At 38.0% G+C, this 72,089-nt stretch overlaps 1 protein-coding gene across 1 annotated transcript; it reads left to right on the top strand.

The window, feature by feature from the left end:
* Positions 1-11,928: 11,928 nt before the first annotated feature.
* On the top strand, positions 11,929-57,877 carry zswim5 (zinc finger, SWIM-type containing 5). Its single transcript, XM_077615592.1, has 16 exons — positions 11,929-12,519; positions 37,920-38,107; positions 39,231-39,399; positions 40,522-40,670; positions 41,456-41,606; positions 42,310-42,486; positions 43,568-43,744; positions 44,578-44,724; positions 44,843-44,980; positions 46,182-46,333; positions 48,005-48,107; positions 48,202-48,337; positions 49,894-50,051; positions 50,782-50,945; positions 52,068-52,149; positions 53,384-57,877. Exons 1-16 carry the CDS (start codon positions 11,997-11,999, stop codon positions 54,244-54,246), a joined length of 3,477 nt encoding a protein of 1,158 aa, XP_077471718.1. The 5' UTR covers positions 11,929-11,996; the 3' UTR covers positions 54,247-57,877.
* The last annotated feature ends 14,212 nt before the right edge of the window (positions 57,878-72,089 follow it).

Below are 72,089 nucleotides of genomic sequence, written 5' to 3'. Positions count from 1 at the left end.
AAGATGGTACCTCTATACATATGAATGCTTCAATGTACAAAATTTTCAGGTTACAAAATGCCTTGTTATGTAAAAGATTCTTCCAAGATACAATAATCTGTCCAAGTCCCAAAAGATCAAAAGAGGCTGCAAGGCTTGCCATAGACTTCACATTCTGCAGCCAGAACGCATGCCATTCTAACTAATTACGCTACATAGCCAAATTTACAAATATTCGCGCCCGTGAATGCAACACGGGGAGCATCACATAGTTAGTTACTTGGCACCATGTGAGTAACGAGAGAGAGAGAGCAAGCAAGAGAAAGAGAGAGAGATTTGACAAACGCCTTCAACAATTCCATGTTTGAATTGAATTGCTGTCCGTTTTGTTTTTCTTTGTTGCGGTGTTGTAACGTCAATTAATGGCTTTATATATAGTTTCCCTATACTTTTGCTTTTTTGCATACATATACATACATACGTTTCCATTGACATTTTATACAAAATTGCTATACGTTTATTTTTTAAAGGGTTTTTGGTGGGTAGTATTCACGATTGTGGAACAAATTATCCTAATTCAAAGAAAATATAATACCTGTATTTAGAAAAAATCTCAGTTATGAAAATATGTTTGCAACTAATTAATTTCATGAATATAGGTGCAACTGTATTATTTTTCCCTTTTTTCCATTCCAATTTCAAAATATTCCCAAAAATTCAAGACATCTCCTGTATTGCAGTATTTTTGGATGAAAAGGCATTTCATCAATGAACAGTTTTATTTTGAAAAGGCGCACATGATTATAGGGTACACAGTGGTTTATCACTGCACTGCATTTGTTGTTCATCTTTAACATTGTCAGTATTGTTTTTTTAAATCATTTAAATATTATTAACTATAAACTAATTTTTAACTTCTAATTACCAATTCTAAAAATACTTTAAATCATTTAAACAAGAGCAGTGAAGTTTGGATGTTCTCCTTGGGCTTGCATGGGTTTTCTCTGGGTACTGTGGTGTCCTCTCACAGCCCAAAAACATGCATAGTGACTGATTGAACACTCTTAACCACCCCTAGCTATTAGTGTGAGCGTGAATGGTTGTCCGTCGCCTTGTGCCCTGCGATTGGCTGGCCACCAATACAGGGTGCCCCCCGCCTGGTGCCCATAGTTGGCTGGGTAAGTCTCTAGCACCACCTGCCACTCTTATAAGAATAAGCGTTTATGAAAGTAGATGAATGAATAAACTACTATGTCACTGTGACCAAGTTTAACTAGTAATGAGATATTATTACAGAGTATGTGCACATTAAAGAATGAGTCATGCTATTCATTCACTGAATAATCTGCAAATGTAATTAAGTATACTTCAACGCCCCCTGCAAGGATGTGACTGAAACTATTGCGTGGCTTTCTTGTCAACCAGCAAGCATCTATTCATTCATACTTAGAATCTAACTCCTTTTGCCCTTTACCCCGGGACAGGGCCTCTCTCTGGGGGACAGTTGCTTGCTTTGTTCTCACATTATGCCTTACATTCCCCAGTCTTGCCTTGGTTCCTGAGCATGCCTGCTCTGCGGGCAAGCAGGCCAGTATACATCCATCCAGACAACCAGTCCCACGCCCATCCATTTATTCATTCAAAAAGTGACTGACTTCTTGTACAACACCAACTTAGAACAAGGCTTCTCTCTAGGGGACAGTAGTCGACATTGTCCCCACTCTTCATGCCTCACATTCTATCGGACTGCTCTGTGTGCTCCCTTATAATTTACTGAGGAGGAACATTCCTTGATAGCATCATTCTCATGGGCAACAACAAAGAACCCTGAAAGAAATTCTAGATGTTTCATTTACTTTAAGTTAACTCCCTCACCATTTTCTATTCTTGTAGCTCTCTTTTGTTCTATGTATCACACAAATTCTAGACTAGTGGGTTTTAACCTTGTTGGAGCTACGGAACCCCACCAGTTTAATATGCCCATTCACCGAACCCTACATTAGTGTAAAATAATCCAATAATAAATGTCTTTCTTTTTTCAAATCTAAGATATGTAAATTCCTCGCAGCACTGATTGACCAAGTAATGTCACGTGATCATCTGCAGCCAGTGATGGTCAAGTGGGGCATGTTATCGTGAATACACATGATGAGTCGATGTGTCTTGACCGACACAGCAGAGGCTCCACCGAAACCCTGAGACTGACTCACCGAACTTCTAGGGTTCGATCGAACCCAAGTTAAGAACCACTGTTCTAGACTACTATGAAGCATTTAACCCTCTTAAGTTACATTTATATTAAACAACCCAGTGCAGTTTTATATGGCTCCAGTTTGGTTTGGAATGGCATGAAGTTACTGCCTAGGTGTCAGGAACGGCTCGTTTGTCTCTCCTGTCTTGCCGTTAGGTTAGAGCAGCTGCAAGTGATCCTTGATTACTTCCTGATGTGTGTATTTAAGCACCACGGAAGTGGTTAGTCATTGTCGGATCGTCCTGCGTGACACTGCATACATCGGCGCAAAGGTACAGTTGTCCCTGCTGCGGTTTTGCTTCGTTTTGGGACATACAAGTCCTTGTTATTTTGTAAAGCTTTTGAGTCATTAAAGTTACTGTCATGAGCTCAGTTCGTCTCGCCTCCTCCTGCTTCCACGTTACTGGGTCCAAATTCCTCCGATCACGCAACAACGTCTCGGCGCGATCGTAACACTAGGTGTAGCGAGAACAGAACCCAGGATGCGAGAGCGGGATAAAAGCGACAAAGTGCTGGTGCACAACTCAGGATTTTAATGAAAAAGTAAACCTGGGTCAAAAGTTACCAAAGTAACAAACAAACGGCAAGAGTGCACCCTGAACAAAGAGTCAGCCGGTACTTACAAATTCCTGGATAGAGAAACACATACAATTGGCAATACTCCCACACGATGCCACAAGAGACTTACGTTTAAATACACAGACAGGAGCTAATCACAAAGCATACACATCTGGCCATAAGAGTAAAGGGAAGCCCGGAGGGACACAAGAGGCAAAAAGCACACACGCCTCCACCCAAAATCTTAACAACACGTGACAGTAACCCCCTTTAAGGGATTAATCCCAGGCATCCCAAAATCCAACTCCAGTATCAAAACAAAGGGAGGACGGCAAATGCACTGTCCAAACGTGAAAAAAAAACAAAAACAACCCTCGAATGTCCAAAACTCAAAACTAAATCCCTGATCGGGAGGTTGTCCCGGCCGGCCCGCAATTAAGCGGCGAGCTGGCCCCTTAGGGGGTCGTCCCGGCCGGCCCGCAAAGAAGCAGCGAGCTGGCCCGGGTAGAAGTATTTTGCCATGATCCACATTCCAAAAACATGCATGGTAGGCTCATTGGACACTCTAAATTGCCCCTAAGTGTGAGTGTAAATGGTTGTCCGTCTCCTCGTGCCCTACAATCGGCTGGTCACCAATTCAGGGTCTCCCCTGCCTCTGGCCTGAAGTCAGATGGGATAGGATCCAGCATCCCCCACGACCCTACTGAGGATAAAGCGGTTCAGCAAATGAATGAATTAATTAATTTTATGTATCGCAACACCCGTTTTTCTACCTTTTTCCTCCAGGTAAAATGCAGGTAATTCAGGATTCACAGGTATTCAAATGATGTGAGGATGGTCTTGGATTAGTGCCACCTATGAATGTCAATTGATTTAGTTACTTGCTCAATACAACATACAAAAAGCTGATCCAGCAGCCCAGGCTGTCTATGCAGAAAGTACAGGGCTATTCAGCAACCAAAAGGCTGGAGGCGTAGGCCATAATTAAAGATGGCGGCCTTGCCATCACACAATGGCTCTGCAGACAGAAGGGTTTTATTGTATGTATTTTTCTAAATAGGAGAGTGGGCAGTCTACCTTCTGTGAACATTTAATTGGTTTAACTGCTGGAAACAAGGAGTGGGAAGTGAAAGGAAGGAAACATTTAATAAAAGAAAAATGCAAGTTAGGATTTTTAAATTTGTTGTATTTGTTGCTGAGCTGACTGACTTTATTTTAAAATGAAATTATTCATTTGCTGCACTGCCAACTCCAATTACCCGACTGGGGCCATGAATTCTTATATTGAGGGTGTTGTGATTGCCAGAGCCAAAATGTGACAGGCGTGGGCTTTGTGGCAGATAGCGTTTACCCTCCAGCATCATGTATGGTATTATTTTTTGGGGAAAACATGTTTGCATGAAGAAGAAACAGGAGACATGATAATTCATTCCAGTAGTTCTAAAAACAAACTCCACCTCCTACCTCTTTTGAAAATATTTGTATTGTTCATCGGCTTGGGTGAATGAATAATGAATCTAATTTCCTAATTTCTTTACCTTTAAGTATACAACACTTTATACCCAGTTTTATAACTGTAGCATAGGTTAAAATCAGCAAAAGTAGAAGGTTGTAGTCATGGTGTGATAAATTATTAACATTTAATGGGGTGTTTTCACACTTATCCACCATAGGGACTGTGGATCTTATTTTACACATCATTTCATTCTAAAACCTAGAAAAATATGAAGAGAAATAATGCTTATGTGTAAAAATATAATCCATATGAGATCGGCCGCCCACCGATTCAGTCAGCTGGGATAGGCTTCGCAAACCCTCGCGACCTTTGTGAGGATAAGGTAGTTCATAAAATGAATGAATCAAATGACTGAATGAAAGCTTTTGTTATTATAATATTGGGTTATTTATGTCTGAAAGCAGATTTACTGACATTAATCAAAGTCAATGTTTGTATTAGAATAAGGGAACTTTATGAGCTCAATATTGACTATTTTACCTCACTTATCATGGAGGCTATATTGATGATATAATGTTACCTTGATAATTGATTCTTTTAAATAAAACATCATGACAAACCAAACAATGAAATTAATTACACTGAATATATCAAGGCCAGCCACACACAGCCATTTGTTTTATTAGTCTTTTGTGGTTATATTAATATTGCTTTGTGTGTGCGTGTGTGTGTGTGTTTTCTATTGTATATAAATTCAAACCAAATATTTCAGAAGTTTATAGTCAAATTTAGACTTCATCTGTTCTGTACACCATGATTTAGTAGATATTTCGAATGGGGGAGGGGTATTTAAGATTGATTCTTTAGTGGAGAAATCTGGAATGTATAGATTACCCCTCTTCCCTTTTCTGTGAAACAAATGCACGCTCACATTCTCCAGTCAAGGACTATGTAATGACTAGTTGCATTAACCGGATATTAAGAGAAGGCCATTGAGTGCAGTGGTGCAATGAAGAGTAGGTTACCAAGGATGAAATTATGGCTCAGGGAGCGGAAGGTGGAAGAAATGTGACGATGAGACTATATAATTTGAGGATAGAGTTTGAGGATTGCCTATATTGTGCTGTTATGGTGTGCTACCTCACCTTTGGGTTGTAGCGCTGCAAGAATTTTTTTTTCATTAATACCTACCTTTAATCACATGTTGAAAACATTTTGAGATTTTTTTTTTTATTAGCACACCTCAGTTTGTCATCTTTGATCCTTCCATATAAACAATCATTTTGAGAATTGAGTCCATTAGTATTTATTTTCTTTTGGAAGACAGGGGATGACTGTATAAGATCCATTAAAAAACATACATTGACTACACACAAAGACTACGTTGACTACAAATAAATAATGAGCCTTCATGATTAAATATTTATTTTCCTGCAGTGCATCCTGCACCGAACAGTGTTTCCCAACGACTTTGATCAGGTGTGCAACATTACCCTATTTTGTTATTTGACAACCTCTCACTAAAGAGCAAACAATCAGAAAGTCCTTCCACCTTGGCAGATGGACTGATTTAGTCCAAGAAATGTTGGATCCTTTGTTCTTCTCAGTTATTTTTCTCTGTTCCTCTTTGAGACCAATGGCACATCACACAGCTGCTGGTTTGTTTACAACATCCACCTGCATGTCATCCCACTCTGTTGTGACCTGTGGCACAGGCTATGACGGAAATCTTCAGACATAAATGTTGAAATTTAATATTCTACCCATTTTAATAATGTCAATCCTACAGTAACAATGTTCATTTATTCATTCATTCATTTTTTGAACCGCTTCATCCTCGTTAGGGTTGCGGGGGGTGCTGGAGCCTATCCCAGCTGATTCCTGACTCTACTGGTACAAGTGCTTGTAAAATTTTTTCACTCCCTAATTGACATTAACATTAATATTGTTAATATTAAATTAACTGCTTTCAGTCATTTCATTGATGACCTTCACAAATTTTTAATTAATTAAGTAAATCAAGAAGCTAGTGAGAAAATACATGTTTTTCTTTTGTTGTTTCATATGTTGTGTTATGAAAGGTTGAAGACAAATTAAACTATACTAATAAGAGGATATATTTTAACTTGACACATGATGATGTAGTTGTTGATTTACCTGACTTCGGTGCGGGTAGTGCGGGTTCTATTCCTACTCAGTGGTTTTGTGATTGTGGGTGCAAATGCTTGTCGCTCGCTGTTTATATATTTACTGTTTATCCTTCTCCTGTTCAGCTGCTTGAACATGGGTAATGGTGTCTTTAAATGCTGAAACAGTCCTATTGTGCCACATGAGAGCTTGGCATGGTCCTTCTGTGGTTGTTTATAATTTGTTTTTTCATTCAGAATATGCAGCTGGAGAGAAGAGGGTTAGGGTGACAGAGGGAAAAACAGGGAATATTCACTCTTTTACTCTTACATGCTGCTATCTTGATTTATGTAATATCCTGTTTTATTTTAGTAGGTTCCTGTGTTTATTTGGAGTCACTATGGCAGATTTCCTCTCCTAATGACCTAAATGTCATCACTTGTTGTCATTAGCCCTAGCCTTTATAGTCCCCTTGGTTTCAATGTTCTTTGCCCGTGTGTACTTTTTGTTGGAAGTTAAGCCACGACAATCATCCTTTGTTTCTTGTTTTTGAGTTTCGTGTCCTGTCCTGTCCATGTTTTTGGAATCTGGGATTTTGTGTTTCCTTAAGCTGTCCTGTGTTCGTCTCTAGGTCAATAAACCTTTGTCCTCAACAGCCTCTGGCCCTGTCTTGTGAATTTGAGTCCAGCTGTGAGTTCTACCCATTGTGACATTCACTTTCTGCACTCACGAGGGTCGCTGGGGGTGCTGGAGCCAATCCCAGCTAACTATGGGCATCGGGCGCGGGGCATCCTGAATTGGTGGCCACCTAATCACAGGACACAAGGAGATTGACAACCATACATACTCACACGCAAAGATAGGGGCAATTTTGAGTGTTCAACCAGCCTACAATGCATGTTTTTGGGATGTGGGAGGAAACATGCAAACTCCACATTGTTAAAAATGGGTATAAATACCAGTAAGTGTCTACTAATCAAGCATGCACCTACTTTAACGCGTCGTGTAGAATGGGAGCTTGTCTTGTTTTTTTAAAAGTGATGTTTGCGGTCCCAGCTTCTCAATGTCTTATCTAATTCTCCACTCCCAAAGGTCTCAGGCTCGTTTTTCCACAGTCTTGGTCATTTAACTGACAAAAGTATTGTTCTAAGTTTCGTCTCTCCTGACAATGTTTTGGTCATACACCGTAGTGGGTCGCATGTCTTACTGTTGTTCTCTTGAAAGTATGACAAAAACAAAAACAAAAACGAACCAACAAAAACCGCAATATCTTGTGCATGGCCTCAAGATTATTTGATCCAAGATGGCGGCGCGCATGGGTGCAGCAGCTCTATGCTCTCCAGTTTGGTGTTTTGTTTTCTCAATCTTATTGTTATTTACTTTTCATACTTTTATGTTCTATCTAGTATTTATGTTTTTTTTTACTGGGAAAACACACTTTGTGGAGTAGCACCAATTTCATTATACGCAGCTGTGTATGATGACAATAAAGGCTTTTGATTGATTGATTTGATTGAAGCAAGACTTACTTGGACTTTCAGAATCAATCAAACAAATAGCGTATTCGTATACAAAATACTTACATTCATTCAGTCATTCATTTTCTGAACCGCTTTTTCCACACTAGGGTTGCGGGGGGTATATGCTTTAAAATCTTGCAAGAATTTCAGTTCCCCCCTGTCACCTCAACATTTGGGTGGAATTTCCATAGTCTACCTCTGCAGGGGTTTTTTTTGTGGACACCTCTGAATAAGTGAGCTCACACCTCCCTCAAGGCACTCAGCATTTGTTTTGCAATTCTTTCTCTTGTTGAGGTTCCCACTGGGGGCTGAGCTGAGTATCTCTCCAAAGTCTTGATACCCAGAGTGAGGAATAAAAGGCTTTCAAAAACAAATGTGGACAGAAAAAGTGAAGAGATAAATATAGGGTGAGGGGTCACAGTTGAATGAAGAAGAGAGAAGTGAGCTGTGAGACAGTTGAGACTAAGGGACGGTTAGTGGGGAAGACATAAGAAGGAGATCACCATAGACAGGAGAAGAATTGAACAAACGCTTTAGAACATCAGCCATAGCATTAAAGCGTTTCCATTTACTGGTGGCTGCACCACAACAGGCACTGTTTTTCATTTGTGATGCTCATGTCCAGGGTATTTGGTTGGTACTGAAGACATTTGAAAATACTCACATTCTTTAGGTCTATGAGAAGCATAGCAAGTAAACAAATCCTACTAGCATACCGTGCCAATGGCACTCACCGGACATTGTTTGTCAATTGTGTGCCAGTCAGATTAACGTAAGAAAATACTGTATGAATCACCTACATTTAAATGAATGAAATGGTTTGTTTTCAAAAGTTTCAATGCATGTCACACAAAGATCTAGGATTTGTAGTCACACGTAGATAGTGTTTTGAAATCTAAGTTAACACTCACAGCTGCTTGCTGCCATTTCTGGGCAAGCTCTGTACTGGTGGTGGCCCGATCCCATAGCTGAAACAATTTCAGGACTGGACTTTCTTGGGTGCCCTGGAGGCTGTTTGGCATCAATTGAACCTCTCTCCCAACCATCCAGGGCAATTTGGTGAGGAAGAATGTCTTTTCCAGCATGATGGAGAACCTTGCTATAAAGCAAAGGTCATAACAAAATGGCTTAAGGAAGAAAACATTAAGATTTTGGGCCCTTGGCCAGGAAACTCTCAAGATTTTAATCACATGGAGAATGGTGGCAGGTGGACAATCAAAAACCCACAAATTCTGACAAACTCCAAGCATTGATTATGCAAGAATGGATGGACACCAGACCAGATTTGGTTCAGAAGTTGATCGGCAGCACACCAGGGAGAATTGCAGAGGTCTTGAAAAAGAAGTGTCAATAGTGCAAATATTGACCTATTGTGTGCAATTCTCAATAAAGGCTTTTGCTTCTATTTGGAAGTTATTATACCATAGAAACATCTGGCAAACACCTAAAACCCCTTTGTGAAAATGTAATTTTTGTGTCATTCTCAAAAATTTGGGTCATGATGGTACCATTGCTCTGTTTTGAAGCGAGCTCTATTATCAATCTCTGGTACTGCAGGATTTTAAAACACTTACGGGGACTTGTTTTTCCACACTGGAAGTTGCTCCATAGATATCACACAAGTGGAAATTTAGAGTGTCCAATTACCCTATCACGCATGTCTTTGGAATGTGGAAGGAAACCAGAGTTCACGGAGAAAACCCACACAGGTCCACACAGGTGGACCGACCTGGATTTAAACTCAGGACCCCCACTGTGAGGCTGACGCGCTAACCACTCAGCCGCCGGGCTGCCATATTGAATTTTGTGGGAACAAATGTGGTGATGTTGAATAATATTATAGAAATAATATATTTTTTTAAAATGACCCAGTAAATATTGTTTCATATCGGGATCTTCCTCACCTGAACTATAAAATCTGTTCCCTACTGTCTGACTGGTGACTTATCTGTCCTGGCAATCTGCAAACACAAAGCATGAAAAGGACACAATATGCAGTATGTGCATGTTCAATAAATGCGGCTGAAGTCTCGTGCGATTGTGTGCTTTTTAAACCTGAGTATCTCTTTACAATCCCTTCCTGCACCGCGTGATGTGATGACAGGAATTAGATACTATTATTGTCCCCTTTTTCCCCCTTTCATGTTCGAACTGCTATAGTAAGAGGGGAAAAGAGAAAGAGGTTGAAGTCTAATGTTGAAAGGAAGAAAGAAAGGGGAGTGAGTGCGGAAGTGAGAGAGTAATTGCCTATTGATTTGATGAGAGATAAGATGCATCATTATAAAATTGTAAAAATCCTAGAAAGATATGGTGTAATGGGGCTTTCAGTACCCTACGGCTGCTTTGATAATTTATTCCCCTCTTCTTCCATCTTTTTTTCACTCTATTTCACCCAGTTACCTATCATTCTTTTTTCCAATTACCTGCTCTGTCTATCCACAAATCTATCATAATCATTTCCATGGTTACGGATTGCATCCTCCATTGACATTGACCTATTGTTCAATATAATTGCATGCCAAAAAGCAGGCTTTTAAACGAAGCAAAGTGATGTACAGAGGGAGACTAATATGGATTGTGTCTCGATACCGAGCGTTTAACGTCTCGGCCATGTTTTCACTAGTGTCAGTATCAGAAGTGTGACATCAATTCATCTGGGGATTTTTCTCATTATGTCTGTATGTTTGTAAAAGAACTTTTCAAAAACAGAAAATGTTAAAGGTCCATTAACATACCTGTCAACCTCGGCAAATTGCTCCCCTTATTAATTATCGCAATTCGGCTTATTAAGTGATAATAAAAAAAATCTTGAAAGTGGACGTAGTGCCTAATCAGTTGGTATGTCTTTTGTATGCACTAAATTCAAGATTATGTAGATGTCGCTGAATGATGCTGACAGCTTGACTGTCTGGGTACATTGCATATATATATATATATATATATATATATATATATATATATATATATATATATATATATATATATATATATATATATATATATATATATATATATATATATATAATGTGTAAAACGAGATCGGTTTGACAAAAAATGTACTTTAAAAAAATCCATTACAAAAGTTGTAATGTGATGCCAGCATTTCGAAATAATAATAAAAAATTAATGTACGGGAAAAACGTATAAGTTGACAGGTATGCATGAATGAACTTATAATGGGGAAAAAGACTAGAGCATGGCCATAATTGCCTTGGCAGGGTGAGCCCAACTGCTTCATACCAATGTGTGCTGTTTTGGTCATTGCCAATTGTTTACACTCCCTGATAGGTGTTGGGGTGTGTCTGTGTGTGTATAAGTGTATATATTCATATAAGTTTAATAATTATTACTTTAAATAATCACTTAATAATTAGTTATGCAATGATCGATAGATATTGGTCTATCCTACATAGCTACTGGGTTTCAAGGCGATCAGTTCCCGAATGATGGAGGAGCAGGACTTCAAATTTGGTGTCTACAACAACAACAACAACAACAACAACAACAACAACAACAACAACAACAACTTGAAGAGCCAGAAAAACAACCCAAATACGTACAGGGCTTTGGCCTCTAAAAAATAAAATGAGTGCATATTGATATCCTCTTGACTACCAGGAAAAAAAGTGTTGTCCAATCACATTTATTTTGAAATTCCCCAATCTATTTGAAGTAATTGGAATAGTGCAAAAGAAATTTTGCATCATTGGAAAGCTCTGAATGTCCTCTATAGAGCACGAAAGGAGTTGATGCGATTGGATGCTCTGGGTAGGAGATAGTTAGGTTTACAAATGTCCTCTACAGAGGACAAATTTGAACTACTGGTAGTCAGGAGGATATACATGTAAAAAACTGTCTTAGAAACCCCAATGCATAACTTTTCAGTCTGTATGAAATATAATTAGAAACAATCTGGTGATTTTTGTAAACCTACATTATAACCTCATTGTTCTGTTTCGTTTTTTTTTATTTTGAAAGGGCAAGCAGGACGTTTTGTGTGCACTATGTAATCTCGATGTGTGTTTGTGTGTGCGTGTGTGGTCGGCTTCCGGCTGCAACTCGGCGTCCGCACGCTGTCGGTCTAGTCAGTGTTTATCGGCTCGCCATGGCGGAAGGACGAAGGGAACAGCCACCGCATCCTCTCCTGTCGCTGCCACCGGCCAGTAAGCGACCGTGCTTACGCCCGGCTCCTCGGGGTCCCGGCCCTGGACCCGGACATGGATTGATCAACACACGATATCGTTCCCCGGAGTCCCTCTTGGACTGTGCCGCGAAGGCAGTAGCGGAAAAGTGGGCCTTCGAAAGAGTAGAGGAGCGTTTTGAGCGGATCCCAGAACCAGTTCAGCGTCGTATCGTCTACTGGTCTTTCCCCCGAAACGAAAAGGAGATATGTATGTATTCTTCGTTCCAGTGCCGCGTAGCCGGCGACGAGGCTCCGTCGACGGCTACCAGTGGGTCCGGAGCCGCTGGGTCCGGACCCACAACTACGGCCGCTGGCGGAGGAACCGCTACTGTTACGGGGACGACAGTAGGAACAACCGGAGCAATGGGAACTGGAGATGCATTGCCTTTTCGCCGTGGTATCAGGTTGCTCGAGACGGGCTGTGTGGAAAATGTTTTACAAGTCGGTAAGTGAAAATATTTCCTCAACTTTAGGGCTAACTAGAGTTCTTTTTTTTCCCAGGGTCCCTAAAGAATCTTTACCGGACATGCTTGATTGAAGTTTATCATTGAAAGCACATGTGTTGTTTTGGCGATTAAAGAAAATAAAAACGCGATCGTGGGTATAAAAGTGTGTGGTTGGACGTAACAGAGCGTTCAGGTAGACATTTTTAACAAAAGTATGTGCTCGTGTCCCCGTGAGAGTGGAGATAAGGTTGCTTTGCTAACATATCCGACCAGCTGCTGTTTAAAAATTAAAGGGCTCCCTATATACTATTGTGGCTTCTTGGACGGTTTAAACTGGTTTCTCTATTCGTGGTATGTAATCTGCGCTAAACGTATGATGTCCCTGGTTTGAGGGAATTAAAAACGTTGGAAAAAGCATTTCACATGCGCTAAAGATCACTTTTTTTCAACAACCGGGGGCGCTTGGAGCCCTCGACCCGTAGACAAGTAGGGGGAGGCGCGGAGGAGGATTGACAGGCACCGATACAAAAGGACTCAACGGGGATTTATGTTTGTTTGCGACAATTCTCACTTCCAAATGTTTATTTCCTTGCTCAAACTAGCCGTTGCTTGTGGGTGGGTTAGCCGAGGAACAAAGGCTGTTATTGGGTCTCTTATTATGATTAATCCGACGTTAATCCGGGGGAAAAAATCCCCCACACGGTTGTGTTTACTCGGAGCGGACAAAGAGACGCGGGGACGCCACCGAGGTGGAAAAACCTTCTTTCTGTCGGTGGTGTTTGAGCACGGGCTTGCACTTCAGTAGTTTGGTTTTTACGCTAAAATCAGTTCGTTGCGTGCGTTTGCTCAGTCGTTTGCTGCACAAAAGGCTCCCAGTCTAAATGATCGATAAGCTTCTCGCATTTCCAGCACTGCAGAAAGGATGTTTTCAAACAAAGGGCCATTCCGCCAAGCTCCTTCTCCAGCTTCATCCTCATCAGATTCCTCACACAGTTTGGACATGATGAAAAAGAATGAGATTGAAAACTGATGAATGGCGAAATAAACAACTCTTAGTGTTGGAGGTTTTTTTTCTTCTGTCTTCTTCTTTGGCCATATGGCGTGAGAGGAACTGAAGCTTGTCTGAGGTCTCATGTTCCCTCAAGGTATCAGGGGAAACTGCAAACTGTGGCTTCTTTCGGATTGCTGTATCTTATTGCACCTTTTTTTAAATGGCCATTGATTCCACTCCATTACTATCTGAAATGTGAGACTTGTGAATATGAAAGTGAGATTTACTTTTAACTTTGTTTAGTGCCATCTGTTTTGCAAGGTTGTGAGATGTGATCCTGAAAAAAGATATGTTTATCAATGTGTTTATGTTTGGACAATTCTAGCAGGTTGATGATTGCACGTATAGGGCACCATATGCAAAGAATGTACGTAAAGGGGCTTTAACTAGCTAGAAGGGACACTTCCGCTTATCATAAACACTACCATGTGCTTAAAAGGTGCACGGATTGCTGCTCTGTGCATGTGCCTACTGTAGTAATGAAAAAAAAATGACACATAAATGCTGCTTTTAGATCTTTTTGGTGGGGTGAGGGTAATCAAAATAAGTTAGATCCTTTTAGGTGTGTAATGACATTCTTACACTTTCGGCCTTACCTCTCTCAACACCTTATATCTCAACCCCCTCTAAGGTAAGTCACAAAAGGTTGACACACATTTTTCTCTCTCTGTCAACAAATAAGATCGTGGTTCAATAGTTTCGTGAGATTAAGATAAGATTTGGCCTGCTCTTCAATTTGTGGTCCATGGGAACCACTTGATGCAAGATGATTATTGCCTAACCACACAAAAAGTACTGTATTTTCTCACATATAAGCCGTAACTTAAAAAAATGATGACTGAATCAAGGGTATGGCTTAAATGCGCACGACTCACGGCGTTGCTATACTCTTTCACCAGTAGGTGACGGCAAATTAACATTTACTATTTGTTGGTTATTTTCTGTTTTGCAGTAAGAAAACAACCATTACTGGATGAATTTCTAACTTATGATATTGACCCTAATAATGTGATTTTAATTCATACATTATCTGATTTTCCCTTCAAAGTAACACATTTGTACTCCGTATTAAAATCATGAATATGGAGGTGAAAATTGTGAATCATGGGGCGGCTTATACGCGAGAAATGGTAAAATTCAACGATTTTAGGGCAATTTTAAGGGCGTAGCTTATACGCGGGGGCATTTTATATGTGAGAAAATATGGTATATATTCAGGATTTTATTAATGACATTTGGACAACCTACAACCCTTGAATTTAAAAATTACTCTTCACAACAGTAGTATATTGGCAGGTGTGTAATTACTGATAGCTGCGTGCTTATACTTGATAATGATACATGCTTAAAAATAAGATCCTTATTTTAAGACTTACAATAAAGTAATTGGTTGTTAATTATGTTTGCCAATTTAATGCAATTAAATGCAAAAATGTGCCGGTTGGTATTTTCAAATATATTTTTTAAGGTTTTTGTTATTGCATAATATTTTGTTATCAATTTATTACTGTCTGAGATCAATGTATGCGTCTTGGAGCAAGCATCCACTAAATATAATCCCCTTTTACTACTGATAATAAAAGCTGCATTGTATGAAAGCGTGGACAGCTTGGTTAATATCCTGCTTTACCTATTACGTTCTGCACAATTACTGTATACATTTGCCAGATCTTTAATAACTGCAAAAAAACATTTGTCATCTGTTTAAAATAAGAAAAGGAGATTTTGGAGAGAAGGATAAATAATGTCCCAACAAAAACTAGTACAACGCAAAGTTTTCTTTAAGAAAAGTCCTTCTGGCACTTCGGCGTAAACAGATCATGTTTGAACATACCTATTTTTGCAACTTGGAGAATGATGTGATGGAGAAGTACTTCCAGTTGTGTACAGTCTCCGGTGCCCGCCATGCCACACACCTAATAAGCATAAATTGTCTGTCTATGTTTACCAGTAACACCGCATGATTGGAAGGATGGGCACTCATCAGCAATTTAGCTGCCCATGTGTAATAACCTACTTCTAGATCCAAGTCATAATTGGAATAATGAAGGCTAAGTGTGGTTGTGTATTTAGTTCCCTGCCATGCCACATGTATGACCAGAAGTTCCTTATCCAGCCTTATAAAGTCCTCAGAGAGCAGGACAGCGATATAAGGGGAGGGAAGAGTGGGAGGGGGTTCCTCAGCTTTGAGTCAAGCTTTAGGATTATTGGGTCATGCTTTGTTACCCAGCTGTATAAAAAACTCTTGTTCACAGAAAGGGGGGTAGTAAGAATCTGCGTGTGAATGTATGTGTGTGTCCTTTCCACGTCTCTGTCTGTAGAACGTTACATAAAGCTGTAATGGGTCCCCAATGCCTTTTGAAGCGACTGTGGCGATGACAAAGCGAAGCAGCAGAGTTGAACGGGATTAAACCATATACAAAAGTCAGTCAGGAGTTCTCCCAAGTGCTGCTGCTGCTGGCATGATTTGTATCAACTCCTTTCATAATGAAAAAAATGCAAATCACTGTCAACATGATATTGGAAAAAGGAAAATGTACACAATGCACCTAAAAAATACACATGATGTGAATCTTAATTTATGCAACTTGAATCTCAACTTACAATTCAAGTCCTTTCTCACTTAGCAAACATGTAGTGAACTTGACTAGAAGAGCCAGGACTCAGGGGTAGTGAACCTATGGCTCCAGGGCCATATGTGGCTCTTTTAATTGGTACATCTGGCTCTCCACTAGCCTGGCAGGTAAAATAGGGAAACTGCTGGTGAGAGAGCTGAGCCTCGTAAACATCAATAGAAGCATCACGTTGGTTCAGTGGCGTTGACATTACCTCTAGCACCTTTTTAATCTTTTTTTTCTTCATTAGACTGTTCTGCATACCTACTCTCATTAATTAACAACAGCGTAAAAATGTTGTCCAAAGAATTCAATGTTTCTTACTTCAACAATGGTGAAATGACTAGAAGACGCACTCATTTTCATACATTTATACTTTTAAATTCTGAATATGGCTCTCACGGAATAATATTTTAAAATGTGAATTATTTATGGCTCTTTCCATCAAAAAGGTTCCCGACCTCTGAGCTAGGTTATCAAAACACCTCAAAAACATCTTTGTTGGTTGTCTGCCATCCAGGACATGGTAATCTACAAAAGTTGAATTTGCCCAGTTCTGTGTTACCCGTGTTGCATATAGTAAATGCCTAAATCAGTAGTTCTTAACCTTGTTGGAGATACCGAACCCCACCAGTTTCATATGCGACTTCACCGAACCCTACTTCAGTGTAAAACAAATCATGATTTTTTTTCAAATTCAAGAAATATAAATTCCTCGCAGCACTGATTGGCCAAGCATGTTATCGTGTATAGACATGATGACTCAATGTGTCTTGACCTCTGCGCCAGAGGCTCCACCGAACCCCTGAGAACTGACTCACGGAACCCCTAGGGTTCAATCGAACCCTGGTTAAGATACAACTAGACTACATACAACTAGACTACATAATACTGCACACTAATATTTTCCAGATCATTGTTTCAAAAATTATCTCATGCTGGAGTTAAACTTTAGTTTCTGGTGTGAAAAATATATAGATTATAAAATAAATATTTGGTTGCTACTTTGCTAATTTTTTCTATCGTGTAGGTGGTAGGGATCGTGAATAAGATTACCGTGTATAATTGAACAAAAATTGGTTATTTGACCTAAAAATACCAATTTTGAAGGCAATACATTTAAAATATATATTGGTAGGCTATGTGTGGATGTGAGACTCAGTATGCCATTTAAGGATTTTTTCATTTAATTAACTCAATAGCTTTGATCCCCTAGTCAGAATGGATTGGATGTTTATTGCCACTGAATCATGATTATTCTCTGCCAACCCTGCCAGTTCAAATGGATTGGACCTTTATTGCTTTATACGACACTGGATGATTTAATGCGACTTTTTATGGTTATAGCGGTTTAGCAATTTAATCTTGATTTTCTTTGCCGCGCCTCATCTTGTCTAATACTTTACTACAGTGAAATTATAGTATACCTTCCTCTGTTGTCCTCTCTCAATGTTTATAGAGAAATCACCCATATGGGGCCGTGTGCGGTCGATACGTCAGTCAGGGTCTTAACAAGTTCTCCAACAAAAAACAATAAAAGTCTGGGAAATGTGGAGCTTCTTTAGCCTAATAATTACTAGGGCATTAAGTATGACTAAATAGTAATTCGTAGTTTGTATTTAGGGAATTTGAGCAACGATTTAAATGGTAATTATCACTTACCTTCCGGGCGACCAAAAGACCGGCGACCAAAAGACCGGCGACCAAAAGACCGGCGACCAATCAACCGTGTACCATATGGGGCGGCCTGGCGGATGAGCGGTTAGGGCGTCAGCCTCACAGTGCGGGACCTGGGTTCAAATCCAGGTCGATCCACCTGTGTGGAGTTTGCATGTTCTCCCCGGGCCTGCGTGGGTTTCCTCCGGGTACTTCAGTTTCCTCCCACATTCAAAAGACATGCATGTTAGGCAGATTCGACACTCTAAATTGCTCCTCGGTATTAGTGTGAGCGTGAATGGTTGTTTATTTTTTCGGAAATTGCGATTGGCTGGTCACCAATTCAGAGTGTCCCCCGCTTCTGGCTCAAAGTCAGCTGAGATAGGCTCCAGCGCCTCCGCGACACTAGTGAGGATAAAGCGGTTCAGAAAATGAGATGAGAGATCACCCACATGCATGCAAGGAATGCATACTCCCCAACAGTCCCCCCAGCACCCCAACAGTCCCCCCAGCACGCACACACACACTGCATGTGCCCTGCCAATTTTGCAGGCCATTGTTTTTGGCACGTGGCCACTATATGCCTTAGTTACATGCATGCACATGCACACTCACCTACACACACACACACACACACTCCCTCGCCTGACTTCTGGCTTGGCAGACAGCTCCTGCTGAGTAAGGCGGCCAGTGCACTCTCTCTTCCCCTTTTTTCCTCTTATTGCTACTCTTTTGTCCTGGTATTTTTTGTTTTTTCTTACCTGGATGTACATACATGCATCTCGTTTTCTGTTTTTAGAGTGAAAAAGTTTTAGAAAATCTTTTTTTCCAGCCAGAACACATAACACTAGGCATTGTCTTATCAGGTTCATCAAATGGTTCTACTGCCTGCTATTGCAGGGATGATACGCTACACTGCGTTCTGCTGTCTGTGAAGAATAAACTGATATTATTAGTCACATCATTTGTTCACATGCTTGCCGGACTGATTCAACAATTGAAGGTACGGATTTGAGGTGTGGCTTTGGGGATTGTGCAGCGATGATGTCTCAAACTAGAAAAAAAGTTTTAAAATTTCCCAATCACTTGGTACATCAATCTACCAAATACTACTCAAATGATGCCTATAGGATATGGGCATTCAATGCAGTTGTGGCGGCAAGCTAACTGGAAACACACATGCATCATCGAAGTAATATACAGTCGTACGTCTACTTACAAAATCAATTGGTTCCAGAACTTTTTTCGTAACTCTCTTTTTTTTAAAATTTAAATTTTGTATTTGGTTCCATGGTCCTCAAAAAACTCCCCACTAAACCATTTAAAAATGATCAAAGTGTCCAACCTTTTTATGAAAAATGTGAGAAACAGATAAAAATGAAAGAAAATAATAGGAAAATTAATTATTACTGTATTCAAATGAATAACAAGCATGCAAAAACGTTCCAATCGTGCAGTAGTAGTACAGTACATAAACACACATCTAAACGACAAATTATGAATTTATCATTTTCTTGTTCACTGGATGAAAGAAAGGACAAATTGCACTGCTGCAAGTTTTCACTAAGATCTGATGAAAAAACATGTTTTTAATGTTGAGTGGTGTACTTTTCTTTATACCTGTGAAGAAAGGCTGTCATTGTCTGTGCACATAAATTGTGTCTTATTGTTATGCCAAAGACAAGCAGGCCTTATCTGTGCCAAGTGGTGCCAACCCAGTTGGCTGTCACACACTTTTGTTATGCGTTGTTCTCTGTATTCAGCCCACATCACTTATTGTGAAGAGGCTTTTACTTACAGTACTTTTCCCACGTGTTTAAGTGTGTTTTATGCTACTGAGTCCTGACATTGATTCAAGCAGAACAATTAAAATGTGACAGACTGTGTTAACACATTTTTCACACTGGTCCAAAATGTGTTTATTTTATTTTATTTTATTAGATTTAATAATGATGCAGTTATTTTATCGGGTTCGCAAGTGACAAGTCATATGAAATATTGTTGATTGGTTTTAAACATATAAATTCAGTGACATTTATAGGTTTGCTGAAAAAGCCACTTCTGCTTATTTAACAGTGGGAGTCGCTCCTCACAACTGTGTATTGAAATGCTTTATTTTGTTAAGTGGAAAGGACACTGGGACTAGTGACAGTAGTCACCACTAGTCAAAATGTTTGCGATCAGTTTGGCTTTCATTCGTCAGAACTTTGGGAAATGGCTGTTTAGGGAATCTACATGCCTCTGTCACTTTTAGGCACGTCACTTTAGTTGCGGTTTCCACTTACGGGATATCAGGCAGCCAATATGTGCATCGCCACACCATGTTTCATTTACCCTTGGGCACATTGCAAATATTGCAGTCATTGCATAAAATTGAATTGGGAAGAGACTCCAGCACACAGCTACTCCAATCAGGATAACAGGGCTCCTGTGGGTGGTGCTGCCAGATTTGGTTGGCCATTATCCAAAAACTGAGAGCAGTAGAGAAATGCATTGGGTGGTGGGCGCATGATAAACTATGGGATACATTCAGAAAGAACTATTTTGTGTTTTGGCAGTTGAACTTGTATGTCTGCTACACCCTTTAAGTTCCTCTTTTCTGTAATTTTGTTATAGGTTTTACATTACTTAAATTTGTAATTGCACTGCATCATATATAAGACTGTTGCGCTTGGTCAGCTGGTTAATGAAAATGAGCACAGTAATTTTTCCAGCTGCGATTTATTGTCATGAACGTGCGTGTTAAAACTTCCTTGTTTCGTGCCAGACAATATACAGTGGGGAAAAGTCACTGTGTGTTTATTGGCACCTGGGTATGTTTTTTTGCTTCTTTTTTTTTTGGGGGGGGGGTGTTTTTTTTTTTAGCAGAGAGAGCTATGCCATGAAATCATGCCTTTTCCTTCAGGAATTTGAATTCTGGTTTGGTTCATTTATTAAAGGAGTTTTGACACTGTTCTTTGCACAAATATATTGTTGAGTGGTTTGGGAGCTGGGTTTTGTCCACAGCCATGACAAAGGTCCTTTTGTTAACATGTTAAATCGTGAAGGCTTAAACACATCCAGCCTCTGCAGAGAGGCATAAGGGACTCCACTAACATCGGTGTGACAAACTGTAAATTAATATATTGTTGTAATTATTGATCAGAATTTTTTTGTAATTATAATTAAATATTTTTAGAATTATTTTTCAATGACATCAGCCTCATTGCTTATATACTTAAAAAGTAAGCAATTACTTCTTCATTCTAGCTGTTATCCATACAGTTAAGTTAAGGCTGAAATTATCACTTATTTGGGCTTTTTGCTGGGAAAGCGCACTTTGTGGAGAAGCACTACCAATTTCGTCATACGCAGCTGGGTATGATGACAATTAGGCTTTCATCGAGTCAATGATGGTGACAAAGCCTATGTCTGATTATTATTAATTACTAAGTACTTTAATTTACATAAACAACTTTAAAAAGAGAATTAATATTTCTTTGACACGATGCATATTGCATGATAAAAAGCACTAATTCAATGTTGAATACTTATCCATGTTGACTACTACTTATTTATGTTGACTACTTATTTATTATATATTTTTGTTTGATGGCTGTTATTTGTGCACTTCGTGGTAAAGCTTTAAATGTCAATGTACTTTTGTAATGACTATAAAAGACAAAAAAGGCTTGCTTTTTATAGTTCTAAACCTTCTGTTCTATATATTATGTTATGCACAGAAGGCAATACATTTATCATTCCATACATGGAAATATGCATTGCGTCTTATCAAGCCATGTACTAGGGTAGTAATAAGGAGACAGAAACGCAATTAACTCACGACTGTTAACCAACCTGTCTTTCTATGGCTCCTATTGTTTAGTAAGTATATGTGAGTGTTCTTGTGTGAAAGTTGACATTTTCAGTAGACTGTCTTTTTGTGGAAATGTATGCCTTTGTTTGTTTAGCACTTGCAATCCAGTATTACTGGCTCTCCATAATGTCCATTGTACAGCCAACTGTGAGTGACAGTTAACTTCATTTGACCATTCCTTGTTTGTGTGTCAGTATCTGACAATAGGATACTTTGTAATGTTTTAACTACATGGAAATGTTGGATGGAAGGCGTTGTGTTACATACAGTGGCTAATAAGTATTTAGTCAATCACCAATTGTGCAAGTTCTCCTACTTGAAAAGATTAGAGAGGCCTGTAATTGTTATTAATTGGTAAACCTCAACCATGAGAGACAGAATGTGGCAAAATAACAGAAAATCACATTGTTTGATTTCTAAAGAATTTATTTCTAAATTAGAGTGGAAATTATGTATTTGCTCACCTACAAACAAGCAAGATTTCTGGCTGTCAAACAGGTCTAACTTCTAACGAGGTCTTACGAGGTCTCCACTCGTTACCTGTATTAATAGCATCTGTTTTAACTCATTATCGGTATAAAAGACACCTGTCCTCAACCTCAGTCTCTCACACTCCAAACTCCACTATGGCCAAGACCACAGAGCTGTCGAAAGACACCAGAGACGAAATTGTAGACCTGCACCAGGCTGGGAAGACTGAATCTGCAATAGGTAAAATGCTTGGTGTAAAGAAATCAACCGTGAGAGCAATTATTGGAAAATGGAAGACATACAAGACCATTGATAATCTCCCTCGATCTGGGGCTCCATGCAAGATCTAACCCCGTGGCGATAACAAGAACGGTGAGCAGAAATCCCAGAACCACACGACAAAGGCTACTATCAGTAACACAATGCGCCGCCAGGGACTCAAATCCTGCACTGCCAGGCGTGTCCCCCTGCTGAAGCCAGTACACATCCACGCCTGTCTGCGGTTCGGTAGAGAGCATTTGGATGATCCAGAAGAGGACTGGTAGAATGTGTTATGATCAGATGAAACTAAAATAGAACTTTTTGGCAGAAACACAGGTTCTCGTGTATGGAAGAGAAAGAATACTGAATTGCATCCGAAGAACACCATACTCACTGTGAAGCATAGGGGTGGAAACATCATGCTTTGGGGCTGTTTTTCTGCAAAGGGACCATGACGACTGACCTGTGTAAAGGAAAGAATGAATGAGGCCATGTATCGAGAGATTTTGAGTGAAAATCTCCTTCCATCAGCAATGACATTGCAGATGAGAAGTGGCTGGTTCTTTCAGCATGACAATGATCCCAAACACAGCCAGGGCAACAAAAGAGTGGCTTCGTAAGAAGCATTTCAAGGTCTTGGAGTGGCCTAGCCAGTCTCCAGATCTCAACCCCATAGAAAATCTGTGGAGGGAGTTGAAAGTCTGTGTTGCCCAATGACAGCCCCAAAACATCACTGCTCTAGAGGAGATCTGCATGGAGGAATGGGCCAAAATACCAGCAACAGCGTGTGAAAAGCTTGTGAAGTGTTACAGAAAACGTTTGGCCTTCGTTATTGCCAACAAAGGGTACATAACAAAGTATTGAGATTAACTTTTGGTATTGACCAAATACTTATTTTCCACCATGATTTGCAAATAATTTTCACCCCCCCCCCCCCCCCCCCCCCCCCCCCCCCCCCACATTCTGTCTCATGGTTGAGGTTTACCCATGTTGACAATTAGAGGCCTCTCTAATCTTTTCAAGTAGGATAACCTGCACAATTGGTGGTTGACTAAATAATTTTTTGCCCCACTGTATATCTAAATTGCTATTAATTCTATTAATTCCCTGGAGAACCTACATTTTTATGAGTAGTAGCCATTCCTTGGGTTGTCCTGTTATAAAGTAAAAAGTGATGCTTGCTGTCTTACATATATAAGTACAAATTTAATTCTGTTATATTGTATGAACACCACTCATGATACTTATGACATTGATTTATTGGCTGAAATGATGAAATGGCCAACAATCGTCTTACATGGTACAATAAATTATGCTTGCCTTCATTTCTGTCTGTCTCCAGTTTTAGCAAAACTTGTTATAAGTGAATTTATTTGCTGCCCCGAGTCGTAGTATTTTATAGAGGCTCTGTGATATTCCCCCCAGAGTTAGGAGAAAGGATGTAGTGTTTTTCTTTCTTAAACCGTCTTTGACATGATTGTTCTAAATCATCCACAATAAAGACCACAACTACACTTGTCCCATGAGTGGTCATCGCAGCAAATCAACTTTTTCCATTCCACCCTGTCCTTTGCACCCTCCTCTATGACAGCAGCCACTTTCATGTCCTCTTTCACTATATCCATGTATCTTCTCCTAGGCTTACCTATAGCCCTGTTCCCTGGCAGTTCCACCCTCAACGTCTTTATTACTATCAAGAAGACATGACTCCTAATCACTTATGTTATTCTTCCATATACTTGAGGTAGTAACAATTATGTAATCATTGTAGCCATACGGAAATAGCATGCATTTAATGTAATTTCTAAATGTTCAATCTTTAATTAATGGACAAAATAATAAACAAAGTGAACTAGACATACTAGTATGTGAAAGTATTTATCGTCCTTTGCGATAAAGCATATTGCACATTACAACACCGCAATATTTTTCGGGGTAAATTCCATTTCGTAATTTATACATAATTGTAATAAAATATAATATGGACCTGTTTTTTCCTTTGCCTTCATTGTTACCTCTCCAAGGACCCATATCTATTTGTAATGCATAGTCTTTCAGGAGCTGCTATCTGCAAATTTGCTCCACTTGGCCTTCTGGCTGATGCCTGTCTGCCAATTGCCTTTCTTCCATTGAGATCCAACAATGGCAGGCAAGACTCCAGCCTTGACGACTCCAACCTGGATGTTAGTGGAGGTTTTTGGGGTGCAAGATATGAAAGGGCTGTGGGGGCAGCAAATAATGCAATCAAGCCAAGAAAAAGCAGGTCAGATCCAGATTAAACCTTAATGCAATGCTTGTGGATGTTGGTCTGCCTCATCAGCAAGATTGTTTTACTCCTATGTGTGCCCTAAAGCAGAGAGAGAGAGAGAGCAGCAAGAAGGAAGACAAAGCTGAAAATTAAAGATGGTCCACTAGTAACATAGGAGTGTGACTTAGAGCTCCAGTGTCTGAGCTTCTTTAAGTTTAACAATCCTGCAGGGTATGTTAGTTGGAAGTGAGTCCTCCTAATCTGGGAAGATTGGCATCATAATGCATGCAAGCAGATTAGTTAGTGCATGTTTTCTTTGTTGCACGTTTTAACATTGCATGCTTCTATAAAACACAATCAAATCCCCCTCAATTTTAGTTTTAGGACCATCCTCTTACCGTGGCTAGGCCTAATAATAGCTTGATGAAGTCAACCAGAAGTCCCCCACCCCCTACGTTTGTGTGAGAGAGGGCATGTGTAGATTTTCAGGTTATGTATTGGCTTGTAAAATCCTTTTATTAAATATTATTTTAAAAATTATTAATTTCATCCATGATTGTGCAAAGCTAGCCCTGATCAGATTTGAAGGGGCGGAGTCTAAGCAGGTGGTGGACAGATTCCTAATCAATTTGCGGATGCCCACATCGCATCCGTATGTATTTTTTTTCTATTGGACGAGAAAAAGTAAAGAAAAACAAACAAATGCATTTGAACCAAGTACATTCGCAGAGTACAACTTCAAACGCATTCTGCAAGCTTTAATGCTATGTTAGCATTCCTGTTTGGTGTCAAGAGAAAGCTTTTGCTGCTGCTATGGAAGAACTGAAAGGCTAAAAATTAATATCCAGAGTTTGCTATGACATGGCTCTCAGTTCCGAGCCCCAAAAAATGTAGCTACTTCTTATGACACAATGCACTTTAGTTTACATATTAAATGTTCAGATATTAAGATGTAAAAGATTTGAATGAGGCAAAATAACAGGCTTTTTCTCTCAAATATATTATATAGTGGGGTCTTCTTCTTTCCTTCGACCAAAAAGTCTCCATCTGATTTGTGATTCCGCTACATAAAAATAATTTAAAAGCTGTCAATTTGTTGATTTGGAAAATGTACATACTATGCTATAACACGCCGATATTCAGGCTTAACGTTGGGTCATCTTAGCCAATGTAGCTAAACAGTCTAAAAATTTTCTAGCCACTGTTAAGTGTATTTGGTCGCAATATTATGTATTTATTCAAATGCTGGATATGTGACAATCCGCCCACAAACGCTCTGCCCACTGGGCTGTCTCAAACAGAGGCATAATTTTAATGACGTCACACCACACCAACAAGCAATCAGGACATGTAACATTATAGTATATAAAGCCTGATTTTCTTTTTGAGACGTGCATATACACATATATGCATATATATGTATATATATATATATACATACATATGTATGTATGTGTGTGTTTGTGTATGTGTTTGTGCATGTGTTTGTGTATGTGTATATGTATATGTATATGTATATATATATATATATATATATATATATATATATATATATATATATATATATATATATATATATATATATATATATATATATATATATATATATATATATATATATATATATATATAAAATAGCATACCTGTCAACCTCTGCCGATAACTGCCCTTATAAATGATTATGATTCCCCTTACAACCCCCCCAAAAAACCATACAAACACCATACGACTCGTACGGTGTTTGTAAGGTTTTGGTTTTTTTTTTAAGGGGAATCATAATCATTTATAAGGGCAGTTATTGGCAGAGGTTGACAGGTATGATATATATATATATATATATATATATATATATATATATATATAAATAAATATATATATACATATATATATATATATATATATATATAAATAAATATATATATATATATATATATATATATATATATATATATATATATACATTTTTTTCTTTTTTCTTCTTCAGCAACTAAAGAGTTTGTATTTCCCTCTTCTGTGAATTAACACACATGTTCTTTAATTCTTACTCACATGCCATGTTCTCTGTTGGGCCTGTTTTGCCTCTTTGTGTGCATCAAATGAGATAAAACACTTTGCATTTGCAAATACAGTACGTGTGCCTGGGTTTGAAGAACACACTTGCTTCTCAGACACACGCACACACACATGCTAACTAAACATGTATTGTGATCCCAGTCGTCGTCCTTCCCAAGTCGCTGGTTGTATGCATATAGCAGATGGCTTGTGTTATACGTTGCATGCTGCCCTGTTAAACAAACAAAAAAGCACACCACGGTCTGTTTAGGAAAAGGGCAAAAGTGAGACGTGCAGAGCGACAACAAAAGAACAGCAGAGGGATAATCTGACACGGCAAACAGACAGGAAAATTCATGTGCAAAATTGTCCGCATTCAGGATGAAAATTTCTCACTACCTCAACATTTGGGAATGATTCACAGGCCTACAATTTGGTTTGATTACCAATTGTGTATGAATGCAGCAATGAGCTTCATTCTTATTATTTTAAACGGGCAAACGATTACATTACAAGGTAAAATAAATCTATTTACTGCACAGCTTTCCCTCCCTAGGGTCATTGCTGTGCAAGAACCTTCCAGCTAAATTTTGTGTTAAGAAGCACCATGTATACCCTGAACTTGATGCAGTTTATTTGTATGGCACATTTTAAAAAAATCAACTGTTTCAATAAGTGGCCAGTGTTTTTTCAGGACCAATACCAATTATTGGTATAATTGGAAGTTAGAGGCTGATAACCTAGACTTGGACCCAATATTTATTTGCAGTAAAATCGTTTTAAAAAATGGTGTAAAAAAATAATAATGCAAACCCTGATTTTGATAGAAATGTATAAAATCACACGGATGAATGGATGGATGGATATACACAGTGGTACCTCTACTTACAAAATTAATTCGTTCCAGAACTTTTTTTGTAACTAGAACATTTCGTATGTAGAGGTGTACTTTATATGTAAATTCTCTAATTTGTTCCACAGTCCTCACACAACTACCAACTAAACCCTTTAAAATTGGTCAAAGTGTCCGAATTTTGTATGAAAGATGTGAGGAAACACACAAAAATGAAAGAAAATGATAAGGAAATTATTTATTAATGTCTTAAAATAAGTAAAGCATATGAAAATGTACCCTGCACCGCTGAAATAGTTCCCTCCGTCGCCGTTATTATGGGAGACGTATACCTTTTTTTGTCCGCCAGATAACAGCCAGAGCCCGTTCTACCAGGACCGAAAGCCGTCCATTTTGTAGTACATTTTAGAATTTTACCTGTGCCCTGTGTGTGTGTGTGTAAAAATGTGTGCCATGTTGCGTTTGTATGGTTTTTAATCACTTAATAAGGGAAATTGCAATCATTAATAAGGGAAGCATTTAGTCGAGGTGGACAGGTATGTAAGAGAAAATCTTGAAACATGGATAGTGGTTGTTGTGAAATAGCCAATTGAATTGAATTGAATTCTTTTATTGGCATTATATGAGATAGAATGAGAGCGATGAAATGAGAGCCCAGTAGAGGGTAACGATGTTCTAAAGTTGAGAATCAATGCATCTGCGACAATATTTTCAAAATAAAATAACGGATAAGGAAATGCATTTACTTTTTGGGGGATTTCGTAACTTGGATCTTTTTTTGTATCCTGAATCACTCATTTGCATATAAAAAAAATCGTAACCCGGAAATGTCGTACTTGGAGGCATTCGTAAGTAGAGGTATGACTACTAAAGAAATGACAGAGTCAAAATGATCGACTTATTCTTCGACTGTTTGCTGTTGGTCGTGAAGATCAACTCATCATGGAGGTTAAATTTGCTCGTTATGCTTGCATGGGCTTTCTTTGGGTACTCACACATCCCTAAACAGTCAGTCTATGTACAGATCTCTGTTTATCTAATCTATAAGGCTCCATTCTGGGTGCAGGTTTATGATTTTGTTGTTAAACCACACTTTGCATTATCTAAACATAATGATTCTAAATTGACGTGCATGCATAGATCAATAACAAGACACCTCACAGACATGCAGTGAGAAAAAATGGCCTGCGTGCACAGAAGATGAATAAAGAAGGACATCACAACCCGCTTACGCATTGTGGGAGTATCTCTTCGCTGAGTGGAGTCTTTCATTACTCTGAGCCTAGCTTTTTAGGTTCCTTTTTTCCTCCGGCATTTGTCCTCTCAACAATCTCTTGTGAAATACTTAAAAACATAAACTTGGGACTCTAGGATCCCTCAAGTCACTGTCATTTACCAGATAAGCCAGGTTGAGAGATTTAACTTGACAGAAAAAATAGGCATGGGTTCAGTTGGATTTTATCCGATAGTAGTACTTAATACTTTGTTATTGGTTCTTGAACCAGGAATGTGCCCTAAGGCAAAATGGCGACCAGTCTAAGGTGTAGCCTGCCTTCTGCACGAAGTCCGCTGGGACAGGGTCCAGCAACCCCTGCCACCCTTGCGAGGATGGCCGGTACGGAAGATGACTTAATGAACCAGGAATAGCTCATTTCTGAACCGCTTTATCGTCATTAGGGTCGTGGGGGGTGCTGGAGCCTATCCAGGCGTAAGAAGATGGACAACCATGCACACTCACACCCATACCTAGGAGCAATTTAGTGTCCAATCAACCTACCATGCGTTTTTGGAATGTGGGAGGAAACCGGAGTACCCGGAGGAAACCCACGCAGGCCCGGGGAGAACATCCAAATTCCACACAGGTGGAGCAACTTGGATTTGAATCCAGGACCCCAGGCCAACTCGCCACACCAGGCCGCTCTAAACCAGGAATATATATTTTTTTAATTACTCATAGTTTGTCAAAAATAATGTAAAATAATTTCTAAAAACTGAATTAGTTACCCTTTTAGTGTTTGTGTGTACTTGTGCTTGTCGGTGGGCCTCACCACTCTATGTAAATTCTCAAAGTATAATGCATTTTTATTCATATATATTAATTGTCCTAACTTTAATAAGGAATGCAGTGTAGCACATTGTACAAAATGGCAGGATGTGATATATTGATGGTTGTGCGGGTTAATTCTCAGTCACGAGTTGAGTGATGGGAGTATTACGCACTGCACAATTGTATGCGGACAAAAATGTGGCCTTACTACATTTTATTTGGCCTTGAGATAATAGGATTTACCCTTACTGTAGAGGAGAGCTTTTGGCACTCACTCACAGATAATCACTAATTCTTCATCTTAAATTTATTTTACCATTCTGCACAATGCTTGTGTGTGTGCGCGCCTGTGTGTGGGGGTGTGAGTATGACCACATGTGCTCTTAGGACAGTACACCTTTTCAAAACATGTATTCTTATAAAAGAGGAAAGGCATCTTCATCTGTTGCCAGACTAACCGTCATTGCTGTGACATGCACTCTTACAATAGGTTGAATTGACCAAGTTATTCCTTTGACAGTTGAATGTTCACCCATATGGAATTGAATTGCTTTGTCTTCCTGATTTTATGGCTTCCTTTAAAATTACACAGTTAAAATGCTTGATTGAATTTTAAATGCACTTATGCAAATACAATACCTCCTCTCTACCTCACATGTATAAATAAACAAAAATAAAAATAAAGCTCTATGTAAATGTTTGTGTTTAAATGGGCCACATTTGTTTTTTTATGTTGTCTTTTGTTGTTTTTTCTTCAACAAACGAGCTACAAAGGAAAGGGTTTAAGGAAACAGACAGAAGGAATAAGCATGGGTAATATATCACATAAGCTTTTAAAATAGATGATAAAACACTATGTAGCATTATAAAGTGGTCACAACTTCATTTCCTGAGAAGGACACACTTTATGGAAGGGAAACATTAGCCAGTAGTATGTTAGGGCAAGGTAAGTTAACAAGCCGTTTTATTAATTTACAGTAAGGAAGCCGTATTAATAATTTCAGGGACAGTGGTCACTACAGTGAGAGCTCGATGATGATTTCTGATCACTATTAGAGTTATTGAAACACGAGAGAAAACAATCCTGACAGAGATTGTTATAATTCGTACACAAAAGGGTTAAGACTAATCACTTCTCACAGAATGTGTGCGTTAATATTGTAATACACTGTCACATCGTTATTCCACGCACAATCAGCTAGATCCATATGTGCTAATGATGCCTACTTGTACGTGGAAGGAGTTTTACATGCTTGCCAGCCGTGTAGTGTGTGGAAATGATGCTTCACATGTAATGTGTGAGGGAACAGACCCTATACCCGCTATTCAAGATGGCCTCCTGGACCGACCGGCCCATACTGAGAAGGCAAAAAATGTACAACTCCATGCACAAGGACACAAACCTGTCCCCCCAAGGAGCCCGTACAGTAAATCCAATCTACAGGACAGAGTACATGCAAGTGTCCCATTGCACTTGCACAGGAATCTAGGAAAAGACTTATAACTTGTACTAGGGATGTCCCGTTACTGACTTTTTGACTACAAATCCAATCTGATTTTTCTCAAGATATGTTTTGACGATACCAATCCGACACCCCTATTTTTAGACCATTAAAAATAATGCAAAATATAATGTAACCAGTAAATGTTAAATCCAATTGTTTGTCTTAAAGTCAAGAAATGCTCTCTTTGCAAATATTACACAATGCTCAGTTGTAATGATTCGTTTTTAAAGAGACGTAAACATAGATTTATTTGCCGATTGGATCCAATCTTGTGACCCAATCTGATACTGTCCAGTAATAAAAAAAATAGTGGCATCAGGTTGCGTTCCGTTACAGCTAATGTTCTACTGAAGGAAGAAAACAAACTAACGAAAAAGTTTAATCTAATATTGTCATTTTGACTGTTAGTTTTTCCTGACTTCTGCTCAATGACCCGAGCAATTTGTTGCTGATGCAGCTTTTGCAGAATTCCACCTGCTATACTAGAGCGGTACTTATTTATTTATTTTTTGACACAGATAAGCATTTCATTAACTTCCTGTAAACCACCAAAACCCCACACTATATGTTGATCCTGTGTCCCCCCATTTAACTCTTGCAACAGAATAGAGAAAATCAAGTAATCAATTCAGAGAAAACATGACAAATGAGTCTGTGCAGTTAGTGTGTGCTTGGGTGTGTGCCTGTGTGTTAGGATAGAGGCTGCTGGGAAATCACAAATGAAACAATCCTGTTATCGCATCAGCAAACACTGCAAAGAGAAGGGATGGATGACTGAATGATGGATAGATGCGTAGATGGATAGGCAGAGGGAGGAGATGATTTAGTGTGGCCAATGTGTATTTGTGCATATGCACGTCTGTTGTGCTCAGATAGATGGCTGATTGAATACAGGGCCATGTGGGTGTTTGTGTTAGTGCGGGCGTGCAAAGGGGTGCGGTGTTAACCTTGGAGCTGTCAGAACAGATGGGAGATGGGAAGGGCTGCAGGGGATATGTTTGCTGCTGGAGGGGGATGGAAAGCAGGGCAGGGTTGCAAAGGAGCTGTGAAAAGAGGAAGAATTGATGACAGCGTTTGTGTGTCTGCTCGACATATTGGTCACATCAAAGTTTAGTGACGAATGTATACAAAAAATATTAAACATTAATATGTGTTGTATTCCTGAAGATAACATTCATCTTGTATTGATTGTTTCATTTTAAAGGGAGGTTTGTCATGCAGGGCAGCATCGTCTCTCTTTTGGGAAATGCGTAAGATCTTTAAGTGTAAATTCGAGGAAATGACAAACATGAATATGGAAATATAATACACTTATCAGTTTACTTTACACTTTTAGCTGGATATTCATTTAACAATGAACTTTATATACCTAATACTTTAGGTGTGCCTTTGTATGATGTGTACCAAGAATTTCCAATACCCTGTTGTCTTTTAACGCAGTTTTAAAATCCTGCAGCTAAAGTTAATTCAAAGAAGTAAATTTAGTTTGCGGAAGAGATATAGTATGCATTGTGTTTTGTGGAACCATGCAGAAAATAGAATTAATCGAAGATTTATTTGCAATTTGAAATCAGGAGTGGGCTAGGCTTGTCTGTAGGGAGGCATTAGCTGAATAAGACTGCTGTCTATTTAAATGTATGTGGGTGTGTGTGTGTGTCTGTGTGGGCGCACGTACATATACTTTGGCTCGCTGCCCAGCTTCATTCCCCCAGCTGATTAGGGTTAATGGCCTATGAGCGTGAGGAATTATCCTGCCTCTTCATTGGCTGATTTGCTGCTGAGTGGGCGGGTTTTCCAGCAAGTGACAGATGGCGCCGTTGTGTTTGCAATTGTGGATGTACAATAGAAAGATTTACAATAGCATTTTTTTGCCCCTCTATTTAACCACTCAACACTCACCTCAGTATTTTATTCTATTTTCTTATATATAGAAATATTTACAAGACCTTGTGATATAAGAACATTGTAGAATTTAGTCAATTTGCACTACCTTCTATTGAAGATAAAAAAAGACTGCTTAATCGGGCCTCAAATGTTGCATGACAAAATATGTACGTATATGTAACTGATTGTCAGAGCAAGCACACACACACCTGCAACACAACAAAAGCATGATGCAGTGCACAGAATTGTGCTCTGTTCAACTGAGGTTTACAACATCATTGTACTTGGCCACACTCTCGGTATGTAAACATCACACTCATAAATCAGTTCTGTTCAAATCAGTGTAGCCAAACTAAACCAACAATTTATGACCAAACATTAGATCTGTTTTGTGGATGTATGTTCGTGAGATAAGTCTCAACTCTGCGAATACCACTGCTTTTTTTAAAAACTTCTTTTAGTTGTGCCTTCAAAAACTCAATCGGACAGGCTTTGAAGAAGTTTTGTGTGTTTTATGTTGTGTACGTGTATGAGGACTGTCAGATGCAGCATCGTTTTTTTCATTTTCTTTGTTTTTTTTTTTAATCAAGTGTCAGTGCATCCCCATCTGCCGAAGACACAGTGTCTCTTAACCACACATTGAGGGCCACTCCTATGTGCGAGTACTACATTAACAAGGACTCTTTTATGAACAAACAAAGACAACGATTATGTGATTGGGATCATTGATCAGCAAAAACATTTAGGCTAATCTCAGTGATCAATAGTGATGGTTATTTTCTCTATCAAACATGGTGTAAATGTTTACAACAACCAATCAGTCGATGTTTTCCTGCTCCTCTTCTGCTTGAAAAACATTGAAAACCAAATGAATAAACGTGAAGCCGAGCTTTCATCTCAATAAAATCATGACTTTGAAGTATGCTCTCAAAATGAGCCTATTATAAGAACGAAAAGTGCCTGAATTGTTCACGACAACAGCCAGAGTCAAGCTTTTTTGTTCACGATCCAGTTTCAGTACAGATGATGTAATATTATCAGTTGAATTACAATATGAACTCAGATTTTAAAAAGTTCATATAATTGAAATCAGACAATATAAAAAACATTGTCTTCATGATGAAGGCCTCAAAAGTATTTCCAGATTGCCTAACAATACCAACAAATGTTTATAAAGATGTCAAGTAATGTAGATTAAGATTTTTTTTGAAGTTGTTTTTTTACTTCTCATTTTGCTTTTTAATAGATGCTAAATTAAGTTGAGAAAGTTTAAAAATATAATCTAATAATATTACATTAAAAAATATATAATGATCAATTATAATGTAAAATGGAAATTAGCAACAGCAGGCATTTATTATACAAAAAAAAAACGTAAAGGTATAATACTTTTGTACCAAGGCATCAAGGGCTTAATAGTCTACCGGTGTTTCTTTTAGCCTTGGGTGAAACCGGGGTCATACCTTGAGATACGAGCTTAATGCGTTCTGGGATTGAGCTCGTATGTCGATTTACTCTATTTCAAATCAACGTTTCCCATAGAAATGAACTAAATACAAATTAATTCGTTCCCACCCTCTGAAAAAAACCCACCAAAAACAGGATATTACAATGGGATTTTTTTTTTATTGGTTGTAATTCACCATCTACTAACAGAGTAACAAATAACTAGTGGTTATGATGTTTAATAATAAAATGAGGCATTATTCAATATCAACTGGGAGTTCGCGGATGAGAAAGAGAGAGACTTGACGGATGTGCTCTTAACTTAACATAAACTTTAAATTTAACTTAAATGAACTCGGATTCCTATACCCACACAAAGTATTACCCTTACCTTACACTACATTTAAACCTTGTGCAATAACCAAGGCAAATAGATTAATTTATTCCACCGTGGCTTTTGAGGCAAACTTCCTGCTTCTCCATACATATTGGCGAGCCAGCTCAGCCTACACTACCCATGTTTTTCCATTATTTCGTGCTTAATATCGATTGTCATCATACGCCTTTTCTTCGGACTACCCTTCATTGCACCGGCTTGCTTTTGGATCCATTGTGTTTCCCTTAATTCTGCACTGACTAATGCAAAAAACACGGAAAAAGGCAACACTACGCCCAGGGCTCGGAGAGATCTTTGCGCGAGGGAGATGCGGCGAGAAAGACGGTGCGCTAAAATCATAAACAACTTCTCACGGCCTGGCCACCTGGCTGTCTCGAATGCTCGTATCTCAAATTGTTTGTCTTATCTCAAGGTAAATATTTGCTTGGTATTTTACTCGTATCTCAAATTCCTCGTATGTCGGGGCCCTTGTGTGTCCAGGTATTACTGTAATCAAATTAATTGATGAATTTGAGTTCATCACTTGATGTTTTTACTTTTAAAATCCAATTTCACTCTTGTTTATCTACTCTGCTTGCTATAACCAAAAGGCTGCAAGCACACCGTAGCTCTTTTACATGAGCACTGCAAATGTTGTCAAAGTGACAACTTATCTTACTCGTCTAACGACTACGTAGTCTTCAAATTGGCAAATAGCAACATAACTTATCCCTAAGAATAAGGGTGAGCATTGCCAAAGACATGTTGCCAAACTAGATGTTGCAAAAACAGTGATTTCTTGACTTTTTGTAAACCTCCAAGGAAATGCTTTTTTACCTATTTCTATTATTTCTGTGGAATTTCATTTTAGAAAAACTCATGTTTTCATTATTTTCTCTTTTTGTGTTACTAAAAAAACACTACAGTACTCCAGTATCTTGGATAAAAATAATGACTAAATGCAACTGCATCGTTGATTGCTTTGCTTCTCTAATCCAAACCACTAATGGCTCCTCAATTAGAACGTCAGATGCAACTTTTTATGGACAGGATTTCTTGTCACAAAATAAATCAGACTTACAAAATTCATTTGAAAGTAGGTCTTTTGAAGATGTCATATTTTTTAGACTCTGTCTGGTCATGTGTTTGGACACAGTAACATGGGAGGTTCCCAAGATACTTCCTCTTTCACTTCGTGCATCTGGTTTCTTGCCCATATTTTTTTCTCTGCGTCATTCTTTCTCTTAACCTTGCTAATCTTGCACATTTATGGAAAAAAGGCACCACCCTCTATTGTCACTGTGGCGTCTGACAGATGCAAAGACAGCTGTCTGCTAACGATAAATATATTGCTCATAAGATTAGCTCTTTTTCCCGTTGGTAAACCTACCAAGCCTGTTGCTTGTTCTTCTGGATTTGATTGTTTCACCACATGTGGACCACATGCAAATAATACTTTCAGGAATAAAGTAAAAGATGTTCTAATTGTTATTTATGTTAATATGGTACAACCATTGAACCTATAGCACATAATAATAATAATAATCGGACATAGGCTTTGTCATCATCATTGACTCGACAAAAAGCCTAATTGTCATCATGATGACATGACGAAATTGGTAAAATCATCAAGTAATCCTTTCAATTGTGTGCATTTTAGCAAGACACTATTCATTTGAATTGGTTTCATTAAAACAGTATTAACAAATTTCGGGCTGCCAAGCTTAAAGCGGGTTCTTACGTTTTACTGGTTTTAGAAGATAATGTATCTTACTCCTGCAAAAAGTGGCAAAGCTTCTGCCTTTAAAAAAAAAAAACCTCTCTCCCCTCGCCTACCAGGAAGTTTTTCCCAAACGGGAAATGGACTGCAAAAAGATATTTCATTTTAGCAAAATAACCTCCTGGCTTTACTCATTTTAAGAAGAAGGAAGAAGACACTGGAGCAGCAAAGAAAAAAAATGATGTACTGATGTTAAGGGGAACTGAGAAAATCCTGTCTATTTTGTGTCGCCGAAACAACTTCACCATAACAGCGGATCTTCATAGTCACATTCAAGAGAATTAGTCTTACATCTAAAAGGCATCTCATCTTACTCTTGGATGTTCTTTCACTGTCACAAGTAAAATGTCTGGAAAACTAAAATAAGTGTTGAAATAAAATATCATTGCCCTTTAGTGGCATTAATTTTCCGTATCGCTTTATCCTCAAAAGGGTCTCAGGGGTGCTATGCGGGGAACGCCCTCAATTGGTGGCCACCCAATCACAGGGCACAATTAGACGGACAACCATTCATGCTCACATTCATACCTATGGCCAATTTATTGAATGTCTGGAATGCACCCGAATGTCTATTTATCTACAACAAAGGTGCGATTTATAGTCTAGATTATTTTTTTCTGGCCCAAAGATTGCTAAAAGGACAAAAATATTTTGTCATCAACCTTACATTTTTTTTATTTTTTTTTAAATTCCTCCTTAACTCTTAGCTTCCTTGTGTGTACTCACAACATTTAGTATGAAAAGCCTGTTGAGAGGTTTTGCCAGTGAGATGGCTTAACAAGCCCGTATGATTCATTGCGACCATGCTGGCCCATACTCCAGAGTTTAATTCTGGCAGTGGATTTTGCGAGCAGGTGATGAGTTGGGATAGGTTTGTGTGGATTTGTGAAAACAAGATTTTCACACAATTCCCCCTGCTAGTACCAAAAATAAGCCTGTCAGTGCATTTCACTTTACTCACATTTCATCCCCAATGTCTTAGTTCCTTCTGGCATTTGGCTCTAGATCAAGGGTATTAAATTAATTTTGGTTTGTGCGCCACATTCACTGCAATCTAACAAAAGCACTACCAGTACTACCACCACTACTAAAGCGTGCCTCCGTTTCTGACATGATGTTTCTATTTCTTTGGCCTGTGCTTTTCTTATCAAACGACACACAGATTCCGTGATCAACTATGATGTAAATATTCTAAAATGAATAGCATCAATGAACCGCTGTGATGGCTTTATTTTCAATCACTGCAAAAGAAATACACCAACTTGATTTTTTTTTCTTCTTCCTTTTGTCTTGTGCAGGTTTTCACCTGAGTGGCACGGTAACCGAACCGGCCACCCCATCAGAGCCAGAGATCACCTACAAGGTGGCCATTAGCTTTGATCGTTGCAAGATTACCTCTGTAACGTGTGGTTGTGGAAATCGAGACATTTTCTACTGCGCCCATGTGGTGGCGCTGTCTCTGTACAGGATCCGCAAGCCTGAACAGGTGCAGTATACACATTTTCAGTTCAACACCACACAGCTGTATTAATATCACACTTGAAAAGCAACCACGACAACGTTTCATTATAACAATATTCTACACTTCAGGCCATGGAATTTAACATCTAAGACTTATTGAGTAGAGATCAACCGAAATGGGGTTTTCCGGACTGATACCGATTATTAGAGGAGGCTGATAACTGATATTTAGAGCGATATTCATTTGCAGTGTAAAAATTGGTGTAAAATAATTAATAATACGGTCGATAGAAATATATTTTATATAAATAAGTGTGTGTGTCGATCGCAGTTGGCAGTGTCTCACCTCAAATGGATTGGACTAGTTAGCCCTTAGACAAAAAAAATACAATTTTTGCTCAACAGATTGATGCATAGACATTCCAAGAAAATACCTCCTAAATTTTATTCTGACCTGTCATCGAAAAACGAAGGAATAGCAATTTTAATTCTTCAATTATTGAATGTGATTAATCAGCCTTGAAACAAAAAAGTGTCAAAAATCCAGCTACACGTATTAGTCTGTTATAATACAAAATATAGCACTGAGCAACTTACGAACAAATTCAACTTATTAACAATCGCTCGGAACCTAACTCGTTCGTAAGTAGGGGAGCGTCTGTACCTACCAGATTTCGTTTTGATATGTCCCTGAATAACTGAGGAATAGCAATTTTAATTACGCAATTATGTCCTCTAATTGATCAAAACAATCAAATATCAGACTCTAAAAATCGATGCGTATACAAAGTACTCGCTTTGAAAATACCTCCCAAATTTCATTCTGAATCATTCTGATCCAACCACAATTACCAAAGAGAGAAGAGCAATTTTTGTTAGTGTCCTTTCTAAAAAACAAATTTAGTGAGTTATTGAAGTGGTCTTACAATAACTGTAATTATGCTGTTGTTTTTCCCCCCTGTATGTTATATGAAAACAAACTGTTTTGTATCTAGATTTCATTATGCCACTACATGGCACTCCCCAAGTCTGCATTTTTATCATTGCTACATAAATAAAAAAAACAATGGACTGCGGCACATTTTTTGTTAAATTGCGGTACACATTGGTATTTAATGGAGTCATTTTGATTATCTAAATATTTGCAGGTAAAACTTCGGTTACCCATCTCAGAGACATTGTTCCAAATGAACAGAGATCAACTGCAGAAGCTGGTCCAGTACCTGATTACAGCACACCACACAGAGGTCCTGCCAACAGCTCAGAAACTGGCTGATGAGATCCTCTCATCCAATTCTGAAATCAACCAGGTTCACGGTGCGGCATATGTAAAGTCATTTGTCATGTGTCTGTTATGAGAGGAATGTGCATTTTTTTTTTTAAAGTAGCAGACTTAGTGTTGCAAAGACAATATAAGTATCTGCCTGAAGCCCAAGAGCTGAGATACATTGGCTTTCAAGTTTTGGACCTCAAAGTTCAATTTGTATTGCAATTTTGGAGGTGTATGAATAGCAAAATTCTTTTTCACACAATTGATTTATAGTTTTGCCAAAGAAAAATATGTACTATATAGTCCAGGGGTGCTCAACCTTTCTTTGCTTAAGAACTACTTTTTAAGGAGCCAACCTCCCGTGTTCTACCGCCCTAACCTCAATCGTGCCCCATCTTACATGTTGTAAAACACCCTTATTGGTACATGCTCCCATGTTACGTGACGTGCAAGCCACAAACATACAATTGAATTCAGTTACCCTTTGTCACAATGCCCATCATGGCCAGGAATGCCCTCTTCCGCCTAAATAAATTATGGCTGTCCACACGGCAAATTCCTTGCTCCTTCCGGTAGAGTGAGTAAAAAGGCCTTTATAGTTGACATTTCTTCAGTTCAGTATATCCACATCACGCTTCCTGTCTGTGTTTAACAAGAGATTGAGTCATGGGGCTGTTGATCCATCAGGATGGCTTTGATTGTGGAATGCTGGTTTGTGTTTCCTGCAGCCAGATTTGGAAACAGTGTGGTTTTAGTTCATCTTTTTTCTTGATCAAAGCATCCCCCAACCCCCTCTTGTTCCCTCCAAATCTGTTTAACCCACACATTTAGTGTGGAGCAGAAGAAATTGGAAAAGAAAAGCAAAGTCGTATGGCATACATCTTCCCGAAGACATAGGAAAACAATCCTCAATTCCACATTTTGTTTGGTTCAGTTTGCAGAGTTAGGCAAATCATGTATGAGCTAAGAAAGTATGAAATTAATTTCCCATTCTCATTCTGTTAATAAAAATGTTTGGATGCAGAGAACATGACATGATTGATACAAGTATACACACATTCTTCATTATGGATTATGGATAATGTGTTTTCCTAGTATTTTTTTTGTAACCATCTCATGTCAGAGTGTCACACATGATGACCTGCTATTTATCAGCGTGTTTCCTTCAGGTGCTCCCGATCCAACCGCCGGCGCAAGCATTGATGATGACAACTGCTGGCATTTAGACGAAGATCAAGTTAGGGAACAAGTGAAGCAGTTTCTTTCCCAGGGAGGATACTATGGATCTGGAAAACAGCTCAATTCTATGTTTGCTAAGGTGCTTTTTGCTTTGTAACTCTTAGTAACATGTTCTGTTTAATTGTTAGGTACATGCGCAATGGTAGATCTGAGTGCATTTTAAGTCTTGAAAATATTATCCATAACCATAACCATATGTGCCATAGGAAATCTTTATTACAGCATTCTTAACAACTTCCTCTTTAAAAGTAGTACTTAGCCGGGATAGTGAACATACAGGAAACACCATATAAAGCTATAAGAATGCAATGTATCTGTTTTGGAAGTTCTGAAATATTATATTATTACTGAATCTAGAAATACTGGAGTTTCTTTCCTATTAGGAAAAAGAGTTACTGCATTTTATCATCATTCACTATTATGAACTAACCATTTTTAAATGATAAATTGTTTCCCAAAAGATTTCAACAATTGCTGCTTGGCATGATTATATATATTTTTATATTAATCGCGACTTAAATACTATGCTGCCAAACCTCACATCGATTTAGATTTTTCCCAACACAAAATATCAAACCCACAAGAGCTACTGTAAACGGAAATGTCTAGTTTAAATATTAACAGGTATTTAGTGTGGCTAAATAGACCTGAAAAATCATCAGCCTATTTAAAGATTTAAAAAAACATCCCCCTTTCCAAATGACCGCACTAGACAGTGAAAAATAAACTGCTGTGTTAATTTTTTTTAAATCTTTGTTATTTCCTTTCATTTAAACATCCCATACATGAGTTAATGTAAACAATACCATTTACTAATTTTGAGAATTTTGTTTTTTTATTTTTCTTATTTTTGGACCTTTTTAGGTGCGAGAGATGTTAAGAATGCGTGACTCCAATGGTGCCCGGATGCTGACTCTCATAACGGAACAGTTTATGGCAGACCCTCGTCTGTCATTATGGAGACAACAAGGCACTGGCATGACAGATAAATGCAGGCAACTTTGGGACGAGCTTGGTTAGTACGGACATGAAAAATCCACCTAGGATTTTATTAAAAAGTAGTTTCTTGTAGTTTAACTCAATTCTTCGTCTATCCGTGTCTTTCCATTCACTCAGCCTGGAGTGAATAATGAAGGCTTCAAATCAATAAAGCTGCTCAGTTTCGTTTCAATCAATGTGAGCATTTAGGAGGTCAATGAGAACACTTCCTAGTTGAGCTTGCGTGATCAGGATACACAACTCACACAGAAATAACACCAAGCTACCTTTTTTAGCCTATATATATGTATATATATACGTGTGTGTATATACATATATGTATGTGTATATATATATATATATATATATATATATATATATATATATATATATATATATATATATATATATATATATTTATTCATATTCAGCAGAAGGGGCCAGGCAGTGAAAGTTCTTTATTAAGTCGTTACAATTATTAAGTAATTGGCTGCTTTTGACGCTAGATGTCCAATCCATTTCAAGTTAGACACTCCGATCTATCAGTCGCAGATTCAATGAAAGTATGAAAGAAACAGTATATATAATAGATGTAGATGTAGATGTAGATGTAGATGTAGATGTAGATGTAGATGTAGATGTAGCTGTAGATGTAGATGTAGATGTGTGTTTCTGTTGGTTTGTGCAATATTTGAAACCATCAAAGCATCTACAACAAATTGTTGACCTGACTGTCCTAGGTGCTTTGTGGGTGTGTGTGGTGTTAAATCCCCACTGTAAGAGTGAAGAGAAAAGCAGTTGGCTCAAGCAGCTGAAGAAATGGAGTGACATGGATGTGTGTCCGTTGGAGGATGGCAACTATGGTAGCGAGCTCCCAAACATCACCAACGCTCTGCCGCAGAGCAACCTCGCCCAGGGTCAGTATACAACACAAATACAATAAACAGTCCATCAAGCTCTTTAGCTATTATTCGTGTCATACTATCGGAGAAATAAAACCAATATGAGTATGAATACAGCAGCTTTGAAGCACAAAAGGCTCCAGGGTTGGCTTTTGACACACTTTTATTTTTTAAGTACAAAAATTGTAACGACACAATTGGAAAAACTGTTCACTGATATTCGAGTAGCGTTCAAGACCTGACCCAAAAAAGTGATGCTTGGATTTAAAATACCAAAAACCACCAGAAGACTCAAATAATAAAAAGGCATTGTCAAAGTAAAAAATAAAAATAGAAACATGAGGGGGGTCTCTCGACCAAAACAAGTTAGTTTAACAGCATTACGAGCACAATAATGTCTAAACTGTCTTGCCCCACAAATTGGTACTGATACCAACAATGGTATTTTACATTCCTATGTCATATTTATTTAAGTAGTGATTTTCCGATGCCGATACGGATTGGATTTTGTCCCAAGATGGGATCCGATTCAGTATTAGCGTGTGTTTCCAGTACTATCAAGCTTTTCGACTGCAGTAAATCAAACCACTAGCCAAACACATCTAGTTAGTGGGACAATTCTCTTTTGAAACTAACAATGGTAACAGAGCACCATGTAAACAGGGCATTTCTTGAGTAGGTACCACCATGGCTCACTTTAATACCAAAATTATTATTTGTCATTTAATGGTTACATTATTTTTTTGCATTATTTTCAATGGATGAAAAATTCTAGTATCAAATCCATATAGGATAGGGTAAATGGTTAATGGGACAATTTCTCTTTAGAAATTAACAATGGTAACAGAGCACTATGTAAATAGAGCATTTCTTGAGGAGGTACCACCATGGCTCACTTTTATAATAAAAATATGTATTATTTGTCATGTAATACTGGAAGAAAAACTCAAGTATCTGATCCATATCGGATCAGTATTGGCAAAACATATCTTAGAAAAAACCCGGATCAAATCAGAAGTTTAAAAAAAATCAGCATCGGGACATCCCTACTTACAAGATCATATGTCTGGTGTTGAATGTGTGTTGTGCTTGTCAGACTCTTTGTCCAGACCAAGGAGGACGGTATTCAGCCGAGCTGTGGAGGCTTGCAATCTCCACTGGCAGGGCAGCCACCTTCAGAGGATCATCAGCAGTGACTACTACATGTCTCCATCATACCAGAGGGATGAGGAGAGTCTGCTGTTTAATCCACAGGGATTGCCGCTCTGGCTGGGTACATACACATTTGCACACCCACACTGTTACACAGTGAGTCATAAATGTCAAACAATGACCGTATTAAGTGAGTTTAACAAAGTTAATGGCACTGTTAAACAAATTGAAATCACTGCATTCTCTTTCAAGCCTGTGTTGTCAATGTTTAACCAGCCTTCGTCCATTAGCAGAAGGAAGGCATATTATTCACGTGTAATGATATATTCTCATCTTTTACACATGCCATTTTAGATTAGATAACTTTATTCATCCCGTATTTGGGAAATTTCATTGTCACAGTAGCAGGAGGGTGAGAATACAGAGACAGGAAAAAACATTTTAGACATAAATAAATAGGTAATAAATAGGTTAATAAATAAATAAAAATGTTGCTTAATTGTTTTTGTTCACATATCCAAAATGCCTCAACATCAGTTTAAAAACAGAAAAAAAGCTTTGTTTGCTTTGGGTCACATGTAACTTATTCTGTTAAATTGGGTTATATTGATCAATGGCCCTTAAAATAAAGTGGAATCGATTCATGGCAAACCACAATATTGAAACATATTTTTATCCAAATAATTCATATTATTTTGTATCAAAGTGAAATTTGTATTGGTTCGATAATTAAACTAGCAGACAAAATGGATAAAACAAACAGTAATTTTGATGACACTCAGAAAAGTTTATGCAATAAACATTTTATGAATTTGATGTTATAAACCAGGTATTAGGAAAAAAAAATAATGCGTGTGGTTAAATCTGCTTTTCGCATTTTTTTGTAAGAGTATTCAACGCCAAAATAGTGAGTCTATAAATTTGTTTTCACTTTGCCTCTTTTCGATCACACAGACCACGTACCGACTGCCTGTGCTCGTGTAGATGCCTTGCGTTCCCACGGTTACTCAAGAGAGGCCTTACGATTAGCTGTGGCCATCATCAACACACTCCGCCTCCTGCAGCAGCGTGAGATGGACATCTATAAACACCAAAAGAAAGGTACAGAACCCCCACACACAAACTGTCTAACTGATTATCACTATCTGTAATTACAGTATCTTTTAAGGACAACTTCAATAATATGAGGTTGTTTATTCTGATTTTGTCATTACCTCAGAGCTTCTCCAAAGGGGTGTGACGACCACCACTAATCTCGAAGGTTGGGTTGGACATCCTCTGGACCCGATTGGCTGCCTTTTTACTACACTCACTGAAACATGCCGGGTCGATGACGACAGCACTATGGACACGGGAGGTAAAAAATAATTAACTCGAACTGAGTACTAGTGAAGTTAAGGTAAAAAAAATGGTGGTATTAGCCAAAATCATATCGTCGATTCTACTTGCACAACCAGGCATTTTTCTTAGCATATCAATTGTCACTAAACCTTCAACTGACTATTAAACAAAACTATCCTTTTCTTTAGTATTTTTCTTCAAATTCATTGAATATACAGTAATACCTTTCATTACAAGTAATTCACTGTCAAAAACTAGTTTGTAACCAGAACACTTTGACAGTACACAGCCACGAATCAAATTGGTGACTCTTCAGTCATTAATTATGTATCTATTACGTATATCTGTAATGTTCCAAATACCATTAAGCATCAGTGTAAAACAGCATCATTTTAGTTGACGTGTCAGAAACATCTGTGAAGATTTTAAAGACCCAAAACATTCATCCAAGTCAACCAAAGAATGCTTTAAGGTAGTTTAAGGTTTTTTTAATGTCTCAGCCATTGTCCACACCTGATAGCAATTGTTCATTTGATAGGTGTCTGAATAAAAATGTGCAGTGTGCACAGGAAATGCTCAAGTAACCTCACAATTGTGGAGTGATCACATATTGCTATATAAAAAAGTCACATGATTATCGAGGTTGTTCAGTTGCATTTACACACATTAAATTTGTGTCAATGGTGTTTTGGTGTCACAAATGTCATGATTGATGATGGCATGATTTAAATTGGCCTTATTTTTTGGCATCACCAAAAAATGGATTTAGAACAGGGCTATGATTTTTTTATATGGGTTACATTAAAATAAATGTAAGTCAAAATTTCCCAACTATTTATACGTATAGTATGATTTTTTTTAAATGTTAACCAATGGGTGCCTATTTTTTTTTCAGAAATTGTATTTGTTATGCCTGCCTGTGTTTTATTCGTCTTGAAAGACTGTTTTGTATTTACTCACACCAACTTATGTTATCTTTATCAGTGAGTTTAACCTGTGGACCCTTGCTTACAAGCCAATGCATCACTCTATACAACCCTGTTAAGGTTTAAAGCGAACGGAAAAGAAGTCATGCAATGTTTAGAGCATTGGCAGTGAATCGAATGAAAATGTTTTGCTATGTTGACGAAAGTCAAACAATTTCTTTTTATTGGTTTATTTATATGACTGACTTCACACCACCAACCTATCTAATGCTTTTCCCCCCCATCTATAAGAGGGTGAGCCCAGACGTCCCGTCTACCACCATGTTCCAGTGTGGGGCAATCATGATGGAAGGGAGTCATACTTGACTCTAGCTTTAGAGGTGACGTTGATGGGTATGGGCCAACAAAGGATAATGCCAGAAGGCCTCTACGCGCAGGATAAGGTATGAAAGTTCTGAACAGCTATTGCCGCATGCGCACATTTTCATCTAAGCCAGGGGTTGGCACCCATAGGTTCTGTAGCCACTAGTGCAGGGGTCGGGAACCTTTTTGAAAGGGAGAGCCATAAACAATTCCTATTTTCAAATGTTATTCCTTCAGAGCCATACTCACAATTTAAAAGTCAAAATACATGAAAATGTGCAATTTTTTTAGTCATTTTACCACTTTTAAAGTACAAAAATTCTCCAAATTCTTTTGACAACAATATGCTGTTGCTAATTATTGAATATCAATGAGTTCAATGAGTATCAATGAGAGAATAGATGCAGAAGACTAATGAAAAATAAAAATCAATGCCACAGTGCGGACGTGACGTTCTTATTGGTGTGTTCGGAACTCGGCTCTCTCACCACCAGTTTCCATATTTTAGCTCAGAGCCATATGCACCCATCAAAAGAGCCACATGTGGCTCCCAAGCCATAGGTTCCCTACCCCTGCACTAGTGGCTCTTTAGCGATGCACTGCTAGTGGCTTCCTGGAGCTTTTTCAAAAAATGTTTGAAAATGGAGAGGAATATTTTTTTTGTTTTAATATGGTTTCTGTATTGGAAAAACACGACAAAAACATTCTTAATGTAATGTGTGTAGAATAAAATTACCTTTTAACATTTTTGTCAACGAAGATTTGCATCATAGTCTGCGACACATTTCTACCCACAGGCAGGATGCTAGATTAGATAATTTTATTCATCCCATATTGGGGAAATTTCACTGTCACAGTAGCAAGAGGGTGAGAATACAGACATAGAAAATACCTTTTAGACATAAAGGGAGTGGTAGGCAGTGTTTTTTGTCAAATCCACAACATAAAATAGATACATACAGCATGTGTTGCCTTCATTATAAAGCTTTTATAAGGATTTTAAAAAAATTTGCGGCTCCAGACATTTTTGGGGGGTTGCCGACCCCTGATTTTAGCAGCCATGTGTTCCTGATATGTTTACTGTACCCCCGTTGAAAAAAATTATATAGAGTTTATTAATAAAAATAGCATCCAAGCACAATTGTTATTATTTTTTTAAATGGTATTTGAGACTTTCCATCTGAGAAGCCATGACAGCTCTGCACACAGACATTTTGGCTCCACCGTGTCGATGAGTGATAAATCTGCTGTCTATAGAAATGCTGCTGGCTATAACGACTCATACCGAATTATGATATGGATTTCTTGATTAAAAAGTGGGAAAGAAACAGTTTAAGATCTACTTTTGCATGCCTAAACTTCTTAATCCAGTAATGTCTTTTGATCAGAAAAAAAAATTACAATAACAGTCGAGTGTATCACTCAATGGCTACTATTGAACTTCCTAATATGGTGGCGTGCATAAAAATGTGTGAATAAAGTAAAATCCAGGAAGATAATTTGGTCAATTAACATTTATCAAACTGTACAATTTTGTTCCTGGAACCATAATTTAAAAATGCTGTCACGTGAAACCATATACCCTAATTACATTTTGTTCTTTATTTAAAACTACCAAACCAAGTACATTTTGTAATCTCTAATAGGCAAAGTTATTTTTCCTGTTTTTGTAAGTAATGGCTATTCATCAAAATAAGAGAAACTTGTGGAATGTGTAACACTTTCATTTTGTGTGATGTTTTCCTTCTCAGGTGTGCCGTAATGAAGAGCAAATTGTTACAAAACTCCAAGAGCTGGAGCTAGATGACATGCTGGTCCAAACTCTCCAGAAACAGGCCATACAACTACTTGAAGGTACAATAGTACAATACTACAGAAAAAAGTAAAATCACTAACAAATAAGGCATAATAATAATAATAAAAATGATTTCCTCTTTTGTCCAAGCAGCTGGTCCATTCAGCGGTCTCGGTGAGGTCATCCACAGGGAGAGTGTTCCTATGCACACATTTGCCAAGTACCTCTTTTCCGCACTGCTGCCGCATGATGCAGATCTGGCATATAAGGTGGCACTCCGTGCCATGAGGTAGGACTCCTTACCAGATGTACTTGTGTGACTCTTATTTTCATTTTTGGGCTATTGAATGTCAACATGCTGCATGTTAACAAAAAAAATAATTAAAAAATACTGGAGGGGTTTTCTCTTGGAAGAACATATGTACCGTATTTACTCGCATATAAGCCGCCCGTGTGTGCTGATAAGCCACACCCTGAAAATTTCCTTGAAATTTTTGAATTTAACAATCTCTCGCGTATAAGCCGCCCCCCTGATTCCCAATTTGCACTTCCATATTCATGGTTTTAATAGGGAGTAGAAATGTTACTTTGAATGGAAAATCTTAAGAAAAATCATCGCAAGTGGTATTTCTGAGATACTATATGAATCAAAAGCACATTATTAGGGTCAATATCATAAGGAAGTTAATATGCCTGTCTGTGTAAATGCACAATATCAAATTATTCAATTTGAAAAAAGAAATGTCTATCTTGATGAGAACCTGATGCTTTCTAATTGCAGAAATTACAATTTTCTTACCAGAAGTTTAAGATGTTGTGGCATCATGTCACGGCGCCGTCAAATTGCACTTTTTTGCAAGTTGTGTTTTTATGCGCATTTAAGCCATACCCTCGATCCAGTCATCATTTTTTGTCCGACAAAAGCGGCTTATATGCAAGTAAATACGGTAACTATAATTTCCTGGTATCGAATTATTGGACTGGGGAAGAAAGTCTGTGAAACTCGCACAACTACCATACTGGTCCGAATATAAGACAGTGTTTTTTGCATTGAAATAAGACTGAAAATGTGAGGTTAGTCTTACATTCCGAGAATTTGGGGTCTAGACATTATAACTATTCACAACACTAGATAGAACCATATATCTTTAAAGCGAAAGCCGAACTGAACTCCCCGGTTACAGTTATCTTCATTTAAAAAAAAACAGAAGCCATTCATTTACAAACGTGATTTCAGATGTGTTTACATATTTCAATGTTCAGACATTATAATAGGAGACATTTTTTGCATGATTTGAATAAGGCAAAATAACATGCGCTTTCTCTCAAATTTATTGTTAGTATCATTTGTTTCAGATGCACTGCAATTATTTTCTGCCTAAAATTGAATTTTGCATTCAAAAAAGTCATTTTTCAAACCTGAATCTTGAGAAAGAGGTGGTTGTCTTATAATCAGGGTCGTCATCTTATAATCAGGGTCGTCTTACATATGGCCAATACGATAAAAATGTTTCAAACAACACAGAAACAAAATAAAAGCTGTTTTAAACTACATACATTACCCATTAAGATTACTGCCTTGGCCTTGAAATGAATGTAAGCCTTTTTTATTTTACGACTATATAATACAATGTACATTATCATTACAAAATATGCAGACTCACTTTTTATCTGAGCTGGACATTTTCAGATTGACTTTAAAATGATCATTAAAAGGAAACAATAATGATTTTATGTAAAAGATCTTCTATATGATTTTGCTTCATTTCATGTAAATGCCTATTGTGGTGTTGGATATTATCTTCCTGTGAAATATATGAAACTTAAATAATGCATTCTCTTTAGGTTACCAGTTTTGGAGTCTTCTGCAGCCTCCGGGGATATCGGTCACGCTCATCATGGCATTTCCATAGTTCCTAGTAGGTATCCACGTTGGTTCACTCTGGGACACTTGGAGTCCCAGCAGTGCGAGCTTGCATCCACAATGCTGACTGCTGCTAAAGGTATTGTACAGTCCTAACTCTAATTACAGTGATACCTCTACTTACGAAATATTCTGGTTACGAAAGGCCTTGATGGGAAACCTTTTGATCCAAGATACGAAAAACAGTCCAAGTTAAGAAACGTCAAACGAAATCAAACATCCCACGAAACACTTTCTCTCTGCGTTTAAAAAAAACCCTTAAGTTGCATCTCCATGATGCCAGAACCGAGAATAACGCGCTGTGGGCAAATGTTAAAGCCGGCCCCAAATGAGGTAGCAGCCACCGGCGGAGTATGAGCATGACCGTCAGACCAAAAGCCCACTTTGTGGGCACTTTTTTATCTTTTTTTGAGCCCATGGCTGATCATCGGCGGTAAGTTAAGTAAGAGTGTGCACAACATAATTCCGAGTTTTTAAATTGTGTTTACATACATGTGTATGTATCTTTAATCTTCTGTTACTCGCAATTCCAACCCAGTGGAAATTCATTTTAATGGCTTAATAAAAAATTCTTATCTTTTTTTCTCTTTTGCATACATTTATATTTGTTTCATACAAAACAAAAAAAATTGTATTAAAGATTATGAAACGAATTATACCAATTCAATGTAAAATATGCTTCTACTTACGAAAATGTTACAAAACCAATTCTGTAACCAATTATTTTTCTAAATAGAGGTACCAGTGTACTAGAAACAATGTCTCATGAAGGTGCAAATCAAAATTAATTCACAACCCTTTATCTCTAGGTGACATGTTGAGACTGCGAACAGTTCTGGAAGCCATCCAGAAAAACATCCACTCTTCTTCCTTAATATTTAAACTTGCCCAGGATGCCTTCAAGATAGCTACACCTGCAGACAGCCCGCCTGATATAACTCTACTCAACGTTGCCTTGGAGCTAGGACTTCAGGTAGCGTATGTGCGCATGTGTCTTGTATGTCCATGTATGCGTGTGTGTGAGTGAGATCCAGAACATGTCTGTAATTCTTTAACACATTGAGAAAGACAAACTGTACTTCACAGAGGTTGTGTTTTTTCAAGCCTGAGCATAGTTTAACAAAATGAATTAGTTACCTTTGCCACAGTTATTTCCTCTAAGATCCACAAGAGACAAAGGTGGAATTTATTAGGGCTAGAAATGTCAAATGTCAAATAGAATTAAAAAGAACCTAACTTAATGACATTTGACAACATATATCGTAATATGAAAAGCTGGATACCTACATGCATTTCTGGGTATTATCTACAGTATCTACTCTATATATTCAAATCATGTATCATTTGAATATTTATTTATAGACACACATTTTTCAATATATAAGTCGCACCTGAGTACAAGTTACACCAGCCAAAAAAACTAACTAAGAGAGAAAAACAATCTTATGTCACACTGGAGTATAAGTTACCTTTTTGAAAGGTATTTCATTTTAACTGAGACATAGTAGCCACCAAGCACCAAGACTTTGCGTTGACCAACGTTTTAACACTTATTGAACAACTATAGAGTACACAAATGCGCATAAATTGTTTTCCAAACTCCCAATCTGAATCACTACCAAAACCATACATTGCACTGGAGCACAAATCACATTTTTGCGAGACTTTAATTTTATCCGAGACAAAGTAAAAACATAGATTAGAGTAATGACAATAATACTATAGTTATTCAAAAGGTGTACACAACCCAGCATAATGTTTGACAAACCCCGATCTACATCACTACCAAATCTATTAAAATATTAATCTTCAGTATAACCTCTGAATAACTCTGTGGAAGCAGAGGGCACAACTATAGCTCACCTCTTACAGTTTCAGCATAGAAAAAAAAACAAGTCAAGGGTGAATATGTAGACTATAAAAATGAGTGCAGTTAATTCCAGCCCAAATACAGTACTTTAAAAAATATATTATAGTATTTCAATAATCTAATAACCTGAGGTTTTCACCATCTTTTTTACACGACTGTAATGAAGTCACAGATGCACATTAGAGCTTGAAAGTCTACTACACACTGTCCACATTCATGTTCCAGGTGATGAGGATGACTCTATCCACTCTCAACTGGAGGAGAAGAGAAATGGTCCGCTGGTTGGTAACATGTGCCACCGAAGTCGGTAGGTTGGGCTGGTTACAAATATGGGAATTATGCATTATCTCTGAACACACACATTAGATACTTGATTTTACTCCAAATTTGGTTTGCCCTGATTCCTCCCCAATTATATTTGATTCCACACTAAGGGCTTCTATGATTTATAGTAAAATCGTACCATTTGTCAACACACTTAAGAAATAGAATTAGCTTGGAGCTATTTAATTGTGCCTCAATGTCAAGGAAATGTGGTGGTTTGAGGAGCGGGAATTCGTCAAGTCACAACCCGTTTAGGCAAATAGTGCCTAATTATGCAAGTACAATTGTAGCTTGAGATACGAGCTTAATGCTTTCCGGGACTGAGCTCATATGTCGATTTACTCGTAACTCAAATGAACGTTTCACATAGAAATTAAGTAAAAACAAATTAATTCGTTACAACCCTCTGAAAAACACCCAAAACAGGATATTGGATTGGAAAAACATTTTTATTTGTTCTAATTCGCCATCTATTAACAAACTAACAAATAACTAGTGCTTTAATAGTACTAAAATGTGTTTAATAGTCATACAATTAGACGGATCTAGCGGAGGGGAGAGAGAGCGGGACAGAGAGAGAGAGGGGTGGAGAGACTTTTTGCACAGCAAACCGCTCGTAACATAACATAAACAATTTTAAATGAACTTAGATTACAATGCAGACACACTCAAAAATAAATGTAATATAACCTTACACTAAACTTCTAATTTTGTTTTAACTTTTTATACCTTTCTTCCCCTGGGTTGGCTCTATTTGCCCCACCTCCACCCTGACTTTCAGATGCAAGCTATCGAGGGTTGTTTGCTTTTGTCTTCCCCTCAAAATATTCTGAAAATGATGCACACAAATGTCCTCACAATAGGATAACGCACGACCACTTGCCAACTTGCCCAGGACGTAGTACTCCTTTCCTGTTATCGAACAAGCTCCGCCATTCGCAGTGACTAACGGAAACACTGAAAAATGCAACGCTCCGCCCAGTGCTCGTAGAGAGATTACACGAGGGAGTTGCGACCAGAAAGACAGTGCCCATGATGTTCTTATGAGCAGCCTCTCAAATCCGCTGTATGGTCGTATATCAAAATTTGTCTCGTATCTCAAGATAAATATTTGCTCGAAATCTTACTCGTATCTCAAATTGATCGTATGTCGGGGCACTCGTATGTCAAGGTATGACTGTATCTTATTCCATCACGTCTTTCTCATTTGCTCGCAGGTCTCCGTGCTCTGGTGAGCATTTTGCAGAGCTGGTACACCCTCTTCACCCCCACTGAGGCCACCAGTATTGTTGCAGCCACCGTCATGTCCCACAATACCATCCTGCGACTCAGCCTGGATTACCCTCAACGAGAAGAGCTGGCCAGTTGCGCGAGGACTCTGGCGCTGCAGTGCGCCATGAAGGACCCACAGAACTGTGCCCTGTCAGCTCTGACGCTCTGCGAGAAGGACCACATCGCCTTTGAGACAGCCTACCAGATTGTGATCGACGCCGCGTCAACGGGAATGACTTACTCCCAACTGTTCACCATCGCCAGGTACATGGAACACAGGGGGTACCCGCTGCGCTCCTTTAAGCTGGCCTCCCTGGCTATGACCCACTTGAACCTGGCCTACAACCAGGACACTCACCCGGCCATTAATGACGTTCTATGGGCTTGCGCGCTCAGCCACTCTCTGGGTAAAAATGAGCTTGCTGCAATTATTCCCCTGGTGGTGAAGAGCGTCCACTGTGCCACCGTGCTGTCCGACATCCTTCGGCGGTGCACCATGACAGCACCGGGTCTTGCCGGGATCCCTGGCAGGCGGAACTCTGGGAAGCTGATGTCGACGGACAAGGCACCTCTGCGGCAGCTGCTCGACGCCACGATCTCAGCGTACATTAACACCACCCACTCTCGACTGACGCACATCAGTCCGCGCCACTACGGAGAGTTTATCGAGTTCCTAAGCAAAGCACGGGAAACCTTCCTGTTGGCACAAGATGGCCACATTCAGTTCGCCCAGTTCATAGACAACCTCAAACAAATTTACAAGGGCAAGAAGAAACTCATGATGCTGGTCAGGGAACGTTTCGGGTGACCCCCCAACGACCCGCCTTCCCGAAATGGATCGTCCTCTCAAGGCAGTAGACCAACTTATATATTTCTATTTAAGAATCCCTTGTCTTTTTACTTATTTTGTTGAGCCATTCATTAACTAACTTTTTTTTTCCCCATGTGGTGATTTTGTCCGTCGAATGTGAACATGGGGGCGTACGCAACGCGTTGCTCTGCTTCACTGAAACTGTTAAGAGGGGCAAACATGGGGGGGCAATATGTCAACAATTCAACATCATGACATCTTCTTTGCGCCCTCCCACCGAATGTGGAAATACACACAAAAATAATGTGTAACGATTATGAAAAGCAGAAATAGCTTTTTTAAAGTGACGTAATACAAAAACCAAAAGATTTGTTGGACAGGCAGGCTTCTCGGATAAAGAAGTAGCTGAGTAGAAGTGGGCTTTAAAAGCGACAAAAAAAGAAGAAGGAAAGCACTGAAGATGAAAACACACAGTGTTACCGTCGTACCTCCACTGTATTATCAGCTTTAAAGTCCCAGATGATAAATCGACTCGTTTCATTTGGGGCTCATTACTCAACATGTCAAGCCACAACAAGAGTGCGGTGGGGGGAAAAAAATCCAAAGAACTGACCAAACCCTTTATAGACCAGGTTCCACTTTGATTCATGACCAAAATCACATGGATTTAGGCTCTTCTAGTTGACAGGGCTGCGTTCACGTGGTGTCGTAATTACAGTAAGTACAACTCCACCAGTTGAAAATTGCAAGTGGAAATTTGCATATGAAGAATTATAACATTTTCTAAGATTTAGTGTCAGTTTGCCCATTGATTGGACACCTGTCTACGCAGTTATGAAAGTGTGTTTCCAATAATAACAGGCCACAAAGGCAGCAAAATTCCCTCTCTAATTGAAACGGTTTGGACAGTATGGCTATTTTCCGCACGCTATTACATGATTGCACTATTAAGCAAAATATAGTCGAGCCTGTACGCGTTTCTTTCATGTTGTCTTCTTTTGGAAAGTTTCAGACATCTTTGGGGAGTTTCCGCAGACTTCTTTCTATCACGAGATCCTTAGTGGCCACTTGAAAATTTCCCAATTAAACAGCCTCCTTAAAACTACTAAATCAAGTATAGTTCAATCTTTGGTCACTTGGTGACACTACTTAAGTAGAAATAGAATGGATTATGTATTATGGGTGTGTTACAAAACAAGAAACAACTATTCGAAACTAATTCATGATTCAAGCATTTGAAATTTCTCAAATTAAATTTTACCCATCTCTAAGAGTTTATTCATTATATAGGACATGGGGGACTAAACATGATGAGATCGATATCTCGTAATAGGCCAACATTCCTGACCCTCTAGGTCAGGGGTAGGGAACCTATGGCTTGGGAGCCACATGCGGCTCTTTTGATGGGTGCATGAGGCTCTCCGCTAACCCGTGAGCTAAAATATGGAAACCGCTGAGTCGGCACTGTGGCATTGACACGACCTCTAGTGCCTTTTTTTATCATATTTTCTTTAATCCGACTCTTCTCCATGCATATTGTCATTGATATTCATCAATTAGCAACGGCATAAAAATATTGTCAAAATAATTCCGTCTTTTTGTACTTTAAAAGTGGTGAAATGACCAAAAAATGCACACATTTTCATGTATTTTGACGTTTAAATTTTGAGTATGGCTCTCAAGCAAGAACATTTCAAAATATGATTTTTTTTTTATGGCTCTCTGTCAAAAAGGTTCCCGACCCCTGTTCTAGATTAACCTTCATTCTAACCACTTGTTAATAGTTTACTTTAAGCAGGTAGTATTGGCATTATTGGAAGTTTTGTTCATTCTTTAGTTACAACTTGAATCTTACTGGTCGGACTTTAACGTCATTTTACTAGCACTTGACACAAATACCTCTTCAGTACGTTCCTGCCGACTTCAGCATTTATTTATTGATGTTCGCTAACTTTGTATGACGAAGAATGGCAGTCCCAAAGCCAGGGTAGGATGATCTTAAGAGAAGTTTTAAAAATAAAAAGGAGGGAGGAATATTTTCATGCGTTTTTTTTACATTCCATTTGAGGTGACCTTTGGCTCCACTTTTTTTTCTTTTTTTAATTGATGAAATAAAAAAGATGAAAAAGAAAACAAGAGGCTAAACTTGGTTCTCAGGGACATCACTTAATGAAATAACATTGAAAAAAAATAGTAGCATTAAGCATTTAAGATATTGTAAATATGAAAGTGTCAATTCAGAAAATTGTAAAAATTATAATTATTTATAATAAGTATGGTGTTTTTATTTTTATTGTTTTGGGGTGGGTAGGGCGTTCTTGTACTTGAACTGTTTTGGATGTGGGGATTTGACAGCATTTTTCTAAGAGCAAAGACTTTTCTCAGGTGCTCCTGTGTACATTTCTGATTTGCTATATTTACTATTATTGTTTGTATTTTTTTAAACATTTTTTTTCTTTTAAATTTGCAAAGAAAACGTTTTCTGACAAAAGAAGCATGTAAATTGAGGAAACTGGGCACAGATACATACTTAAACCTGACTATGCAGAACCACTTGGACGGGCTTCTAAAGACGGCTCCTTAGGTGTAAACGATGGTTAGCATCAGTGGAATGAACCACTGTTACGAGGAGGGCAGGGGTGGGGTGGGGGGTGGATTGGGGGGGTCTACACTGCAATCGGACAATGCAAAAGTGGCCGCCCTAGGCCTGTTTGCAGATTATTGATGAGAGAGAAAAGTTTCAACTGGGAAAATGCCTTTCTGACCTGTCAATGTACAAAGTTTATTTTTACTTGACTTTTTGTGGGTTTTATTCAATCAGGATTTGAAAGCCTTTAGTGTCTTCTCGTGGTGTCAGCATGCGGCGGCACTTAAGAGAGAAAAGCACCAAACCGTTACAAAAATCAACTATGAACAAATGGGATGGCCTTTTAGATGACCTCAATTTCTTGTTTAGAATCTATTATTTAATTGTTTTTTCTTCTGTCAAATTATTTGGTCATGGGCCCATTCCTCTAGCCTTGTTTTGTCCATTCTGAATAAACACTGGGGACGTCACAACCTTCCAGAGACTTGATTTGATCTCAACGCGTTCATGTAAAGAAAAGAAGACATGACCAAGGCGCCTACTTGTTCTATAAGAAGCTCCAGCAAGCTACCATTTTAGGGTCATTCATCTTGTCCAATCGACGCCATCGTGACTTACTACCACTAGTTTTGTCTGTTTATGCTCAGAAGAGGAAAAAGAGCTTCACCCCCCACCCCATGTGTTCTATCATTTTTTTTGTAGGAGAGTACTATTTGCTGGTAGCAGTTGTTCACTAGTTCACCCACCCACCATTTTCCTGTTTTTTTGTTTTTGGATTGTTTCTAACTTAAGGGAATATGAAAGTGTTTGTTGCCTCTTTATGCTACTGATTATAAAAAGGTATTTCCAGTATTTGTTGCCACAAAAGTATGATAGCTTAACATCACTTTTTTTATTTGTTTTTGTTTTTTTTGGTGCGGATTCTTGAGCTACTGTCTATAAAAGCGAGAAATTATTACTATTTATGTATCGCTACTACCATTTTATATTGATTTGTGTTAAACTCAGTGCTTTTTTATGAATAAAGTGTGAAACACGTTAGACTGGCTTTATTTTTTTATATTCACTAAAAACAAAGGGAACAGTTACTGCTAGGAATTACACTTGAGGTGATATTGTGTGATATTTTTTTTAAGTGTAAAATATAAGTGTAAATTTTGCAGCAAACAGTGGACAGAAGGTGAATATAATTGCTTTTAATGAGATGCCTTTTAGACAGTGAGTCATCATCATCAGCTACAGGACACAAAGCCTTCCCCCTCGTGTCCTAAGTCTTCTATCCGACTCTTTTGGTGAGCATTTGCTTATCAACACCCTTTAATGAGAGATCACAAGTAAATGGTGGAGGAAGATAGTGGGGGCAAAGAGGCAAATTAACATAGAATGCAGGAAGGCTTCTAAACCCCAAATGACTAACTTGAGAGAGTGATACACTATGAATATGTGTGGTGTAAGAAAAGTGCAAACGTTAAATGTTATCAATTACTCTAACAGCATTGATGCCATTTTATTTTTATTCTATTTCAGGAAAACAGGAAAATAATGATTCAGGCTTCAGATGGTTTCTTCTACTTTGAAGAAAGTATCCTCACGTCATGGAAAACACAGAGAGCTCTCTTTGAGAAATGCAATGTTTTACTTGTTGAAAAATACAAGTCAGTTTGAAATGGACTTTAATTCTGATGAGTTTAAGACAAAGTTGAAAAAGACAAAATGGAGAAATAAAAAATATTTTTTTGCCTATGTAAGTAATCTACGTACACATCGTTTTATGCTCTTGTTTTTGCAATAAGAAAAATTGAGCTGAAAAAAGACATCAACCAAAATTGTCAACATCTTCCGAGCTCCCTTGGCCCTAAAAGAGAGCAAATCTAAGATGGTGTAATCCAAAATGATGGAACAGTATAAAGTCAGCAGACCATCAGTAAAGCATCAATTCTCACGGTTGACAAAAAACGTGGCGAGAATGCACATAATGATGTGAGAAGTGGAGCTCAAGCGAAGCATAATTGAAGCCAAAAATGTGGTAGGTAGCTCAATGTACTGCACAAAACTGCTTAGCTAAGTCCAGAAGCACTAAACAAGCAGCAAAATGCCGTCTTGGAAAAATACGTGGGTACGTTTGAAAGGAAATGAGTTAGCTGAAAGACACTGTGGGACAGCTAAGGAGAAGATGCCTTAACACTGGCAATACTGCCAGCGGAGTCTGAAGCACATCTAGTGGAGTCAACTAATCAATCCAAAAATAATTAACCCTTGAACTTGAGCATTGATCATCTGTGGTGCTTTGTGGACTACAAAATGAGAAGTGGACGTGTTTGATCCCACGCAGACAGAAAGATTTCAAAGCCTATCCCTCTTACCCAAACTCAGCTCAAACAAAGGCCAAGTAAGATGATTGATTGATTGACTGACTGATTGATTGATTGATAAGGGACAACACATTAATGAACATAATTATATTCATGTTAAGGAACATACTTATATTCATGTTAATGAACATCCTTATGTTCATGTTCATGATCATACTTATATTCATGTTCATGAACATACTTATGTTCATGTTCATGAACATACTTATGTTCATGTTCATGAACATACTTATGTTCATGTTCATGAACATACTTATGTTCATGTTCATGAACATACTTATGTTCATGAACATACTTATGTTCATGAACATACTTATGTTCATGAAAATACTTATGTTCATGTTCATGAACATACTTATGTTCATGAACATACTTATGTTCATGTTCATGAACATACTTATGTTCATGTTCATGAAGATGCTTATGTTCATGTTCATGAAGAGGCTTAGGTTCATGTTCATGAAGATGCTTAGGTTCATGTTCATGAACATGCTTAGGTTTATGTTCATGAACATGCTTAGGTTCATGTTCATGAACATGCTTAGGTTCATGTTCATGAACATACATATGTAAATATGTAAGATTGTAGCCACCTGCTAATTTCCATCTTTAGTCCCTTGTGTAGGTACAAGATAAACAATAATACACTAGACATACACGTAGCACAATTTTAGAAAGCATCGTCATCACAATTTTGTTCGTCTAAGAGCCAGGCTTTAAGATGATTGGCGAAGTGGTTTGGAAACGGGAGTTCACGTATGTTAATAGGTATTAAGTTCCAAAAGACGGCTGTAAAGTTAAGTTAAGATGGTGAGGAGGTGATGAACCACTAAGCAACTCCAGCCTTCAAACTGAAACCCTTCTTTCCAAGTTTACCGGTGTGATAAGGAAGTTCCATCGCTGGAGGAGACATTGAGAAACACTCCACAAGAACAAGGAGAAACAACAATCCCAAATGAAATAAAGTTTCAATTTCTCTACAGCATTAATGGGAAAAAAATCATCCCAAATCTTTGCCAAACAAGTTAGAACACAGTAGATTACTTCTTCTGAGTCCTGAACAACAACTTCAATGAAGATCATTGAACTCCATAAACTTGCAGTAGTCAAGGTCCACCAACTGAGAAAATTATAATTTAACGCCATTCAAGCTGTTGAAAAAGCCTTTTTGGACCTACGTAACCTGGGAAAGATTGGTGCATTAACGACCCAGTTATGAGAAAGTCGATTGAGAGAAAGATCCATGATGTTTTAAGAATGTGACAAGAAGTACACTACTTGGAGGAAATCCAAGAAGGATCATTGAGAACATGCAAACTCCACATAAATGACATCCTGATTTGAAACCAGAATTTTAATTGACAATAGCTAGCTGTTGCCTCCATAGATCCGGGAAAAAAAGATTCCCATCTGTGTTTGGGCTATTCCTGCGCAATCTTGCCTATTAAAAAGTAAGATTGCAAGCACATGTTTGGCAACACTTGACAAGCGTAGCAAGGCAACAAGCACATAGAAACCTTTTGAATACGATGCGATTGTGTGCGGTCTTACGTGTGCCAACTGATTTGTCTCTGAACCTGTCAATTGTCTAAATGTGTATTGTTACCAGACATCATCGCCACACAAACATGATTTTAAAAAAATGGCCATGGCAGACAGCAAGTCTTTTGCCCGATCCGATCTAGAATATTTGATAGTTTGTATCTTGCTAATAGCAACTTCGAACTGTTTATAAGCATATGTGACTTCACTTATTATATGCTCACTCAAACAGCACATAAATCCTGATGGACTCGAATATAGGTATGAAGAAGAAACAACAACAAAAATAATAATCACACAATCTTTATCGTTAAATATTTGCAATCTGTTACTGCCTTTCTCCATCTGGGACACAGCAAAAGTTTGTTTTGCATATTGGGTCTCCCTCTATCATGCAGCCATTTTGTTCCAATAAGCAATACTCCTCAAGGTCCTGCTCGTATGACAGAAAGTAGAAGACAGCGGCATAATGACAGACTTTTTTTGGGCTGTGTAAAAAACAGCTATTGAAATAACAACACTAATTTAATAAGTATTGAGTAATAACAGGTACTTGTATCACAAACATGAGGCAACCTGGGATACTTGCGTCGAATTGGCATTTAAAAATGTCCACCACCACTGTACACTTTTAGCTTTTATTTAAGTTTTTTTTTCTTTCCAACAAGTATACACCAGAATAATTTATTATTCAATTTATAAAACTAAATTATTTTCTGCGTGACCGGACGTTTCGTCGACAGACACTTCGTCCCCGTACGTTTCGTCGAACGAACGTTTGGTCGCCGGACACTTCGGCGACCGGACAATTCGCCTAACCTTAACCACTATTAAAGAAGACAAAGGAAATTCACATATTCTTTATTAAAGAAAATAAAACAGCAAAAACTCGCTCGACAACACAAACACTAACATTTGGGCGGGTGCGTACTAAATGGGCTCGTCTCTAAACACACTACGCACGTCAAACGGTTCCTACGTTGAGCGCTCCATTTTTAAAATAAAAGTCAATAAATAAAATTATTTTATTTAAAAAAATATTAAAAAGAAGACAAAGGAAATTCACATATTATTCGTCGTTTTCCTTTTCTTTTTGTTTGGTATTCCCATAGGTATCGTGTATACAGACTAGATTTCCGATGCGCGTTGTGAGGCAACGGAGCTAGACGTCGTCGCTTGTCGCCGGACTCGCGTACGTTTTTAAAATAAAAGGCAATAAATAAAATTATTTTATTAAAAATGTTATTAAAAAGAAGCCAGTGCCCCCCGAGGAACCGAATTTCCTCTGTCTTCTTTTTAATAAAATCTTTAATACAATTTTATTTATTGCCTTTTATTTTAAAAATGGAGTGCTCAACGTAGGAACCGTTTCGTGCGTAGTGTGTTTAGAGACAAGCCCATTTAGTACGCACACGCCCAAATGTTAATGTGTTTGTGTTGTCGAGCGAGTTTTTGCTGTTTTATTTTCTTTAATAAAGAATATGAGAATTTCCTTTGTCTTCTTTAATAGTGGTTAAGGTTAGGCGAACTGTCTGGCGACGAAGTGTCCGGTTGATGAAGTGTCCGTTCGACGAAATATCCGGGTACCCTTTTCTCTGGTACGCACTCAATAAAAGTGTTGTCTTTCCCTTTCAGGTGTCGAAACACTTAAAATTTAAATGACAGAAAAAGTTTGAATGTCTGGATCCAGTCGTGTCCTTAAGCCTTCTCAACATTGATTACTTGGATCAAACACATTGCAACAATTTCTGGGGTAAGAATCTATATTTCAAAATTGACAAGCACACATAATATTTCCTAAAATCATTTTTTTGGGGTGATGTTATTACAATATATTCCCTTTTCTTTCCTTTAGTGACATTGAAAGTGTACTATGAGCTGGGCTCCTGCAATCAGTTTTCTCCTTCTAGTAGTCCACCCCTCCACCCCAGTTAGCAAGTAGTTTTCTGCGATAAATCATTTTTTTTCACCCTTCGAAGCGGCCAGATTAGAACTAAATGAAGCACATGGAGCATGATCCACTTCCATCAATCTTTCACTCATTTATCTCTAATCAGAATATTTTTCTCCATTCCTCATTTAACGCCCCTTTTTCATTCATTACAGATTTCTGCAAGGCCATAAAAGTAGAAAATCAGACCACCATGATGTGCTATGTGTGGTCTGTCTGTGTGTGTGTGCGTGGAGTACATTTATCACAATGTGCGTGCACGGAACTTGATTGATTGGACCATGGTAAATGAGCAGATTTATATCAATTATCTCAAAAGATCTAGAGGTGATTACTATGTGATTTTTTTCCCTCACTTTTTCAGACACTCATACAGACATACAAATTCTTTGGGCTGTACATTTTAAAAGAACACAAAAAATGATGCCATCCTTATACGTATTATCCAACTTTCTCAATGATGATCTGAAACACAATATCAATGTCTCTTTATTCACTAGGAGCCTGTTCTACCAGGGCCGAAAGCTGTTCACTTTCTACATTTTAGACTTTTACCTGTACCCTGTGTGTGTGTGTGTGTGTGTGAGTGTGTGTGAGAGTGTGTGTGTGTTTGTGTGTGTGTGTGAAAATTTGTGCTATGTTGCATTTGTACGGTTTTTAAGAGCCCGTTCTACCAGGGCCAAAAGCCGTCCACTTTGTAGTACAGACGCTCCCCTACTTACGAACGCAATTGGTTCCGAGCGATTGTTCATAAGTTGAATTTGTTTGTAAGTTGATTCAGTGCTATATTTTGTATTATAATTTATGTTTAAGGCCGATATAAGTATATTGAAGGTTTATACAAGTGCATTTGTATGTTTAAGGCTTGTATAAGTAACACGCATTGGTTTGTACTGAAAAAAAAAAAAACATTTAATAAAATGGAGAGAATATGTACAGTACTGTAGAGAGAAAGAGAGATTTATGTATTAGAAACTGGCCAAAAGAAGCGACCTAATGACGATTGCACAGTTTTCTTCTTTTTTTCATCATAAATGATGCGGTAGCACTGTATGGCATCATTCAATTGATTTGCAAACTTTGTGCAACGTTCAATATTTGGGTCCTGCTGCTCGATCTTTCTGTTTATAAATGGTACTGACGGTCGAACGATTCAATGCCCGTGAAACGCTCACCACTCTCACGCGCATCAAGCTTCGTTATTATTGCCACTCGTTTCAAATGAAATGGCTTGCCTCTTCCTTGCAACTCCCTCAATAGAAGCCTTTAGCTTTTTACCAAGCATATTCAATATTGGATGCATGAGATATTTAATGATACAAATGAAAAAGGTTCTTTGCACACTGGAGATACATTCACGCACTTCCGCACTGCAACGAAGAAGAATGTAGATGCTGGGTGAGCTGAGCTCTCACAGCGCCAGGCGTCGGTATTAGCGGCGGAAAGAAGTACTACTCCGAAAAAGGCGCGAAATACAAAATTGGACTGGCGAACATTTTTGGACTTAAACGCAATTTGCAGACATGTTCGTATGTACCGTTGTTCGTAAGTTGAATGTTCGTAAGTAGTGGAGCGTCTGTAAATGGTAAGGCTTTTTTCTTTAAAAAATCGACATAGTATAGTAAGGCTAAGAAAGTCGGAGAATAAATTTGACTTCTGATTCTTCTCCTAGTTATTGCTGTGGTCCAGTGTCAAAAATATTGGTTCAGAACTTGAGGTGGGAATCAGGAGTGAGTTCAATTCCACTCTTTGCAATTCTCAAATTGTTTATTGAGGTAATGAAAAGGATAGATATAACTTCCAATCACATCATTTCAGAAGTCACTGTGGTCCAGTGGCAAAGACAATGGGTCAGAACTTCAGGTGGACTCAAGTTCAAATCAGGAATGAGTTCAATTCCACTCTTTGCAATTCTCAAATTGTTTATTGAGGTAATGAAAAGGATAGATATAACTTCCAATCACATCATTTCAGAAGTCACTGTGGTCCAGTGGCAAAGACAATGGGTCAGAACTTCAGGTGGACTCAAGTTCAAATCAGGAATGAGTTCAATTCCACTCTTTGCAATTCTCAAATTGTTTATTGAGGTAATGAAAAGGATAGATATAACTTCCAATCACATCATTTCAGAAGTCACTGTGGTCCAGTGGCAAAGACAATGGGTCAGAACTTCAGGTGGACTCAAGTTCAAATCAGGAATGAGTTCAATTCCACTCTTTGCAATTCTCAAATTGTTTATTTAGGTAATGAAAAGGATAAATATAACTTCCAATCATGTATAGGCGGGCCGCCTCGTGGTGTAGTGGGTAAGTCACCTGCCTGCGACGTGGGTGTCGAGGGTTCACGTCCCGGTATTGCCAGTCAACGACTGTATGGTGTCGGCAGTCGGCCGAAGGCCGACTGTCGAACACCACCAGGAACCCCCCCTCCCAACTGTCTTCCGGTCAGCCTGTACTGTACATGGTCGTTTTTTTTTAAATTGTTGGAATAATGATTCAATTCTAACATAAATAAAAAAGCCTTACTATACATGGTCATTTTTTAATAAAAACCCTTAATATACATGGTCATTTTTAAAGAAAAAAAGCCTGACTATATATACATAGTATTTATTTTTTAAACAAATAAAAGCTTTACTTTACATAGACCAATTTTTTTTTAAAAGAAAAAGCCTTACGATGTCCAGCCATTCAAGTCATTTTGCATGCCAGCTTTACGTTTGTACCAAATCTCGGGGTATTCTTTGCTCAGTTATGAAGCACGTCTAATAAGATGAATAAATATTTGACATTATCGTCGACAAGGAAAAAGAGTGTCTTTCGTCAAAACATATACAGACGCTCCCCTACTTACGAACGCAATTGGTTCCGAGCTGGTTCAGAAGTTGAATTTGTTTGTAAGTTGATTAAAAAAAAAAAGATTTAAAAGGTGGAAAATCAGGAAATTTAATATACATCTATACTCTTCATTTTAATTTGATTCTAAAACAGAAAGTCGGCATTCATGATTTACTTTCCCGGGCCACACAAAATGATGCGGCGGGCCAGATTTGGGCCCCGGGCCGCCACTCTGACACATGTGGGGTAGCAGGTCTCTAAAGTGAGAATCAATGGATCCACGATGATATTTTCAAAATAAAATAACGGATAAGGAAATGCATTTACTTTTGGGGGGCATTTCGTAACTAAGGTCTTTTTCTTATCTCGAGTCACTCGTTTCCATATAAAAAAAAAATTGTAACATGAAATATTGGTACCTTGAGGCATTTGTAAGTAGAGGTATGACTGAACGTATTTATTCTAGTGAAGCATTCAGTCCCAACAAAATGAGCTCCCTTTAATGTCTAGTGGACACAGATGTACGGATAATGAAATAATCTACCATCAAATTAAAGTAATAAACTTGTAATGGGAAAAAAATCAATCTAGAAAAAAATAATAACTTACTGCATTAGTTTTGGCTGAAATATGGTGCCATGTTGTCTTCCGTTATCTTCATGAAAAGTGACCTTACCTCGACCGATGAGATGAACAGAATTTAATGTCATTGTCTTACTCTTATGCTCATTGATCACACAGCAGAAGCAGCTTTTTGCGAATGATCAGCATCATTTCTCTATCTTATCTTAAGTATTTACTCTAATTGAGATGCCTAACCATTGCCAAGTGTTTTTTTAACTGCTTTGAGGGAAATCTAAAAAATATATGCATGCAATTGAAACTTTCCACCCTTTATAATAAACGGTAGTTTGTTGCTGTAGTTACAGCAAGCCTGTTCATGACTTGAATATTTTGTTAAAAAATAAATTATTTATTGGTTACGGTCCATTTTAGACATATAGGTTACTATTCTTTAAACCAATTTGGTGATGCCGAACTCAGACAAAATGGGCTTTGTGTGAATGGGTGTGTTTGGGGTTGGTGATTGATAGAGCACTGATCATGTCCCTCTACAGCAAATTGTGTACAACCTGCTGTCTCTCCAAGCAGATTGGATTTTTTGGTTTTCTCACTTGCTGAGCGATGGGGCATGGACCTCCCACAAAATTATATGCAGACAAAAACATGACATTCTCTCCAGATTACCTTCTATTTTTGTGAGAAAAATGAAACTGCATAATCACACGGCAATGCTGACAAGCCCCATTACACACATGCAGAACATGGATAGAGTATATAGTGTACATTTTATTTTCATGCAAAGCTATACAAATATTAATGTGAAAAAGGGTACTCAAATAAATCGAAATATCCTAGTCACAAATTTCTTAAAACTATGATAATGAGAATGAAAATAATAATGAACACAGACAGGCACTGCCATTTTGGTGTGAATGTGACATAACCCCCGGAGGCCAGCCGATCGCAGGGCACATGGAGACGGAAAACCATGCACACTCGCACCCATACCTAGTGGCAAATTATAGTGTCCAATCTGCCTACCATGCATGTTTTTCGAATGTGGGAGGAAACCGGAGTACCTGGAGAAAACCCACGCAGGCCCGGGGAGAATATGCAAACTCCACACAGGTGGACTGACCTGGATTTGAACCCAGGACCCCAGAGCTGTGAGGCTGACGCGCTAACCACTCAGGTGCCGAGCCGCCTTTGTCATATATTCATATTTATATTTATTTATATGTATATATATGTGTATATATATATATATATATATATATATATATATATATATATATATATATATATATATATATATATATATATATATATATATATATATATATATATAATATCTGAATCACAGACTGATGTTAATTATATTTTGTCCATAAACACATCAAATAATTCCAAATTGTCTGTCAGCTTGCTTTCATTGCTTTTCACCTGGCTGAGCTGCTTCCAGGTGTGTTTTCATATTTAAGCATTTAATCAAATCAAATGCCTTTATATATACAGTGGCGGTCCGTGAATTTCCTAGTGACGCCTTCACCTGTCGGAATCAATCCAACCCTCAAAAACTATTTTATGGCTATAAAACCTCTACTGCAGCTACAGCTGCGACACATAAAAATCATCAATAATAACCTCATACAATTGAAATATTATTTAGGGATATAGCCATATTTTACTCACCAAAATCCATCCTCCTTCTTTTCATGTGTCATTTTCCCTTAAATAGAAGCAACCGTGTGTACTCAAGGGTTTCCAAAAACAAGAATTTAAGGTGTGGCCACTTCATGGTGTAGAGGTTTGTTCACCTGCCTGCCATGTGGGCAGGTGTGGTTCGGATCCCGGTTGGGAAACATTTTCCCTTAATTATTTATATATATAAATATATATATATATATACATATATATACACACATTTCTATATATATATATAACCCTAACCCTATACATACATACAGTATGTATGTATGTAACATACATACATATACATATACATATATATACATATACATATATACACATATATATATATATATATATATATATATATATATATATATACACATATATATGATGATCATAGAACAAACTACAGCAACAGAAGGACAAAATACTAAGTATTTTCCTGTATATAGGTTAAGCAAAATCTTTGTATGGAATATAAATCTATTCACGAGATGCCGTGCACATAAAGATCACCATCGCAATAGTCTAGTAAGCAGCAACATACTACTGATTGGCTAAAAAGGTCTGAAATTTAAAAACGTCTGCTCACAATTGTGAATTAGCCTAGTTATGGAAAGTATTGCCTTTTATCCATGTTTTTCCACCATATTTACACATCATAAAAATGAAATCGTTTTTTCTGTTTCTGCTGGGAAATTCTCCTATGTCAAAACGTATTTTTCCCTTTGAAGGCAACCTGCACATGGACATTATTCTCCATTTCTAAAGAACAGAAATTCATTGTTATACCTCTTCTACAAATATTGTCACTTTGTTCCTAGATGACCCACTGACACACACTGCCAGTCTTTTCTCTCTTACCTGACAACAGTCAGCTTTTGACGAGTTGTCTCAATTATTTACAAAAAGGGAGCTCAACAAAAGCCTTTTGCGCAGTGTTTAGGGCATTCAAGGAACATAAAAGCAAGAGATGAATGAAAGCCCGCATTCATTTAAGCAAGAGTCACTTATGTCCATCTGCATGGTGATGAATTCAGCTGCTTTAATTTTTGTGTTTAAAATTTATTGCTTGCTGCTCTACTTTGATTTGTGATACAGGTCATCAGAACAGCAGTCACTTCCACCATCTATAAGGGGACGCACAATGATGCTTAAAGTTATACATTATTTATTATTTCCTGAAAGATAAAAATAAACCAAACCGTCCAAATTAGCAGTGCTGTCTGTCTTAAATCGACCATGACAAAAGGCGAAACATTTTTTTCCCAAAAGCTTTGCAGTTTGTGTTTACTAACAATTTACAGAGCCACACCCTTTAGTCCTTTTCTTTGTATAGTAAACCAAAAAAGCACAAAACACCATTTTAATTCCATTTCGCTATCATAACAGAAGTGATGTATTGGCAGATCGACTTCTTTGCTCGATTCCATTTAGTTACATTTCTGTGGTGGCCAGCGTTTTATTTGCTTTTATTAAGAACTTGATAAAAAAAAAATGGCACGTAATGTGTAGGAAATTGTCCGGTGACATAGAACCAAAACATATATATACATATGTATGTGTATATATATCACCTCATCTCATTTTCTGAACCGCTTTATCCTCACTAGGGTCGCGGGGGGTACTGGACCTTATCCCAACTGACTTTGGACCAGAGGCGGGGGACACCCTGAATTGGTGGCCAGCCAATCGCACGGCACAAGGAGACAAATAACCATTCACGCTCACACTCATACCTAGGGGCAATTTAAAGTGTCCAATCAGCTTACCAGGCATGTCTTTGGAATGTGGGAGGAAACCGGAGCACCCGGAGAAAACCCACCTAGGTCCAGGGAGAACATGCAAACTCCATACACTTGGACTGACCTGGATTTGAATCCAGGACCCCCACTGTGAGGCCAACGTGCGAACCACTGAGTCGCCGGGCCGCCCCAAATTTCTATATATGGTACTGTAAATACAAATGCAAGCTAAAAGAAAATACTTCTTTCAGTTTCAAAATAAAATTCCCCTAAGCATTTGGAAGTGGCGAATCCTTGGGATTTCAACACAACAACAAGCCCAAAAACAACAACGGGATTTAATGGAATCTGCTTATGTGGTATTCTCAGCTGCTACCTCACTGAGAAAAACACTATTTGGGATTAAATTGTCTTCTTGTAATTCCTCCTGTAAAACACTTCCATTGCGATTACCATGTTGCCTCATTCATTTCTTTTTTGTGTGTGCATTTTTTCATAAATTTACCTTACTTGCCCTAAAATATTTAACTTCAATTAAAAACAAGTTTTTTTATTAATTCATTCATTTTCTGTTCTGCTTATCCTCACAAGGGTCACAGGAGATTTTTATAGTGTAAATAAATATTTGATTATTTTCAATGAGAACTGACTGTCAATTTAATTGTGTTTTTATTTTTTTTATGTAGTTAAATGGGCAATCCAAGTAATTAGACAACACTATATATAGCTATAGTGTGGTACATTATCATCTAGACCACGTAGCCATAAGTTTTAGTCTAATTTGTACGTACACTATGCTACGATAAATTTTGTACGCATGTGGTCAAACGATAAAGTGAAACATTATATCATTAGTTCGGCAGAATTGTTCTGAAAACTACAGAATGCTGTGTCTGATAAAACAGATCAAGTTTGACCTCTAAACATTCTATTAATACAAAATCCTTGTACATATTATACATTTTTTTGGGCAAAACTAATTTTACTGTATTAGTCTTCCCTCAATTATCACGACTTCACTTATCGTGAATTCAATTCTTCGCGATTTGTTTCACTCCCGTCTTCTGTTTGCTACTAGGACTCAGCACTGAAGGGAAAAATAAATAAAAAAGATAGTTATAATAGGGGTGACACTACTTTGCGATTTTTCGATTATCGTGGCCATGTCTGGTCTACATTAACCGCGATATTCAAGGGATGACTGTATTTTTTTTCTGGCACAGTGTTTACATTCATACCAAAGTCATGAGACATAAAAATGTCTTTAGTAGATGTGTGGGCAATTCCTTAGCATTTTCTGTGGAATTTACTGCGACTACATTCTCTGTACGAAGACCTCAAGCACCAATCATTTTAGGTTAAACATACAGCTAATGAATATTTAAAGATGGTGACGTTTCCCAAAATTCAAACAAATGGATTTTACACTCTGTATCCAATGGATAGCCCAGGGATTAAAAATAAACTTCAAAACATGGCTGGACAAAATACATGAGTCAAGTGGATTTCAGACCAACAAATACATTCCAAACGTCTATTCATTCCTGTAAAGTAAGAAAATAAAGTCGAGCAAAAACGCATTTCCTACTGACAATTGTCCCTCTCGAACTATTCGGATTTTGAACCAAAGCTGCTTTTAAGATGATGCGCTTTGATTGAATCTGTTACAGCTTAAAGATTATCTGCGCTTGTATTTTTGAGCTCTTGAGGGTACTTGGAAGCGCACCACTATGCCATTAAAACCAATGACATGTCTTTCAAAATGAATGCGTTTGTCATGTCCACCAATTACGGGAATGGGGTCATTCCATTCAAAATCCAAACGCATAATCTACTTCTAGCAGATTGATACATTTCAGATTAATAGAAAATCTTGTCTTGGAAAGCCATTTGTTGATCCACAAAACCAACATGGGATGATGAGACCATAACATAATGTACACATTCTACAAATTTTTCTTACTTTCAGATTTTAACACAATAAGATACCAGTATCTACAAATTACAGGAAGGAAGCGCACTGAACAGGTATATAGGTAGTCTACTTCACAATCCCCTGGCTTTACCATCTGGTGTGGGTTTACCATCTGCAATATACAGTACTATAATAATACTAGCACTTGGGAGTCTACAGTACTGCAAATGTGAAGGGGTCATAGAGTGTACCCCCCACCCCTGTTTCCAGTGCCCCCTAGACTTTTTCTAGAGAATATGCATGAGTTTGTGGAGTCCCATGCAACACGCTAATTTATTTATTTATTTATTACCTATTTATTCATGTCTAAAATGTATTTTCCTGTGTCTGTATTCTCACCCTCTCGCTACTGCAACAGTGAATTTCCCGAATACGGAATGACTAAAGTTATCTAATCTCATCTCATCTAATAGTGAAGAAATTCCAGTGTGTTGTTCAAATACTATCTATCCCCTGAAATTATGTCTTTAAATATGAAATCATGATTCAGTGGCATTAAAAGAAAAAAAAAGGACTGAATTAATTGAGTCACTTGGATCTTGATTTTAAATACATTTTGGTGGCATACAAAGGCA

The sequence above is a fragment of the Stigmatopora argus genome, chromosome 12 (genome assembly GCF_051989625.1).
Source record: "Stigmatopora argus isolate UIUO_Sarg chromosome 12, RoL_Sarg_1.0, whole genome shotgun sequence".
Lineage (NCBI taxonomy): Eukaryota > Metazoa > Chordata > Actinopteri > Syngnathiformes > Syngnathidae > Stigmatopora > Stigmatopora argus.
Note: the sequence above shows the minus strand (reverse complement) of the source record. Positions and strands in the feature narration are given on the sequence as shown.

What these genes read in the sequence shown, in the direction of transcription:
- zswim5 (XM_077615592.1), top strand. Translation starts at nt 11,997, where the DNA reads ATGGCGGAAGGACGAAGGGAACAGCCACCGCATCCTCTCCTGTCGCTG. An exon ending in GGAAAATGTTTTACAAGTCG is followed by an intron (nt 12,520 to 37,919) that starts GTAAGTGAAAAT and finishes TGTCTTGTGCAG; the next exon opens with GTTTTCACCTGAGTGGCACG. An exon ending in GGATCCGCAAGCCTGAACAG is followed by an intron (nt 38,108 to 39,230) that starts GTGCAGTATACA and finishes AAATATTTGCAG; the next exon opens with GTAAAACTTCGGTTACCCAT.